This window comes from Staurois parvus, unplaced genomic scaffold (genome assembly GCF_062004578.1).
Source record: "Staurois parvus isolate SC_StPar_1 unplaced genomic scaffold, SC_StPar_1.0 ptg000334l, whole genome shotgun sequence".
NCBI classification, from domain to species: Eukaryota; Metazoa; Chordata; class Amphibia; order Anura; family Ranidae; genus Staurois; species Staurois parvus.
This window is the reverse complement of record NW_028318130.1, coordinates 5,255,826-5,327,914: the sequence shown is the minus strand read 5'-3', so window position 1 is coordinate 5,327,914 and position 72,089 is coordinate 5,255,826.

Genomic DNA, 72,089 nt, shown 5'->3' with positions numbered 1-72,089 from the left:
ACATACACATACTAGGGCCAATATAGACAGGAGCCAATTAACCTACCAGCATGTCTTCGGTACATGGTGAAAAACATGGTGGCAAGTAACATGCTTGCTACAGTTTGATAGCAGCCATGGGGCTCACTTTGGCTGTGTAGGCACTGAGGCTGGAGGAAGTGTGAAGCTGCTGACAGATAAATATTACACAGCCTTGTTAGCTTAGGTCAAAAGACAGACAGAGAATGTGGTATACATTAGATTTAAATTGGGCTTGGCCGCTTTGTTACTTCTTACTTCCCATTCTTCCAAAAAAACTGCTTTAACATTAACCTTTAAATATCCTTTAAAGGGAAACTTTTTGGGCAATCTTATTTCATTTTTTAAAGTTTATACATTTTAAACTGGCGTTTTATATGAGCTGTTTGATATTTATATACAGCCTCTCTTTTACACATTTTCAATTTGAATTCATGACATATAATTCTGTAATAACTGCAGGTTAACTAAAGAGACAGAACAGCAAAAGCTTCCTGAGTCTGGCACTCTTTGTCTGACTGAAACCTTGAATGGAGCTCTTTGATAGGGCACAACTAATTTCTCTGAGTCATTCAACTGTAAGCTGAAATTGCCAATTGAGCTATTGAGCTCCATGAGCAGCAGGCTTTTCATAAAAAGCCTGTTGGTGCACAGACAGAGAGAAAAATATGTTAAAAGGAGCCTAAAGCACCCCCACCAGAATATTCATATGCAATATTACATAGTCATATAACTAAAAATGTTTTGTACTTTTTAGTCTTGACCACAATATAAGGAAACAAAAAAAATTTATTTCAGTCTAACATATCTTCATTTTGTTTTCTTTATGCAAGGCATAAAGAAAACAAAATGAAGATCTATTTGGTTCATCCTATTTCTTTGGCAATTTTAGAACATCTGATAGGCAGTCCAGTATACTAATATTTGATGATGTTGATAATTTTTCGGTGTCACTCCTACCACATGATGCTGATTGACAGAACACACACACACAGTTTACATAACGCAAAAAGGGGGACTCCTGCTGCATCATGGAGTTTAATTACTTTGGCCAAACCTACTGAACTATGCTGTGCTGAGAAAGAGGGGGACGAATACACGAGTAAAAAATCAACCATTGGGGTTGCTTAAAATAGACTGTTCACTTGACAAACCAAAATGGTTACTGAGATAAGTTAATATGGGATGTTTTCCTTGCCATCATCCAAATTTTTGCAAGCAAAAATCCTATTTATTTTTGTATTTCTCTTGCACATAATTGAGAATGTTAAATAACACAGCTTTGTCTTATTTACTAAGCCCAGTGAACATACAATTGCAAAAGTAATGATATACTTAACTAAGTGAATAGTAACTACCCCTTTAAATCAATCCCACTGTCTATATGGATATTGTTTTGAGGAAAAAGGACAGAATTTAACATTTTTACATAGTAAGTAGATATTGTAAAACTATAACACAATAATGTTATTTGGTTAGTTTAGATTAAACGTGTCCTTGGATGAGTTCCTTCAGTGTAGCAATGCTTCAAATCATTATATATTGTTGTAGGAAGTTACAATGCTGTTTTTTTATGAGTCTGTTATCAGCTCTGGCCTAATTGTACATGTTGGCTCAAAAATGTTACATTGGTTGAAAAAATGATATGTGGTTGATTGTTTCATTTTAAGAACTACCCTACAGTCAGATGTAGTTTTTTTTCTGTACAGCAGTTGGGGTAACTCAAACATTTGTTATGTATATGTGACATGTTGCTTAATTGTAGCAGCTCTAAAGAAGTGCAATGGTAAGGCATGAATACTTTAGCTGATAATACATCAGCTTTTCACCTACAGTACTAGAGTTCAAGACCACTTTACTGCCTTAAGTGAAATTAATTTGGCAATGTCAACTATGTTCTCAATTGATAATAATCCATGTAATAAAGATGCCAGACATATTTTGACCATCTTTGGTGTGATTTGTGTCAAGTGCAAATCCCACAACTTTGAAACATCTTTACATTCTTGTAACAGGGATTTAGGAACTAAATATTACTAATGAGCTCTGCATAAGTATGAACTGGAAATTCAGAACATAATTAAGTTGTGATGTAAATACAAATGAATGTAACAGCAGGCATTGAAATAAATCAGTCTCAGCAATAAAAATGTAGCAGTTATCAATTTTATATGCATCTATTCCCAGTTATTTACTAGTGGCGAACTGAAATGTGTGCTAAATTAGAAAAAACATATTTATTCAGCACACCTTGAGAATAAAAGTGAAGAAAAATATGCTGCAGTACATCATATAAACACTCAATGTCTGTGAATCAAAAAATGTGAAAAATAAGAAATGAAATACAAAAAAATCAAAAAATCACCCAAACCAAAACAAAGAATAATAATATTGAATCAACCCAAAAAATTCATTATAAACTCAATTCCAATCAAAATAGTGTTCTTCTGTAAACCCTCCTATTTATAACAAAAATATGTGCAGCTGTCACAAATTCCGGTGAGTAAACATCCTCCGCCATATAGCTGCTCTACTCATGCAGTGTGACCTCACATTATACAATGTTATGGTCTAACTTCACTTTTGGTCCCTCTTGGACTCAGAAGATCAGCTTGTTAAATGGGGTCTCCTAAGTATGCTTCCTCCTTATAAACGTCTTAGTGTCATCCGTATTCCTCATTAAAAAAAACTCAACATAGTGCTGTATTCTTAAACTTTTATTAAGCAATAAAACATAGGAAATGCATTCACGTTCTGGAGGTGCATATCTGCACCACCGATGATGAACATCCGGCAATATAACGATTAAGCACAACATGGCAGTATCATCTGAACAGCAGAGTCCTGTATAAGCTCGGAAAACCGTCACCATATGGAATGAAATGCAAGGCAAAGCACGGGCCCTTCTCTGTAAATGCAATTGCCTGCTAAAATGCCGTTCCTGGATTGTTTTCACATTGTGCTCCGCCCCACGCATTTTGCCACTAGTCACGTGACTTCATCAAGGGGATACGATTGGACCGTCCGACGTACATTTAGTTCCTATAGAGAACCAGCACCGTTTTGTTGTAGACTGGTAAAACAATTAATAGTGATGCCGATCAGCACCATTTTTATGAAGACCTGAAGACCACAGGGCGAAAAGAAAAAACTACCCGAACCAGACTCTGTTCATTAAAGGCAATATATCAAGAGATGTGTCACCCATTCATCATCTATAGCCTCAATACATTTAAAACAGAATGTTCATCACGGCAACAACAGAAGAAAAAAAGTCACAACATTAATGGATACAAAATACATTAATAAATTTATCACTAGAATTAATTTAAAATTATATTAAAAATGTGTGAAAATTTCATTAAAAATTTAAATTAATATAAAATAATATAATATAATATATAAAATATATATTAAAATACATTATATATAATTAAAAAAAAAAACAAAATGAGAAAAAAATTTATATTTTATTTAATATGTTAATAATCACTAATGAAGCAGTTAAGGTCAAATTCCCTATTCATATCCCTGGGAAATAAAGTTTGAAGCTCAAATGATTGCCGGTAAACATTGATAGGGAGGAAGGCTGCATTGTTTTCAATGGAGCTCTCCTCCCTGTCAGCTTTCAGCACACTGTTCCGGGATCACTGATCACAGCCTTCTGGAACAGTGTGTAACAGAGAGGTACACACCCCCGCCCCTTAGTAAAGCATTCCCCTCACACAGTTAACCCTTTGATTGTCTCAAAAAGTTAACCCCCTCATCCCCATTGCCATTAGTACAGTATCAGTGGGGTTTTGATGCACTGATCACTGTATTGGTGTCACTGGGGATGTCAATGACCCCAAGTCAGCCCCCCCCCAGTGTCGATGTCCGCCGCAGTCCCGCCATAAGTCTCTGATCACCGTCATAAGATGCTGATTGCCGCCATAAGTCACTGATCGCCACTATTATTAATATAAAAAAAAACTATCTATATCGCCATTTGTAAACGCTATAACTTTCACGTAAACCAATTAATTTACACATATTGGGATTTTTTTTTTAGCAAAGACATGTCACAGAATACATTTTGGTCAAAATTTATGCTGAAATTTGATTTTTAAATTTTTTTACTGGACAGGCTTTATAGCAAAAAGTCCAAAATATTGTTTTTTTTCTCAAAATTGTCAGTCTTTTTTCTTATAGCGCAAAAAATAAAGAATGCATAGGCGATCAAATACCACCAAAAGAAAGCCCAATTTGTGGGGAAAAAAAGATGTAAATTTCATTTTGGTGCAGCGTTGCATGACCGCGCAATTGTCAGTTAAAGTAAAGCAGTGCCGTAGCACAAACCACCAGGGTGGCACAGGTGCGCCAAATCACACACCCATATATATATATATGTGTGTGTGTGTGATTCGCCCTCCTGTGGTTTTCACACCCCTTCCAGATGGCCTCAGATTTCCTGTCAGTACACCAGTAACATTTAACCCCTTGATTGCCAGGAACACGCTCATACACAATAAACCTCCATTGCTAGTATAGTGTCTGAACGGATCATTATCTTTGATCAGATCACCACTATACCAGCGTTCACATTAGTATAGTGTCCCCAAAAACGCAGCGTTAGAGGAATCAGCTCCGGTACCTGCCAGCACCTACAGTTAGCCCCTACACTTACCCCCCCTTCTCCCCCAGCAAGTGTAGTGTCAGTAGGTCACTGTCTCTTGATACATTGCACACAAAACAGCAGTGTTCGCAGAATCAGGCCTGATCTCTGTTAGCACTTGCCGGTAAATTTTGATGACTCTCATATGCAGCAGAGTGCCAGTACTAGTGCTGCGCTACCTTTTCGTGAAGTGGCGATCACCAGTGGCCTAGTACATCCTGGCCTTTCACATACCTCTTAGATTGTAAGCAGGGGCCTCCTAACCCTCTTGTATTGAACTGTATTGTTGCTGTATTGTCTCCCGTTATATATTGTAAAGCGCTGAGCAAACTGTTGGTGCTATATAAATCCTGTATTATAATAATAATAATACCAGCACTGCAGTATGACTTGGTGATGTGGCGAGTCCAATAAGTGCAATACAAGCTGGTGTGGTGGTGAGCACAAGTATTGTCCTGCAACCACCAAGAATTCGCACACAGGCCCGTAGAGCCCCTAGTATCCTTCCCGATGTGCTTGCAAATCCCAATTGGCAGCCCACAAATTCTGCAGCACCTGTACTTCCCCCATTCACTGTCCAACCCGGAATTCAGGTGGAAATAGCAAATTTAACTCCTTCCCTTGATTTTTTGGAGCTGTTTTTCATGGAAGATCTGTATGCTTTGATTGTGGATCAAAGCATTTTATATATACAACAATTTATTGCCACCAACCCAAATTCAAACCTTGCCAGACCATTTGCACGGAAACTCATTATGGTTTCCGAATTTATATTTTTTTGGGCCTAACCCTCAACATGGGCATTACTAAAAAAAAGGAATTGCGGTTGTATTGTTCCACGGGCCTGATTCAACATATGTCTGTGTTCTCTGCTGCCATGGCCAGGCATAGATATGAGAGTATAATGTGTTTTATGCATTTCAATGACAATACACTCTGTCGTCCTCAAGGTGACCTGAATTTGACTGGCTACACAAAATTCAGCCCCTCGTAAATCACCTGAACCAAAAATTTGCAGATGTCTATACTCCCCAGCAAAACATCTGCATTGATGAGTCCCTCATTAATTCTTCTGGCTGCCTTGCATTCAAACAATTTCTCCCCAGCTTATAAGTTTCGGATTTACGAGGGAAAAGATATACATGGGGAGTAGTGGCAAGATAGTTTGGGACTTGGTGTCATCCTTTTTCCATATGGGGTACCACTTATACGTTGACAATTTTTATTCAAGCGTGCCACTATTTAGACATTTGTACAATCTTGAAACTGGCGCTTGTGGCATAGTGTGACCTAAAGTGTGCCCACCATTAGAAGTGGGTGGATGCAGGGTGGTATATTCTAATGGTGGGCATACCACACACTTTTTCTGGCAGAGATTTCTTCTCTTTCTTTCATTCAGTCTGGACCATATGTCCCAGCACAAGCTCCGCACACCCCTGGCGCCAATAATAGCCCATACACAGGCACCATACCTTTGCAGCTCCCAGGACTCTCCCCAGACCTAGACCGGACCCCGGGGCCCCTGAATCATGCCAGGGAGGATGGCGGGGAAGAGCCGTGGAGGCTCTCAATTAACGATCCCTGCTGGGAAAGGAAGTTCCAAGATGGCACCCGGCTCGACGCCCGCAGCCCCTGCCACCTCCTCTGCTTCCCATAAAGCAGCACCTCTCCCCCAGAGGGGGGAATCAGGCTCTTCATCTCTTACTGGCCAGGACCGGACCACAGCAGCTTCGCCTACTGGGGTGAGTGACTCTCGGCGGCCCCCCTAGTCACCTTCCATCCCTGCACTACCTGAGTCCCAGGCTTCGGCCTGCTCACTAGGCCATGATTCCCCTGCCTCTTCACCATTGAGTAGTGAGATAGCGGCAATCTTCTCTAGCCAGAATATCGGCCCAGAACTGAAGATGACAGCCCTGCTCTCTCGCCAGCAATCCTTCCAGATCCACCACAATACTCAGGTGATGCAACCTTAATAGCTCAGTTCACTGATTTACTGCAACGCGAACTGGATAGAGCTACTTCAAAACTGGCGGCTGACCTTAAACAGGACTTTCAGGAATTGGGCCAAAGCCTAGACAGTATCGAATCTAAAGTTGATGTGACAGTCCAAAGTGTATCCTAAAATTCCAACATGATTACTGACTTGCACGATCGCTTGGAGGAAGCTTACTCTAAAATTGATGATTTGGAAAATCGGGCTAGGCGCTACAATTTTCGCATTCAAGGACTCCCTGAGTCAGTTAAAGAGCTCACTAGCTGCGCACAAACCCTCATGCGGTCTGCATTACCCGATATCGATGATCTTCACACTGAAATAGATCGTATCCATAGAGCATTGATCCCCCCTAGACAAGGTGGGCCTCCTAGGGATATCATCGTAAAGCCTCACTTTTTTCAGGTCAAGGAAACGGTTATGAAGTATAGTAGTGATACTCCGGACCTGGAGTTTGCGCGACATAAGATACAAATTTTTGCTGATGTCTCTCCGGCCACCATCCAGAAACGGCGATCTCTTAAGCCACTACTTTCTCACTTAGTGCAGAAGGATATCCAGTATCGATGGACCTACCCTTTTCACCTACAATTCAATTTTAATGAAAAGCCTTATGGGTTCTCTACATTCCAGGATGGCGAGGACTTGTTACTTCAACTGGGCATTATCTCCCGCAGTCCTACATACCACTCCCCAGCAAGATTGGCTTCTCGACCTCCACCGCTTTCACCATGGTGGACTACTCCAAATTCTAGTAATATGGGGTCACGGAAATCACCTGGGAAGATTTCTTGAATTCACATACTGTATCCTTTTATGGGTTTTCTTCTGTGATATTTGATAGCTGGTGGCTTCTCCGTGGCTTCTTGGGAACATTGGCCCCCGCTGCTCCGCTGTTGTGGGAAGATTGGCAGGGGGGTGGGGAGGGGACCTTGGGGTTACCTCACATCCGTCCGCTAATTACAGTATCAGAAGGTTCAGTTATTTTATCTTAATCTGTACTACTATTTGATATATTTTTGATGGGTTAATGTTATTGTTGGTGCCGGGGAGTGTATATGCGCCCTCCTCGATTGGAAGACTCTTCCCTGAGTTATTTTCTCTGGGTAGATCCATTACATTACAGGGCTATAGCTCTGTTATTACTGGTACACAGTTTGATTTGCCTATTATTTTGTGTACTACCACTGGTTTACTTGACATGAGCATTTTTATATTCCAAATGTCTCCTCTTTTTTCTCTCTCTTTTTCCTCCTCCCCCTCTCCCTTTTTTAAATTTTTTTGGGAATTTTTTTTTGTTTTGTTTTGTTTTGTTTTTTTCTTCTTTTCCTCTTCCTTTTCCAGCATCAGCTGTCAGCATATCTGGATTCTTCAGACCAGTTTCATGCTCCAAGAGTGGATGGTTCCCATCTAATAGAGTTCCTCAATTGTCGATTATGTCTTCCCTACGGTCTAATAGCGGAACTATCCATCTACTTTCTCACAGTGTTCAGGGTCTCAATTCCCCCTCCAAATGTATAAAGGCTTTTAATTCATACCGCTCTTTTGGGGAGGACATAGTTGCTCTGCAGGAGACACATTTTCCTCCTTCATTCTCCCCACGATATGTTCATAAAGATTATCCTGTCTGTTATTTTGCTAATGCTACAGAGAAAAAATGGGAGATTACCCTTTTCTTGTCTTGCCATTTGTCCTTTACCGAATCTAAAATTATCCGGGACAGGGAGGGGAGGCCACTTAGGGGGACACTTACTCACTTTTCTAATCTACTACAATCCGAATACCAACCAGGTGGATTTTTTTCAATCCTTATTGAGGTCTATAGCTAAGGAATTTGAAGGTGATGTTATTCTGGCCAGTGACTCTAATTTAGCATTGGATCAGATTTTGGATCGTTCCCGAACCACCATGCTTCAGCTCCCTTCTAGACAGAGCCGTAAGTTGGCCCAGCTACTGTATCGTTATGACTTTTTTGATGCTTGGAGAGAAGCTAACCCAACTTCTCGAGATTACTTCCATTATTCTAGGGCTCATAATTGTTATTCTCGCATTGACCATATATTTCCTAATACACACTCACTCCCCAGAATCCTCACTGCTAAATTTCTCTCCACGCCTTGGTCTGACCATGACCCGATTTCTATAACATTGTCATCCTGGACACTTGGTAAGACTGCTTATTACTGGTGTCTTAATGAATCTGTTTTGGGTAACCCCTCCTATTGTCAGGACATCTCCTCGTACTTACAAGCGTACTTTGAACTTAATAAAGCAGAGGATACGAACCCGGTGATTAATTAGGCAGCCCATAAGGCCTCGGTTAGGGGGTTTATTATTCAACTCTCCTCATGAATTAAAAAAGCCCAAATCGACCTACTAGCCACCAAAACTCAATCATATACTGACTTGGTTGCCCAGCATAAGCAAAATCCCAGTCCGGATTTGCTGCTTAAACTCGATCAGGCCCGATTGGAACTAAATCTATGTCTTACTACCACTGCTGACAAACAACTACGATGGTCTAACCATAATTTTTTTATTTGGAGGGATAGACCTGGCACCTTATTGGCATGCAAGTTGACTCCCAGACATTCCCAAACGGGTCTCCCTAAACTCAGATTGGATAACGGAACATTATCTCAAGACCCTGGTAAGATCCTTCACAAATTTCATTCTTTTTACACTAAACTATATTGCTCGCCTCAGGGAGATGCTTCTTCATCTCTCAACACCTTTTTGAACTCTGTTCTTCTTCCCTCTCTCCAGGAAGCCCATAGGGAGTCGATGGAATGGCCTATCTCGTGTAAAGAAATTAGGAGTGCTATGAAATCTCTTGCCCCTCATAAAGCCCCAGGACCAGATGGTCTTCCTCATAACTATTATAAAGTTTTTCCTGATATCCTGATTCCCCATGTGGCTCTTTATTTTAATTATCTACGGGATGGGGGACTAGTGCTCCTTGACGAAAACAAGGCATTCATCAGTGTCATCCCCAAACCCCTCAAGGATGCTTCTATAGTCTCTAATTATCGGCCTATCTCCTTAATTAATTGTGATCTAAAGATTCTTACTAAAATCCTGGCCTTACGCCTCCATAAATTTTTGGCCCTGTATATTCATGATGACCGGTCAGGATTCATAAGCGGTCGACAAACATTGGACCAAATTCGTCGGACTTTAGCCCTGCTGTCAGCCGTACAATCCAATTGGGATAAATCCTCACAGAGGGAAATCCTATTGTTATCATTAGATATTCATAAAGCGTTTGACAGTCTATCTTGGGACTACTTATTTCAGATGTTGGATAAGTTTGGGTTTGGCCCTTATTTCACGGCATTATTATGGGCTCTATATTCTAACCCGTCAGCTGAAATCTCCATTCGTGGATATAAATCAGCCTCCCTTTTGATAGAGCGAGGAAATAGACAGGGATGTCCTCTCTCTCCACTACGATTTGCTTTGGCAATGGAACCACTTGCGATTGCTATCCAATCTGATCCCACCATCTCGGGCATCTGATGAGGTCAACGGGACCATAAATGCGCCCTATTTGCTGATGATGTCCTTATGTATATATCTAATCTTCGAATTTCTCTACCCGGTCTCCTCCACCTGTTTCATCGTTTCTCTGAGGCCTCTGGTCTTACGCTTAATTTCTCTAAAACAACTGCCTTAAATATCTCGTTACCTGACTCAGAGGTTCGTCACCTCCAAGATAATTTTGACTTCCAGTGGGCCTCTCGTTCTCTCCCATATTTGGGGATCCACCTCACTAAATCTATTTCATCGTTATATAAGACCAATTATCTTCCGCTCTTCAAACGACTCAAATCTGACTTACTAGAATGGCAGGATATTCCACTTTCCTGGTTTGGTAGAATTAATTCTATTAAAATGACCTTTTTACAAAGACTATTGTACTACTTTAGGATGTTACAGATCATGGTTCCCACAACTGTTACTATTACAAGCAGCAGTCTCTAGATTCATCTGGAGGGGAAAACATCCTAGGGTTAACAAGTCAACCTTGTTTTCCCTAAAGCAGCATGGCGGTTTGGGACTTCCTAATCTCTAGGCCTATTTTCAGGCGGCTCATATAGCACAGTTATCTTGCACTATGGCCAGGGGTTACATCCCCCAGTGGGTTGGCATTGAGGCCTTATCTTGCCATCCTTACGCTATTGGTGCTCTCATGTGGCTTCCCAGTCGTCCTATTCTATGTCCCACGTTGTCCTATTCATTAACGGTGTGGGATAGATGGAGAGCTCGCAAGCCTTTCTTCTCCCCACATACCCCATTAGCTCCAGTGTTTTGTAATCCCGAGTTTATTCCTGGCTTATCACCGTCGGTGTTCCAATAGTGGATGAATAAGGGTTTGCTGCGTATCGGAGACTACCTGGATGGGCTTTGTCCTCGTTCTCTCCAGTGCTTTTTGACAAAGTACCAGATGCCTCCCGGGGAATTGTTTCGCTACTATCAACTTATCTCATTTATCACTAGCAAACGCAAATTAATCCTAGAACCTTGCAAATTTACTCCTTTAGAGGTTTCCAGTGGGGCAACTGGGATGATGAGGGGTAGTTTGTCCATTATCTATGCTTCCCTTGTTGATCCACTCACTAAATTATCCTATATGACTCAATGGGAAAGGGATTTGAATAGCTCACTAGACCTGGATACTTGGCGGACTGCAGCCCATACTTTATCAAAGATCTCAATTAATACTGTTCTTATCTAATCCAATTATAAAACGCTACTTTGTTGGTATCTGGTTCCTACGCGCCTTGCTAAAATGTACGCTTCAGTATCACTTAGTTGCTTCTGACACTGCAGACAAGAGGGCACGATGTTCCATATCTGGTGGAAATGTCCGGTAGTGAATCAGTTTTGGATCCCCTTATCTGGTGGAAATGTCCGGTAGTGAATCGGTTTTGGATCCGAATGTTTAATTTTATCTATTTGGTAACAGGAGTTAATATTCGTAGATCACCGGAAGTGGCCTTATTTAATTTTCTACCCGCTGACATTCCCAAGAAATTGACTAAATTAATTCTTTACCTCTTACTGGCGGCACTCATTACCATAGCTAGAAGTTGGAGACAATCACTGATCCCGCTAGACGGGGGTTAAACAAAAACTTAATTGGATATTGATGAATGATAAACTTACAAGCATTGTCAATAATGATGTTTCTAGATTTGAGGTGACGTAGGAACCATGGATTAGATATATATCTATATCTTAATAGTACTGCAGATGACCCTCTCTCACCCCCCTCTTTTCTGTCTTATCCTAGATCTTTTTTTTTTCCCTGTTTTCTTTATTCTTAATCCTCTTTTTTCCCTGAATTGGTTTTTATACTTTTGGTAAATCTCTATGGCAATGCCTATGTTCAATGTGTCATGGAAATTTTGTATTGTTGGTCGAACTTTAAATGTGTCATATATTCGTGTTATTCATATGTTTCTCGTGTGGCTTAATTAAAGCTCTGAAGGCTGCAATTGGGCCATGCGCATGTACAATGTATGTATTACAGTACTCAGCTTGGTAATGGATGAGATGGCAGATCTGCGCTTATAGACCGGCGTGTATACCACCACGGCATTCGATGCGAATGTAGACCGCGGGCCTGTATCCACATATCAGCAGCATAGTACCACGTGGGCTTCGTAACGCAAGGCGCCAAGCGGTACGAACTCCGCGTGTAGGCTTATGCATATCTTACAACCCATTACCAATCTGAACTGTATCTTGGATGGATGTGTTTTAATAAAGATCGTACCGGGCCCATCCAGGTACAGACTGATATTTTTAGGGAGTGCTTGTGCAGAGAATGGACATACCAATAGAAGCTAGTAGGACAGGAAATATGACCTCAGATGGCTCATGGGGGGGAAGGGGAGGAAGTCTGCTGACCTCAGAAGACTCATGGGGGAGGACCAGTGATAGATAATAGGAAAGGCTATGCTCCAATTGGAATATACATCCTGTGTATAGGCACTCCCCATTGCATTGTTTGATGGCAGGGGATTGACTTTATTCATGTGGGGGGCATGTGTGTATTTTTAATAAAACAGAGAGCTGGGTCTAAAACCAGCCCTTATGTGAGTTGCAACACCATCCTGAGAGTGTCGTGTGATCATTCTAGGGTAACAGAGCTCTAATTCCCCCACATCTCAACAGAGCCAAAGTATTTGGATGGGCAGGAATCGTGTAGTTTGGCTGCAGTCGTGGTAAGCAAGATTCGTACAGCTTTATGGGGGATTTCTGCGCATCCAACTGCGAGTACTCACGGTAAGGAGAAATTCGTTAAAGCGAATTTCCAAGACAGTTTGGCGAGCCTGGTGGATACTAACGCGTATTCTTGCATAGCTAACCAAGAACGGGGGGGGGGGAATAGCCATCATGAACTAGCAAAAAGTATGCCGGCACATTTCAGGTCTCTCTGCCATTAAGAGGATCGCTTTTTGCGTGTTCGTGTGGCTGATTTCGCTCTCTGTTAGCTAACAAGAATTACCGCTTGGCAAGGACCTAGTTTTTTGTCCTAAACTCTTGATTTGTGGGTGAAAGACGAGGGTTTGTCTCTGCGGAGAGCAGCAGAGGGGTGGGTTTGGTTGGCTGGATTTGGTCAAGTTTAAAAATCTTCCAACCAAAAATTAAACGGGTATATGTTTTAGCGGGTAAAAGTTGTTGCATAGTGTTAGATAAGTATTTGTGGGCTGTAGGTACTGTGGTGATTGCTCTACCCCCCTCCACGTGAGGTAATTATTACAGTGCTGAAAGGTTTAGGTTAATTGTTAACTGCTGTAAGATCTTTGTATGTAGTCTGTGCAATGTTTTGTGGTACTACTGCTCCCAGCAAGCATGCAGCAGGGGGTCCTTTCTGTTACATGTGCATGTTAGTGTGATATGTTGGTGTTTTATGTCCGTTCTGTGATTGTGCCCAAATTGTGTTGTATGTGTACTGCATATTGTTGTGTAATTGTCCAGTGTATGTTCTGTCCAAAAGTCTGTTTTATGTAAGAGGTTAGAGGCAATTTTGAGGCTAGAGTCTGCCGTGTGCTCCTCTGTGGGGGGGCCATTCTAGTGTTACCATGTGCTTCCCTGTGGGAGGTCACTCTAGTATCTGCCATGTGCTCCTCTGTGGGGGGTCATCTTCTTGACTAACCACATGGACTCCTTTTGTTTGGTGGCCATTTTGTTGGCTACCATGTGCTTTCCCTGTTGGTGGCCATTTTGTTGACTACCATATGTGCAGTAATCTCTATGCAATGTGTATGCAGTTTCCTATATGCATTTGAGCCATATTGTGTTTTTAATCCAAATTTTTTACAGTTTCATTTGTTTGCTTTTAGCTTTAAATTTGCGTATTGCCAGCCAATTTAAAGTGTGTTAAGCGAGTTTTACCTTCACATGTTCCACATTTAGTGAGCGCGGTGAAGTCTGGGTTTTTGCACATAGATTTCTTGTATAGTGATTATGTTTTTCTTGTGTTTTTCCTGTTAAAAGTAGTTCCTTATTGTAAAGCGGGTTTGTTTTAAGCTGCTGTGTCACGTGTTTCGCGTCCAGCAGACTTTTTGTGTAAACGGTTTTAGGTGGTTGCAGCGAAGATTGCGTGTGTAACGTGGATCGTTTAGCGGTGCTGATAGGAGTGATTTTTGCATCAGCAACAAGGTTACTTTTGGCGCAGTTTTTCGGTTTACCTCTGTGTAATTGTTTTACTGTGAAACGTCCCGTGTTTTTCATAAGGATCCACTTTGTCCTTTTTAACAGTTTTTCAGGTTGAAAAAGGGTTTTTCTGTGTGTATTAGGAAAGTTTTTTTCTTTACACAAATTTCCTAAAGGTCAGTTAGCAGGTTTCTGGCCAACCAGTGACCCCTAAGTAACATCCAAGAACCCCTCTTTTTGTTTTGACTTGTGTTAGCTACTGTGTGCAGGGAGAGAAAAGCCACTTTCATCATTGTGCGGTGTGGCCTGCCAAACACAGTGGGTGATGAAAACCACATAAATTACGCTGTGCGAGTGGGCGGTCCAGGGAAGTAACACTTAGCCTGGTTACCACAAACACTTCGGGTGGTCAGGATCACATAAATTGCGCTGTGGGAGTGGGAGGTGTGCTCTCAGTCTGACCGCCACTTGATGCGCTTCGGGTGATCGATAAGTATCACATAAATTACGCTGTGCTGGGAAAGTGGTGGAATCAGGCCTCTCGGTAGGATCCCACCGAGTGCTCCAGGGGGTAAACAGGTACCCGGACGCGGGATATATACCAGTGACTAGTCACGATGGGCAGAAGTCAGTCCATGAAGAGAGAGGGGGAACCAGCCCTCTTCAGGGTAAGGACAGCTGCACAACTGATGAAGGTGAGTTTGGGGGGGAAGTCTACAGAACCCCTCAAAAGGTGGAATAAATGGTCGAAGGGTACCAGATGGGAAATTCCCCGGGAAGGTACATTTGACGCATGGAGGTGGGAAAAATTCATCTCTGAATTTGAACCACGGATGCAGGCGTCAGAACTAGAGATCGCACAGCTATGGCTTCACAGGTCAATCCGATTAGGGAAGCAGGGCATACATAAACTGGTGTCTGTCCGGAAGAACCAGGTGATGTATACCTGGCCTCCAGAGGGAATAAAACAGGAGGATCCAGTGTCAGAGGTGGAGGAAGCTCTTTCAGGGCTGACTCTACTAAGGCAGGCAGGATCAGGGTCTGCTGGGGTTCCCCAACAACCAACAGTGGCTGAGATAAGTATAACTGCACCTGTCTCTTCTGTTAGTGACATCACTCTTGATGTACCTTCCGTGTCTTCTGTATCTATGCCTCAGCCTCTACCTCTACCTCTACCTCTCCCTTCTCCCTGCTTCACCCCAGCTCCTTCTGTTTCCAACTATGAAGCCTACTCAACAACCGATTTGCAGACTATCTGTGAATCAAGGGGAATAGACACCCGGTTAAGAAACAGGGCAGATTGCATCAAAGCGCTACGAACCACTGATCAGACCCCTGCCCCCCAGCTATACCCTGATCTGAAGGACCTCAAACCTGAAGGTGCAGTAAGCGAGGTGGTTAATCTAAGCCCACCGATGAAGCTGGGTCAGCCCTTGCACTCTTCCCGGACCGAGGCCTATCCAGTCAGAGTGCAGCAATTTGAAGGTCCTCCCAATGCACGGGGGGAACGGACTTTAGGGGAACGGGTAGTTTGGCATGTCCCCTTCACCCCGGCAGAGATCCGCACTATTCTGGCTGAGCTCCCGGACTATCGAGTCAATCCGAGAGGATTTGCTTCAATGTTTGGACAAAACCAGTTCAGCTATGGTATGAGCGGGTCAGATTGTGCGCAGATCCTGCGGGCTAAGGTGGGCATGGAAGTGGCCAGTACAGTGATTGCAGGGTGCTCTATAACCACGCATGAGGAGATGACTTCAGGGGGCAAAGAGTTCTGTACACAGCTAAAGGCAAAGCTTCCAGAAATGTATGGTGCTACCTCTACTACGGACATGATGAAGCTCACCCAGGGTCCTAATGAGGAAAGCGCCTGCTTCTGGCGCCGTCTCAAGCAGACGGCACTGGATGCGGATCTGGAAGTTGGACCTGATGCTCCAACTGAAGGGGTAAAGGTGACCGCGACGCACATTCTGTTGCGGGCCAAATTTTTGGAAGGCATCAATATTAAAATTCGGGAAAGGCTGGTTCTGGCCCGACCCGAATATAATGAGATGTCTATCCCTGCTATCCTTTCCACTCTTGCGGCAATAGAGAGGGAAATGGATAGAAGAAAACAAGACAAGGCCAAAGTTCTTATGTCCCAGACCCCACACGAAAAACCAAGGGATCTGGGTCACAGGAAGGATAGGCCCCCACCTAGGTGCTTCCAGTGCCACCAAACGGGGCACATGAGGAGGAGCTGTCCCCAATTACCTAAAGGTCGATGGCAGTTCATTCCTGATGAGTCCTCCGCCCCTATGACCACCATGGTAAGTAACTCCTATGAATTCTCATAGGAAGTTGACAAATCAGTGTCGGCCCAGATCCATCTTTTTCTAGAGGAATTAAAATATCCCCTCCCTTGCCTCACCGACACCAGTGCAGCAAGAACGCTCCTGAGAAAACAGGACATCCAAGGCAAGGTACCCCTCTCAGGGGAAAGCCCTCCTAACCCCTACTAACCTCACTATCAAACGATGCACTATTCTTAACCCAGCTTCTCTTCTTCCTGTGTTGGAAGATGAGAAGGGGGGGGAAGACAGCAACGACAGTGCTGAATTTTGCAACACGACTAACAATACTAACACCTCTTCTGCTAACATGTCTTCTTTGTCCACTACTAATTTCTCTTCCAAAGGACACGACTGCATTTCTTTGGTGGAACTGGAGTCAGCGGCGACACACCCCATATCACCCCGAGAGTAGCGGTAAGGTTGAACGTCTTCCGATACCCAAAAACCTTGGCCTGAGTGTCTCCCCATTGCCCCCTATTCCATCCGGAATGCCCCTCGGCAACCACATGGGCTGTCACCCTACGAGGTGTTGTTTGGGGGACCTCCCAAAACAGGGTTGTACTTTCCTCAACAGTTGTCGTGTTTGCATTCATAGCTTACAGGTTATGTGCAATCTCTGCAACGGGAGCTGCAGAAGATACACCATCGGGTTCGCGAATCGCTCCCCGATCCAAATGCAATAACTGGTGTTCTTTCTATTGAGCCAGGTGATTGGGTCATCCTAAAGAAACATCAAAGAACCGGACTCGAGCCACGGTTCACCGGACCATACCAAGTCCAGCTGACGACACCTACCTCACTCAAACTCGAGGGACGAGACAACTGGGTGCACGCAAGCCACTGCAAGAAGCTTTTCAGCTACACCAGAGAATGAGGGGTGTCATTTTCCTTTTTCTTTTTGTTTGTATGTCATACATGTGTGTGAACGGAGGAAAAGACGGCAGATACCCCAACCTTTTATTTAAAATGCACCTGCGTTTAGCCAGAACCGCCAACAAAACCAACTGTTGGGTATGCTCTAAGCCCCCACCCAGTCATCACATGTCCGCAATGGCCGCTGTTCATGCCCTATATGACATCCGCGTCGGCATGAAAAAGCAAGGGACCCCTGGTCAGCCCCCACGTAGACATTTGTCGGTAGAACTTAATGACACATTTTTAGCAGGTAACATCAGTTTCAGCACCAATATTAGCTCTAGCTCCTGTAGGGCCCTCACCAGTCCATTATGGGTAACTGGGCAGCTAGGCAGCCCTCAGGTGTGCTTTAACATCAGCTTTGGCACAGGTAACAAGTTTGTTGGGACTACCACCTGCGAGGGAGGTATAACTGTCAATCTGACTAACCAGACTTCCCTTCTGAGTAACCACACTGACCGACCAGACCACGTGTGTTGGAAGGACGGATGTGATGTGCAGACTGAGGGAGCAATCCCCCAGTCTGTGCAACTGTTGCTCAATGCCAGAGGCCGAACGAGGAACTCCTCCTGCTCTGCTCTGACAGGTCCATACTATTTTCTGTGTGGTTCGGCAGCCTATAGAACATTTCCCCAGAACGCGAAAGGTTCGTGTGCCCTCATAAAGCTAGTCCCAGCATCCTATGTAGTGATGGATCATGAAGAGTTGATGGTCCACAAGAAGGTAAGGATGGCAGGGAGAGTTCGCAGGGAGCTGTTCTCTGAGGGCGACCAAGCATGGGCTTGGTTCCCCTCATGGACAGGATGGGGAATAGAACTTATGAAGCACCTGAACAATTTTTCTGTCATCGTGGATAGTATGTTTAACGAGACCGTAGAGGCTGTCAGAGAAATTGCCCAAGAACAACGGCAGATGGGAATTTTAGTGCTTCAGGAGAAGATGGCCCTTGATTATCTTTTAGCCGCCAAAGGGGGGTTCTGTGAGTTCATCGGAGAGGATTGTTGTACTTGGATAGAAGACACCGATGACAAGGTCCAGGCCCATATGGACAAAGTTAGTGAACTACAGGGAAAAGCTAGAGCTATAGCTAGTGAGGGTTGGAATCCGTTCAAGGGTTTGGGAGGATTGGGAGATTTCCTGTTCTCCATCGGATCTTGGTTGAAGGAAGTGGGAGTGTATGTCCTGATGCTTCTCTTTTTCATCTGCCTTTTATATGCCGCGGTGAGATGTTCCTGTTGCCTCATCGACCGTGTAAGCCAAGCTCGGGCAGACGACCACATCTCCTTGCCCGCTCCTGGGATCCCACTCCAACCACTGATCGGAGGAAGACCTCACCAACCATCCACCTTCTCTACAGATTACGTCCTGGCTTCCCTCTAATTTATCTCTCTGAAGACCACATTCTCCAAGACCTTCAAGCAAGCTTCAAGCCTCATCATGGTTTGTGTCTGCAATTTGGAAAACCGTCTGGGTCGAGACCAGCCTTGTGTGGCCCCGTCTGCAGGGGCAATTTGAGAATCTATTGCTGGATCTCCCCAGACCACCGTGGGATCACAAGCCTTATTCATACCACAAGTCTGTTTGTGGTTTTTGCAAGAGCCTTCCTGTAGTGAAGGTTCCAACGCTCTTGAGGATCATTGCTTCAATCAAGCCTGTTTGCGTCGAGTCTGCGTCGGGTCTTGTTGTTTCAGGTACCCCGTGGAGCTTTATTCTCAGGGACAACTACAGGAACTCTTTGAAGTTTGAGACTACACCCATCAAGCTGAAGAAGATCAAGAAGGGACACGAGGAGAATATGATAAAACAGGAGGGAATGTCATGGAAATTTTGTATTGTTGGTCGAACTTTAAATGTGTCATATATTCGTGTTATTCATATGTCTCTCGTGTGGCTTAATTAAAGCTCTGAAGGCTGCAATTGGGCCATGCGCATGTACAATGTATGTATTACAGTACTCAGCTTGGTAATGGATGAGATGGCAGATCTGCGCTTATAGACCGGCGTGTATACCACCACGGCATTCGATGCGAATGTCGCTGGCAGTAGACCGCGGGCCTGTATCCACATATCAGCAGCATAGTACCACGTGGGCTTCGTAACGCAAGGCGCCAAGCGGTACGAACTCCGCGTGTAGGCTTATGCATATCTTACAACCCATTACCAATCTGAACTGTATCTTGGATGGATGTGTTTTAATAAAGATCGTACCGGGCCCATCCAGGTACAGACTGATATTTTTAGGGAGTGCTTGTGCAGAGAATGGACATACCAATAGAAGCTAGTAGGACAGGAAATATGACCTCAGATGGCTCATGGGGGGGAAGGGGAGGAAGTCTGCTGACCTCAGAAGACTCATGGGGGAGGACCAGTGATAGATAATAGGAAAGGCTATGCTCCAATTGGAATATACATCCTGTGTATAGGCACTCCCCATTGCATTGTTTGATGGCAGGGGATTGACTTTATTCATGTGGGGGGCATGTGTGTATTTTTAATAAAACAGAGAGCTGGGTCTAAAACCAGCCCTTATGTGAGTTGCAACACCATCCTGAGAGTGTCGTGTGATCATTATAGGGTAACAGAGCTCTAATTCCCCCACATCTCAACAGAGCCAAAGTATTTGGATGGGCAGGAATCGTGTAGTTTGGCTGCAGTCGTGGTAAGCAAGATTCGCACAGCTTTATGGGGGATTTCTGCGCATCCAACTGCGAGTACTCACGGTAAGGAGAAATTCGTTAAAGCGAATTTCCAAGACAAATGATTGATGGAATGTTTGATACCTGGTGGAGATGGTGTTCTCTGTATATATTGTCATTGACTAATACAATTTTTTTTTTCATGTGCTTTATGTTCTATGAATATGTTTATGCACTCCATTTCACCATGCAGGTGGAAATTGTTTCCAATTTTTCAATAAAAATATTGAAGTATAAAACTTCTGGACCCATTAAAAAAAAAAAAAAAAAAGAACATAGCATATACAGTAGTACCTCAGTTTATGAATGCCTCTGTTAATGTAATTTTCGGTTTATGAATGAAAATCCATTGAAAATAATACCTCGGCTTACAAATTTTTTACAAATTTTTTTCACAATATGAAGTGTATGTCAGTGCTAATTTTTAAATGCAATTGCCATCTTTTTTTTCTCTTCACAATAGCTCACAACATTAGCTGTCAGTTTCCCCGGAGCTAAAGGATACTTTGTATCTTTTAAGAAACTGAAAGGAAACATTGTATCTTTTAAACTAAAAGAAACTTTCTCTCTTTTAGCTGGAGGGGGAAAGTGACTCCTGAATTTCTGAACTACTGTATAGTGAAGAAAAAAACAAAAAAAGGTAATTACATTTAATTATATATACTATATATATGTATTTTTTTTTTTTTGCTTTTTATGCACCATAGTAAGCACTTGAGTTATTTAATTTATATTGGAATATTCAGTGCACCTTGCATACTAGTTATTATTTATTCTATCTTTATATTTCTAATGTAATTATTAAGGTATGAGTGGAGCTAGTTGAATTCCAGGCAAACTACAGCTAAATATGCCAATAAAATATACTAAAGGAACTGTTTTCTTGCCACAGGATTTGTATTTCGGTCCAGATTTGCAGAGCCTTGCCACAAAACACAGCCCTCTTTGGCAGGGCAGGAGACCTGATTCTTTCTCTGCTGCAGTTCTGCTACACATACGAGTCTCCACACTACCGCCACCCTGTGACTAGACAATGAAAGGAGAAGCAGCAAACTGATAAGCTCATCTCTCCTCCACTCTGTGCTCTTCTTATATCAGCATGTTCTATGCAAGGCAATGCAATTGACTTGCTATTGTGATGCTTCTCCCACCCTGAACCCTGCTGTACAAGGATTCCAAGAGGCTGATACAAAATCAAATGCAGATACTTACATTGCTTACATTATAAAAACACATTTAGGGAAATATTAATGAATACAGGCTTAAATTATTTATTTTATAACTTTTGAAGTTCGGCTTTAACACTCTGTTTGGATAAAAAGTCTCAAAAACAACACACGTGTTTTTCTTTAATTCAGTGTTGACTTTTTCTGCATAGTTGACATTTCGATTTGCATTAAGTGATTCATTAAAAAGTGTGGAATGTCAGAAATTAAAGCCCAACTCCAGACAGTTTTTTCAGATTGGGAGAAACATTTTTTTTCACTTCTTGTTCTGCCTAATACCAATTCTCTGGACAGAAAGCAAGAAGGTGGACAGAGCTTTCAATAAAATTGTCATTATGGTTGTAAACCTTGTGCGCTAATAGAAAAAGTGATTTCTTTATTGATGCATGTGACCTCATTGAGAAGATTTCCCCTCAATTGTTGTTCTGCCTGAATCAAGTCAAATAGACATATAGTGGGAAGGTTTAACCTCACTTCCTGTTCTGTCTGAAGCATGTCAATATAGTATGAAGTTAACTTTTTTTTTCAGTTTTGGATGAGTGGGAAAAGGTTTATTTTCTACTGTCTTTGTAACATTGAGCAGATTGCCCCTCACTTCCTGCCCTGGAGATGCAAAAAGAAGTGAGAACAAGTCTCTACAAAGTGAGAAAGAGACATTTCCCTCTTTGACAATTGTCACAGCAACAAGCTCACCCAAAGATATACCCTAACCTCAAGTCCCGGTGACAACTGTAAAATTTCCATCTGCTGGTTCTTTCTTTCTCAGTGACAGTTGGTCACCAGCACGAATAGAGAGTGTCAGTTTCCTAAGTGGGAACACACACTTGACTGGGGGTTTAACCGTACCCTACTCTATCCAAAACAAAACAACATTTTGGCTCTACATTCTTTTTAGGGTAACAACTTTTAAATATGGGGCTATGATAGTCTTTCATGAAAAAAAAAATGTTCCCTCCAGCTGAATGGGGAAACTCTGTTTCCTAAACCACTAATGATCTGAGATCAGCAATGATCCTTAGGATTGCCGCTGATCTCTGTTTCATAAAAGGACACCTATGTCTGAGTCTGTCTATGAGTAGTCACTGCTGTGTCTCAAAATTCACAGAGCCTGCCTTCTGAACTAAAGAGATGTTGAGAGGAGGAGATTCAGGAGGTCGAGTCAGTACAGAAATCAGTGCTTGCAGGCAGCAAGGTACCATGGGATATGTAGTCCTTAGCAATTGAACGCAAACAGCAGAGGAGAAGAGGCTGTGGAAAGAAATGGTCATCAGACAGGCAACGCTTACAGAATGAAAGATTTTTCAAATAAATTTATATTGGATTGCCAAATATAACTATTGTTGGTATTGTTATTACAATGCCGATGTTATAAAATTAAAGTGTGCGCCGAAACCATAAATTTTCTTTACTCTAAACAAGTTGACAAAAGCAAAGTTTGATACATATGTCTGCATATTTACTAGTATGCAAGGATTAATATTCCTGTATAAATTCAGTCTTAGTTTTTTCTCTTTAAGCTGTCACTTAAGGGGTTATTTGCTAAAACTGAAGAGTGCAAAATCTGGTGCAGGTCTGCATAGAAACTAATCAGCTTCCAAGTTTTATTGCCAAAGCCTGTTTGAACAAGCTGAAGTTAGAAGCTGATTGGCTTCCATGCACAGCTGCCCCAGATTCAGAGTTCCCCAGTGATAGCAAACATCTCCCCCAGAGTAGCTATATTTTCTAAGTCAAGAAAGAACCTAAAATGGTATACTGCAGAGTCTTTTCTTAATAACAATATTTTCAAAATTACATCTTCTGGCTGCAGTTTTCAATTTCTTTTCAAGTAAGGTATGTTAAATAAGCTCTCGCATGAAGATTTTTCTAACAGTATTTTGCATGTTCCATGTGTGCAGAATTTTTCACCATTACTGTACTACTTGGAATGATAAGGTTGAAGTTGATTTAAGGGGCTGCATTACTGAGAAAGTTACATTCCCAGAATCTGCTGTCACCTTCGGAAGAACTGAATCATCTCAGCCAAAGTTTTAAAATCTGATTCTTCTAATCCATGTTATCATCACCTGACTAAAAGGCTAGCCCTCATGTCTGGTTACTGGTAAGATGAAAATCATCTGCCTGATATGTTTGGTCTAAAAATCACTTTTATTGGACTTTTAATAGGTGATCTGTGAACTTTGCTCTCTTCTGTACGTCCAAGCAGCTTAGTAAGTGTTTATACTAAGACTTGATGTTTCACAACTGTGAGTTGAACCTCTAGCGGAAATGCTATCATTGTTGCTTAAACAAGACTAATAAATTATTTGGAGGTAATTAATCACAGGACTTTGCTACTGCAGTAAACTGTTCAGTTTCCTTTGTGTGAAGTTACATACATTTTATACCCAGACAAGCTTTACAAATTCTATATGTTAAGCAGACAGAACACAGCAGTTTAATTTACCAACAGCAAATGTGGTAGCATGCAGATTGCACCATATTAAAACCATTTCTTTCTGCTTCTACAAACTTAGAAGAGACTTTACTCATATGTTTGGAGTGAAGAAACAAACTTAGATGTGTTAAAATATATTTACTTCTAACACTTCCAACGTGTTTCATATTTTCTGCAATATATAAAATGTAGTCCTTTTTCATGTATTACCTGAGTTTAATTGAATCATATCTGATGATCCTGCCAGTAATGTGTATTGACAGGCACTTCCTTTCTGAGAGTGACAACGCTTCCTGACCCTTCGGTATAAGGTTCTCCTCACCCCCTATACTGTGCCTTCCTGACCCCCTGTACTGTACCCTCCTGACCACCAGTATTGTGCCCCCCCTGACCCCCTGTACTGTGAACTCTTGAACTCCAAGTACTGTGCATTCCTGCCAACCATGTTGTGCCCTTCTGACCCCAATTACTGTTACCCATGATCCCCTGCATTGTGCCCTCCTGACCCCTCTGTATTGTGCCCTCCTGACTTCCCCTGTACAGTGCCCTCCTGACCCCTTTGTACTGTGCATTTATGACCTCCTGTACTGTGCCCTGCTCACCCGTGTACACTGCCCTACTGACCCGTCTTTTGCCCTGATGATCCCCGTCCTCGACTCTGCTGATCCTTGTGCACATACTAATGGCCCCTGTACACTGCTTAACGTACTATTGACCCCTGTACACTGCCCTACATCCTACAAACTCTGTACACTGCAATACATCCTACTGAACTCTCTACACTGCCCTACATCCTACTAGCCTCTGTACACTGTATATAGAAAACAAAGAGAGGGTGCACAGGCCTAGTGCATTACCTTAAAAAATGGGATTTATTAATAAATAGTAAAATACTCACAAAAAAAAAGTAAAATCAAATTATATTAATGGGAAGCATGTCGCAAGGGATGCAGAGTGGTTCAGTGGTCTGGTGGGGGACTGTGAGCATCTGGAAAGCTGGTGGCTCACGTGTTTCAAGGTTGTACCTCTTCCTCAGAGCCTTACAGCCTACTGACCTCTGTACACTGCCCTACATATTACTGATCCCTGGATACTGCCCTACATGCTACTTACACTGTCCAGAACTCAGAGCAGACAGCCTGGCTAACATTGAAGCCAGCCAGACCTGAAACTAGTCAACCAAGTCAGCCTGCAGTACCAGTTTTTCTGCCTTCATTATGTACACCTGCACCAGATTTTTGGGGAAGACCAGTTATTCTCTAGAGATGAAAACTGTGGCACTACAACAAGTGTAACTGTGCCAAAGTGCAAAATGGAATGAGGCAGGCTAGCTTCTGACTTTACAGTTTCTGATGTTACATTTTAGGATTAATTGCTCCATAGTGCCTGCGGCTACAGAGGTAAGTGAGGGCTTTTTTTTCAATTAAGTTTGTGTTATGAATATGGAAATACTTGAATGTCTATAACCTGGTCACTGGCTCATCTTAAAGGAAAATCATTCTCAGTGAAATAAATATTTTTTATTTTTATTACTTTTAATTCTTTTTTAACAATTGATCTATTATAAAGTCCACCCAACTGTTTATGTTACAGCATATAGGGGAGGTGTATGAAAAGAAATAACCAGCATCAGCATGGTGTTGTTGGATAAGATAGTGGTCATCCAAAATTATTTACCACAGTAAAAAAAACAAAATGCAAAATGAGGTGACAACTCTACTAGACATAACATTTGTCATGCAATTCAGTAGGTAGACTGGGTGACAATTATCACGTGTTTATGAACATGTCTAATCAAACTGCTTGATTATGACACTCAAATACACTTAGATTCCATATGTATTTAATCTTTTATCTTCAGCCATTTGAATAGCCCTGCCACATGTGACATCACTCCCACGCATGTGCATGGGAGTCACATCACTGCAGCACAGAGAGCAGGCCACAAATGTGGTCTGAACCATGCATGCGCAGCTCAGATCACATTACCACTAACAGGCAGGAGAACATTTATAACAGAAGAAACCACTAGGGTCTCTTCTGTCATAAAAACCCTAACTGTCAGCAGTTTTTTACATTTTTAACTTTACTACCACTTTAAGAAACAAATTAACAACACCCAGAAGGCAGATGAACAGAAACAGAGATTTAGCAAATAATATTACAGACGAAGACTCTATTGAAGTGCAGGTTAACTTGTGAAAGTTTCTGTTTCTTGACATGTGTCAGAATTTCTCCCCTGGTGTGCAGGTAGGATTTCTAAAATTAGAAACAAGTGTTCCACGTACAGATCTAATGAATAAAAAGTGTCCATTTTGAATTTCTTATATTCCTTACATGCTAATTTTAACAAATATATAAATCAGATGTTCACCACATGATTTTTTTTCTTTTACTACCCATCAAAAAGGGATTTGGGAGTTTCAACAAGTCTGTGGGAGAAATGTAGGAAATGAGTTGGAAAACATTATTAAAACATTTGGTAACACTTTAGGTTAACGGCTTCAGCACTGTATTTGCCTTGTAGACACTCTGTAAATATCTTTGTGAGTCAAGATGTATCATATGAGGCCACTCACATTTGTGTGATGTGAGATAGATTCGTTTTCTGTATACAGTGGCTGACACAGTATAACCGGACCAGCCTTGTTAAAGTAAAACTAAAGGCAAAACTTGGTTTTTTTTAATTTTTATTTGGATAGAGTGGTGAGGAATTAGAACCACTGGCAAGTTTTTATTGTACTCCTTGCCCCTATTAGGGAGATTTACTTTCTCCAATGGACCTGATCACCAATGTCCCCAGAACTGAAAGTGAGGGTAAATCCAAACTTTTGAGTTATGGCACTGTTGGGGTCTTGGGAGATGTTGGAGAATAGCCCGGACCTGGCCCAATCGACACTGTCAAAAAAGAGAAGCCACATTAATACAGCTCACTTTGGATGTGGATGTTGCACTTCGGATGTGGATGTTGCACAATGTTCTTGCTTCTATAGTTTTCTAATATTATTCAAGCTGTGCATCCCACTCACTGCATGCTTAGTGATAACTGCATTGGGATTGTACTTGCTGGTTATGCTATGCTTTGTGTTGGATTGTGCTTTTATTCTATATACTATTTTTGTGCATTGTATAAATAAAGGATTAAAAAATTATTTTGGAGTTACCCCCAGAACAGCAATACATACAAAATGTATATAGCTACCTAGTTTGTTAACTAGTTAAGCAGAAAATAGACATTGGTCCATCCTGTTAAACTTTTTTTGCATGTGAATGTGCATTTGCATGTCACCATGAAGTCAAATATCTCTGTATATTGCTTTGCTGAGAATTTTTTTTTTAAGTTAGCCATGCTCTCAGATGATACCACTAACTGTAGGAGGGAATTCCACATTTTGTACTGTTCTGACAGTAAAGAATCCCTAAGATGAAACTGTTTCTTTTCAAACTTCATGTGGTGTCCATGTGTCATCTTCAAATTTCTGAAATTAAACAGTTTATTCCCAGTATTGAAATCACCATTGATAAATTCGTATAATGCTCATATACCCTCTCAACTGCCTCTTTTGTAGAGAGAATAAGTTTAATTTCTGTAATATGTCCTTATAACTTAGCTCCTCCACCCCCATGCAAATTTCATTGCCTTTCTCAGACCTTTCTCTAGTTCTGTGATATCTTTCCTGAGGATTGATGTCCAAAACAGAATTGCATGGTCAAGATTAGGCCAAACCAGTGTTTGAAAAGTGATATAATTATAGTTTTTTTATCTCTTGAGTGTGTAGGAGCCACTGAATTGTTTTGTGATTTCTCTACACTCTTTTAGATGACACACCTAGGTCACCCAGCACTTACCTACACACCTTGAGATACTTCAAAGAATTTGTCAGGCCAAGCATAACCTAAAAGAAAAAGGATTAGCATACGTACTTATATAATCAATAAGACAATAATCTTTCTTTGAAAGATATGGTAAACACCTGCACTATTCTAACTAACAGTAGTTAATAGAACTGAATTGAATTTACCTAGCAAAAGTATACAAACACAGTTCTAACTTGTTATAACAGTCCTGGTTTAATCCCACTAGTCAGTGACTGATGTACAAAAAATTGGCAAACAAAGCTGGGACCCTTGAAGAAAGTTCCCAGCAGACAACAGATGAACTTGTTCAAAGTTGACCTCTTACCAATCCCAGGGCACCCTCTTCTGGATCTCCAGACACATGTTCTGATTCAGTTCAAATCCTCAGACAGTGATAGTTTCTATGATTTCTCTCTTCCAATTCTGCTAAGACAGTTCCTCTTTACCTTCCTTACAATCAGTGGAGATGCTCTCTAGTACAGTCTGAACACACCAGACATCCAAATCACACCTCAAATCCTCCCTGAAAGAAGGTTGCTGGTCTTAGAGGCAAGGTCCAGTGTAATGAGCAGTCTTCTTGCTTCTCTAAAGTCCTATTAGATTGTGATCAGCTATGGCAGCTTTTTATTCAGTCAGAAGCTCAATTCCTTTTTGCAACACCTTTGCTAACCTTTTTGACTGTGCCCTCCTTTCCTCTCAGCAGATTGGTGCTACGGTACACCTCTCTTTGCTTTGTTGCATCAGCCAATCACAATCCTCCAAGATCGATCCAGACCCAGCCAACATGGCTGCCTTTTGCACTGAAGACACTCCATAGATGAGCATTGTAAAGTGGTCTCCTTAAAGATCGCTGCTGCACTTCTGCATTAATGAATATTCAGTTTAACCTTGTCTGCACTGCAGAAGGATAATACAGCATACAAAAGGATGAAGTTCCCCAGCAGTTATCAGCTAGAGTCCAGGTTACAAGTGCAGTGCTCAGCATAAATGAGCACACCCCTTTTGAAAAGTAAGATTTCCAAAATGTTTTATAGAACATTTATTTAGCACATTATATGAAAGTTAGGTTAATAATATAACGTAGATTACAAAATCTTCAGTTTTACTCAAATTAGCTGATGCAAAAATGAATACACCCCACAACAAAAACTACTACACCTAGTGTTTTGTATGACCTTCATGATTTTTAAGGACAGCACAAGTCTTCTAGGCATGGAATGAACAAGTTGGCAACATATTGCAACATCTATCTTTTTCCATTCTTTAAAAACGACCTCTGTTAAAGCCTGGATGCTGCATGGAAAGTGATGCTCAACTTGTCTCTTCAGAATTCCCCATAGGTGTTCGATGGGGTTCAGATCAGGAGACATATTTGGCCACTGAATCACTGTACTTCTTCAGAAATGCAACAGTGGTCTTAGATGTGTGTTTTAGATCATTGTCTGTTGCAAAAGTGTTTGATGACCAAGGGCACGGAGTGATGGTAGCATATTCTCTTTCAATATAGAGCAGTACATCTGTGAATTCATGATACCATCAATAAAATGCAGCTCCCCGACACCAGCAGCACTCATGTAGCCCACAGAAGGACACTGCCACCAATATGTTTCACTGTAGGTGCCATGCATTTTTCTTTGTACTCCTCACCTTTGTGACGCCATACAATTTTAAAGCCATCAATTCCAAAAACATTTATGTGGTCTCATCACTCCAGAGTACAGAGTCCTAGTAGTCTTCTTCTTTTTCAGCATGGGCCCTGGCAAATTCTAGGTGGGCTTTTTTGTGCATGGGCTTTAGGAGAGGCTTCCTTTGTGAACGACACCCATGCATGCCATTCCTCTGCAGTGTACGCCATGCTGTGTCACAGGAAGCAATCACCCCAGCTTGGCTTTCTACTTCTTTAGCTAACTGCAGTGAACTTGCATGGTGATTTTTTCAACCCTTCTAATCAGAAGATGCTCCTGTTGAGGTGCTAACTTCCATGGACAGACTGGACATCTTTGTGAGATGGTTGCAGTTCCATCATTGTTAAATTTTTTAATCACTTTTTCTACAGTATTCTTACTGATAAATAACTCTATGCTGATCTTCTTGTAGCCTTCACCTTGCAGTATAGTGTCCCATGGAAAATGTTAATTCTGAAAGAAAAGTAAAGGTTTTCTGACAAATCTGTTGGGGGGTCCACAGGCAAAGAAACTATTTACCATCTTGCACAGACCAACTGAAAATTGTAGTTTGAAACTGATTTAAATTTTCTGTTGTTGTCGAATGCTTAAAGTATAAGTTCATCTTTTCAGATACAATGAAAAAGTGAATTGACACAATAAATCCACGTCACCCCTTCTGTTCCCTGTCACGATCGCGGCGTCAGACCCCAGACCTTCTCATCAAACTCGTGACTGAAGGACTAGCCAATCTAAAACCGTGATGTGACGTGCGTAACAATGCCACACCCAGCTGCACCCTGCACATTGATTTTCCAGCTAATGGACCACAGATCGATGTACCGGCAGCCTGAGCGATTGTTACTGGGTCAGGTTAATTACGCAATTAACCCTTCACACTGCCACCACCTCCTTTTTAAAAAGAGAAAGAGGAAACTCGGCAATATCAGCTATAACACTATAATGATTGAAATAATCGTCTGCATAACACGGTCATAACACAGGCCTGTTATACAGAGGGTTAAACAAACAGTAGCGTCTCTTTAGAGGCAGGAATTCGTAAAATGCAATAAAGTGCTATAGAAACAGTTCAACACTTTCAGAAGGAAAGATTTATTACTAAAAGGTCAAACGGGTGCAATAAAAATATTTACAGAAAAAGATGTAACTAAGATATATATATAAACATACATACAGAGACCAACAGCACAGCAAAGAGGTATCAGAGAGAGGTGAAAGGGTTAAGGTACTTGCCAAAGTCCTGGGTTAGCAGATCCAAGTTTCAGAGCAAAAGGCAGGGGTCTTCCCAGGTGGTATTGATGTTAAAATGGGAGACGTCTTCAACTTACATTCTTAGGCCTGACAGCCTATTTTGTTGTCCCCAGCAGGGGGTGTTTCTAACACCAAGGACCAATGCCCCGTGTAGGGTGTGGAGGTCTGGGTGTTGACCTAAACTAGAGCCAAAATCTCCCGTAACTCATATTTTGGTCCATAACTGTCCATCTGCACAAGGGACATTCCACCCGCGGGTAGATTATTATGCAGACATTTCTGAGGATTAATTGAATATGAATTATGAGGGTGTGCACTGAACGGTTCACAAGATCTATTTTTCTGCTTTTCTATGTATTCCAACCACGAAGAGTAACCTATCAAACTGTTCATCTCCTCGTGGCCAATCTGACGATATGTCTGGTTTTTATGTAAGTCTCTCATATTCCAAGATATGAGACATAGGGAAAAAATGGATTTTAACACAGGTTATCTGGTCGTGTTTCCTGGGAAGGTTCTTTGAACTCCTGGGAAAGCTTGCCCTATCTCTTCCAAGGTGTGAAATGGCACAGGTTCTCCGACAGGTAAGACCCGTCTCCCTGGGGGGCCTTTATAGCTCCTATGACCCTCCAGTGACATTTTTTAACACACACATACACTGTCACCGTGACACTCAGAGTGAGGGGGGAGGGAGAATGAGGGAATAACATGGCTACTCTTAACAAAATGGAGGACTGCGTCAGTCTCTGGTGCGCACGTTTGCCATATTCCCTACTGTACTTACCTGCATGAATGATGAGCTCTCAGTACCCATGCAGCTGGTGTAACAGACTTGAAATTCCTGCTCTTCTCCTTTCTGCAGCACATCCAGAACAGATCAGATAGGTGATTGGTCAGGTGCTGACCAATCTGAAACACTCAGATCCATTCTGGAAGCCCTGCAGAAAAAATAGGGAGAAGATCTCAGAACCACTGCACTAGATGCACCGGCTGTGTGGAGGGTTGCTAGCATAACAAAAGTAAATACACTGGGGAGCAGAGAGGTGGGGTATGGTGGGGAGGATGTATGGTGTTTGTTCACCTTTTCTCTTTTTCTGAAAAGGTGAACTAACCTTTTAAAGTCCAACTCCAGGAAGTTTTTGCATTTGGATTCAATTGAGAAAAGATAAATCTCTATTAAGATGTTATTGCTGTTTGTATTCCCATTAGAGACAACCCCTTATATCCTGTGTAGTCACCAAGACAGGACGGGTAAGGAGTGACCATTATGTGGACATAAATTACAATATAAGCACTTGTTTTCAGTAGGCATGTGCATAGTTAGAACCTCTTTGAGGTTCCTGTAGCTGTCTGTATCTCAGCTGATATCTCTGCTATGGAGGTACAAAAAGCAATAAAACCTGACAAATAGTCTAATCTTTTCCCACTATAACCAAGGACAGAAAATATGTTTTGCTTGGAGTCCCACTTTAAAAAGGCATAAATTATAGGTAAAGATAGCAAGTAGATCCTTCTTTGTTGCAATTAAAAGCATAGAATGATCTTATAGACAACTGGTTATGAATTTTAGCCCTGATGAGGGTAAAGTTTGCAATTATGATACCTTTTATTTACAGAATAGTTTTGAGGTCTACTATGCCACACTATTTGTTCTGGTAAATTGTTTTGGTAAATTATTGATAAAAGAGCTAAAAAATTGCAGTCTGTGTAGATATTATGCACATTTAGTCACCCTTTTGTTATGACCACATGTAAACCACTTTACAATTCAGCTCTTAAATGAAAGGGTGAGGAAGATAAGAGTTATCTGCAATACAACTGCTATCACAGGTCTTTTCCAAATTATTTATTCTTGGATTAACTGTAAACATGCTTCCTGATAAGAACTTCCAGTTTCAGAGGTAAATGGAATAGGGTACCAGTATATCTTTGTCATAAACAGTTCTGATTACCTAGAGCACATAAAGAAATCTCACTACACTCAGCTGTCAGATGGTGCTGTGAAGTGATATATGATTGTTAAGAGGAGTGTACACAGTGAAGTGTTTACTGTATCTCTAAAATTCCCATGTAGTCAGTACAGTACAGTAGGTGTGGGAAAATACAGCACGTATTGCCGTAAGAATTCTGCAAAATTATTATATCATATTTAATATTTTGACATTAATACATATTTTTAATCGGTTTTTCTCATAATTTAGTGTCCCTACTATTTAATACTAAATGTCATGTATAGAGACAATGAGTAGTTGAAAGTTTGCTCCACCTCTACTTTAGATATGAGATCCTTAATATTTGCACTAATTGATTTTTTACCAGTATGTTTTGAAACAGAGTGATAGCGACCCCCCACCCACTCATCCATTGAAGAACAACATCAAGTTATGTATATTGCTTCATAAGGAATACCTACACTTCCCTACATGCTTCTTTATTAGGTCAGTGATCTCATATAGTTGGGGATTCTTAAATCATAAACCCAATCAGACTTAAATCTGATCTGCTGTGGATTCTGCTAGATACCTGGAGCAGGGGGGTAGATTATTTTTGGTATGCAGCAGCACCATACGAGAACTTTTTACTGCAGTGCAAAGGTGATGCCCAATCCACACAACCCCCACCACCCAGTCATTCACCCTGGCTTCCGTGCTCTCCAGTTCCTCCAGCAGTACTTCAACATGTTGAGCAGAAATGCTCAGGAAACATCTGCTCCCCATTTTTATTTGTAATGAATATGCCCAGAAGCGACAAGCAGTTGATCAACTCTGGGTTTAGACCTGTCAATGCTCAGCTACTGTGGCCAGATAAGCAGCTATTGAAGCATGAGCTGTGCTTGATTAGCTCCAATGAAGTGAAGCGGTGGCTTTGGGGGTCTAATGGACCTCCAATATCTCCATAAAGAGGATCTGCCACCTGTTCATGCTTTTTAGCCATCTTGGGATAGCAGTAAAGTTAAAGTTAAAAAAAAATGTGCTGAAAAATAGACTATAATAAAAATGTTTAAAAAGTCAAAGTAACCCCATAGCCCTGCACATACACTTGCATGCAACATGCTTGAGGGTTTTAGGTGTACATAAACAACCCATTCAGTTTAAAATAGAAAGGAAAGGCAAAACATTTGTGTATAGATATAAAAAATTATTATTATAAATACCTATTTTTTCCCTGTTATATAAGAGGTCACATACCCTCTAGGCTCCCTATATAGCTGAGAACAGAGAGCTAGGGGAGGAGAAACAGCAGACAACTGAACTTCCTAGTTAATGGCTGTATGGGCGAAGTCAAGACAAGTCTGATCATTGGAGGAGAGCAGGCTGAGCTCCAGAACAGCTAGAGAACTGATTATACTTTGCTCTCCTGCTTAGTGTGGTCAGTTTTTGATAGGAAAGTAGAGGGACTGGTGGAAACACTGGGGGTTTCACACAAAGGAACTAATACAAAGAAAACAGGTTACTTTTTCATACAGGTACATGGTACAGCATTCACATATCAGAATATGAAAGGATATGTTGTTTACACAACAGTTTAAATTAGTTAACAAGTTTACACACTCGTTAACTAAGTTTCTTGCACAAATTGGAGACAATGTTGTCTTATTTATTTTTATTGGAGCTTGTACATGTTTTTCATATGGGCTTCGGTATGTTTATAATTTATATTTTGCAGAAATAAAGTAATATTAAGTTACAGGTGCTGTATTTCTCACTACTGTTGTACGTTTATTAATGTGGAAATCTCAATCCAACAGTTCTAGACCATATCTTTTTTTCTAAAGATTTAAAGTTTTCTGTCTTTCAAATAAAGGAATGTATAGTCATTTTATTGAGTTTTTTTAATTATGTGTAAAAGATCTTGATATTTATTAGAGTTAGAAAATTATGGAAGAGCAAATATTCTAAAATATTAATGTCACATTACATTAATGTTACACTGCAATATTACAATATAAATGTTTACTAGAAATACACTATTCTTTCGCCTTAGTTCCACTACGTCTCTGAATAAACTCCAGTCACTGATTGGACAGTGAGGAGTATTAAATCACTGATGAGGTAATCTTTCTGCTCTTTCTTCCCATAGGCGAGCTCTTTTGTGAGATTGACAGCACTGTGCAATGCAGCAGAGACTGGATCATTCTGCATCCCCTCCTTTTCTGTTTAAAAAAGACCATCATAAACTCTCAAAATATCTCCTTCTTGTGTAATATAATGCACCTAGAGCTGCCAGCATCCACCTGCAGTGACTTCTAAAAGAATGTTTTATGGTCATATGCTAGACCGTTCTAATACACAAAGCTCTGACAATTTTGAATAGTATTGAAGCTTGCCACCAACTCTATCTATCGCCTATGTTCCTATTGGCTCATCTCATTTACTGGCCAAGGAATGCTTAGTTGGCATGATGGGATGGACAACCTTTGCCACAATAAGCAAGTGCAAGAGCCTTACCTATCTGAACAGCCTGGAATTAGGGAAAAAGAAGACATTTTTGGAGGATGCTATAGTTATTTTCTGACACCCTTATTTATTATTTATTAATTCAGCGAAGTTTAGTGTTGCCAGCAATTGTAGTGATACGACCATCTTGGAGAGAGACAAAGTGGCCAGACCATCATTGCTACTATTTTTAGGCTCAATGATTCTCTTTAACTGTAAAAATGATATTGTGCTCCCACTGGTCACTGACCTCTTCCTGTGCCAATTTTCCACTTATTGTCAGACATGTCTTGTGTATGCTGTAGTAAATGTGGCACCTTATTGGTAAATACATGTACACACATAAATAGTTCAGAAACACAATCCATAAGTTTAAGTTAAATAAGTCATAGAGAACGTGTTACTCTGGAGATACCCAGTTAGACAAATCAAATGATTTATAAATAATATGATTGAACTTGGTAAGTTGGTCAGAAATCACATTTTAACAGGTTTTGCTCATCAATGGCAGCTGCCCTGATGATCTCTGTATCACAGGTCATTCTCATATTCTCCACATATGGTTAGCATATGATAATGTTTCCTTCTGATTCCTTTTTTTAGAATGAGTAATGAACAAAGAGTAGTTTTCTGTAAGGTTTGTGTTTTGCAGATAACTGCAAATAAGTCTGTGACATGGTATAGATTTCTAAATATTCAAACTACGCAGTTTCCACTAGAAACAAGAGCTTCCCTTACACTTAATTCCTAATGTTAAACCATAAACCATACAAAGGCGTAGATATTATTCACTTAGCAAAGTGAATAGTCACTATGCCAGGCAAAAATGGGGGAAGCTGCGTTTATAAAATTTTTTAAGTTTTTTTTTTTGCTTCAAATTATTGGTAACTAAAATGAAAAGTGTCACTTTATTTAATAGGTTTAGTGAACACACACTTGGAAAGTGAGCAGTCTCTCCCTCTGTGGTAAGTCAACCACACTATCTTACATGTTATTGGCAAAATTAAGGAAACTGTAGGATTCATTTATTAAAACTGGAGAGGTCAAAATATGGTGCAGCTGTGCATGGTAGCCAAGCAGCTTCTAATTTCAGCTTGCTCAATTAAGCTATGACCAAAAAAAAAAAAATGGAAGCTGATTGGTTTTTATGCAGAGCTGAACCAGGTTTTGCACCCTCCAGTTTCTACAGTTTCCTGTGTGCTTTCTATACCTTATTTTTCTCAATTTGAATCTTCTGAAAATTGTAATTCCCAGCCCACTGTGGAGGAAAGTCATGTAGCATCTTCATATTAAAGGAGAATGTTCATATTAAAGGAGTCCTTACTTTTATTAAACAGTGAGCCATAACGGAGACTTTAAGTAGACATAAGCTCTAATACTCATCCCCAACCTGGGATCACAGTATTTATAATTTATAGTGTATGTGAAAAACTCCTTCTTTCATTTGTTTTCAAGCAAAGAGTATAGATTGTCAAATAAATATTATTTTCTGACAAGTGCCCCAGAATTCCTAGAGCAAATCTTTTCATGCATAGACTGCAGGGGGGGATTCCCCTCATCCCAAAATATTACCTAGCCACCCAGATTCCTCCAGTATCTTTACTTCACATCTCCTCAGATGTTCCTCTGTGGTTGCTTCTGGAGCTCACCAATTGTGCCCCTCTTTCCACTCAGATGCTTCTATAACTTGCAACCTTGCACAGCAGAGAAATACAAAGCAGCATGTCTCCATTGTGAAACAGCACACAGAACACAGTTAACCCTTTGATTGCCCCAGATGTTAACCCCTTCCTGCCCAGTGCCATTAGTACAGTGTCAATGTTTTTTATTAGCATTAATCACTGTATTTTTGTCACTGGGGATGTCAGTGGCAGTTAGTCAGTTCCCACCCAGTGTCAGAATGCTTGCTGTAGTCCTGCAGTCCCACTATAAGTCGCTGATCGCCGCCATTAATAGTATAAAAAAATAAAAAATAAAAATTCCAGTATATAAATTGTTATTTGTAGACACTATAACTTTTACGTAAACCAATTAATTTATGTGTATTGGGATTTTTTTTAACAAAGACATGTAGCAAAATACATTTTGGGCTAAACTTATGACGAAATTTGATTTTTTTTATTTTGAAATTGGACATGTTTAATAGCAAAAAGTCAAAAATATAGTTTTTTTCTCAAAATTTACTTTTTTTGTTTATAGTGCAAAAAATAAAAAATGCAGAGGTGATCAAATACCACTGAAAGAAAGCTCTATTTATGGGGAAAAAGTATATACAGTTTGTAATTGGACATGTTTAATAGCAAAAAGTCAAAAATCTAGTTTTTTTTCTCAAAATTGACTTTTTTTGTTTATGTGCAAAAAATAAAAAATGCAGAGGTGATCAAATACCACCAAAAGAAAGCTCTATTTGTGGGGGAAAAGGACATAAAGTTCATTTATGTACAGTGTTGCATGACCGCACAATTGTCAGTTAAAATAACACAGCGCCTTATCGCAAAAAATGGCCTGGTCAGGAAGGGAGGTAAATCCACTGGAGGGCAAAGTGGCTAGAATTTACAGAGAAGGGTAAGAAAATATCCAGTGAGCGGCAGCTGTGTGGATGAAAATGCCATGTGTATGTCGAAGTCAGAGGAGAATGGGCGTTCAATTTCAGCTGTGACAACATGAAAGCATGGATCCTTCCTGCCTTGCATCAAAGGTTCAGGCTGGTGGTGGTGTAATGGTGTGGGGGATATTTTCTTGGCACTAGCAAGGTGTACTTATTAAAGTGACTGGTGAGCAGGGGTGTATTTATCACAAGGCAAACAAGGCATTTGCCTAGGGTGGTATTTTTTAAGGGGGCAGCAATGCCCCCTGGAAAAATGGGACATATACAGTATGGGGACCAGGTGGGATCTGAGAGAGGCTGTGGGCTGCTTGATGGTATATGCAGAGCCCGACTGTCATTCCCGGGGATGTCCAGAGCTGTAAAGGTAAGTGTCTTTCTCTCTGTCATTAGGGGGGAAGGTGTTACTGAAAGGCCCTCTCGGGTGGGGGGATGATGGGGCAGGGGTGTTGTTGGTTACTGTCAGGCTCTCTCCTCGGGGGGGGGGGAGGGGGTCTGGTGTTGGTCGGTGTAAGGCTCTCTACGCCAGGGAGGAGGGGCGTCTGATTTTTGTGTTGCCTAGGGCAGCATAAAACCTAAATACACCACTGCTGGTGAGTGTATGTATTTGACTGTCTATACCTAAAAATGGTTTGAATCCTCAATTATCATAGGTAGTAATACATCTGGCACATACTGTATATAGTGATATCTCAATGGGGACAGCTGTCCCTGTGTAGCTATTTATATTGACTATATCTGCTCTATGTTTTACCTCAAAATTGTATCCCCATATACTTTTATATGCAAAAGACTTTTGTGCATTTCTGTTTGTGGTGTCTTAAAAATCCTTGAATAGATCTTGGACTTTTCAACACAGGAGATTTTCTGACTTAAAAAGTCAATAGTAGACATATTCTGGAGTTTCTTTTAACCACTTCAATGCCGGGCACTTTTACCCCCTTCCCTTCAGGACAATTTTCAGCTTTCAGTGCTCTCACACTTTGAATGACAATTGCGCGGTCATGCAACACTGTACCCAAACGAAATTTTTATAATTTTGTTCCTACAACTAGAATTTTCTTATGGTGGTATTTAATTACCATTGGGGTTTTTATGTTTTGCTAAATTAATTAAAAAAGACAGAAAATGTTGAAAAAAAACATGTTTTTTTTGTTTCTGTTATAACATTTTGCAAATAAATAATTGTTCTTCATAAATTTAGGCCAAGATGTATTCTGCTACATTTCTTTGGTGAAAATAACCCAAATCAGTATTGATTATTTATAGAGATGAGCGAATCGAACCAGGCGAACCGGAATTCGATACGAATTTCAGGAAAAATCGGATTTTTCCCGATCAGCCGGCAAAAGTGTCCCTGCAGAGAGCTCCGCTATTTCTGACATTTCTCTGACAGTTCCTTCACATGTACAGCGGTTGAAACATTGTATCTATTAGTTTCCATTTAGGATACAGATGTTTCAACCGCTGTACATGTGAAGAAGCTGTCAGAGAACTGTCAGAAATAGAGGAACTCTGCACATACACTTTTTGCCGGTTTGGAATTCTTATTTTCATCCTACTTCTTCTTCTTCTTCTTCATCCTCATCCTCATCCTCAGAAGAAGAAGAAGAGGATGAGGATGAAGAAGAAGAAGAAGAAGTAGGATGAAAATAAGAAGAATTCCAAGCCGGCAAAAAGTGTATCTGCAGAGCTCCTCTATTCTGCAGATACACTTAGAGGAGCTCTGCAGATACACTTAGAGGAGCTCTGCAGATACACTTTTTGCCGGCTTGGAATTAATCTTATTTTCATCCTACTTCTTCTTCTTCTTCTTCTTCATCCTCATCCTCATCCTCAGAAGAAGAAGAGGATGAGGATGAAGAAGAAGAAGAAGAAGTATGATGAAAATAAGAATAATTCCAAGCCGGCAAAAAGTGTATCTGCAGAGCTCCTCTAAGTGTATCTGCAGAATAGAGGAGCTCTGCAGATACACTTTTTGCCGGCTTGGAATTATTCTTATTTTCATCCTACTTCTTCTTCTTCTTCCTCTTCATCCTCATCCTCATCCTCTTCTTCTTCTTCTGAGGATGAGGATGAAGAAGAAGAAGAAGAAGAAGAAGTAGGATGAAAATAAGAATAATTCCAAGCCGGCAAAAAGTGTATCTGCAGAGCTCCTCTATTCTGCAGATACACTTAGAGGAGCTCTGCAGATACACTTAGAGGAGCTCTGCAGATACACTTTTTGCCGGCTTGGAATTAATCTTATTTTCAGCCTACTTCTTCTTCTTCTTCTTCTTCTTCTTCATCCTCATCCTCAGAAGAAGAAGAAGAGGATGAGGATGAAGAAGAAGAAGAAGAAGAAGTAGGATGAAAATAAGAATAATTCCAAGCCGGCAAAAAGTGTATCTGCAGAGCTCCTCTAAGTGTATCTGCAGAGCTCCTCTAAGTGTATCTGCAGAATAGAGGAGCTCTGCAGATACACTGCAGAGGAGCTCTGCAGATACACTTCTTCTTCTTCCTCTTCATCCTCATCCTCATCCTCTTCTTCTTCTTCTGAGGATGAGGATGAAGAAGAAGAAGAAGAAGAAGTAGGATGAAAATAAGAATAATTCCAAGCCGGCAAAAAGTGTATCTGCAGAGCTCCTCTATTCTGCAGATACACTTAGAGGAGCTCTGCAGATACACTTAGAGGAGCTCTGCAGATACACTTTTTGCCAGCTTGGAATTAATCTTATTTTCATCCTACTTCTTCTTCTTCTTCTTCTTCATCCTCATCCTCAGAAGAAGAAGAAGAGGATGAGGATGAAGAAGAAGAAGAAGAAGTAGGATGAAAATAAGAATAATTCCAAGCCGGCAAAAAGTGTATCTGCAGAGCTCCTCTATTCTGCAGATACACTTAGAGGAGCTCTGCAGATACACTTAGAGGAGCTCTGCAGATACACTTTTTGCTGGCTTGGAATTAATCTTATTTTCATCCTACTTCTTCTTCTTCTTCTTCTTCTTCATCCTCATCCTCATCCTCAGAAGAAGAAGAAGAGGATGAGGATGAAGAAGAAGAAGAAGAAGAAGAAGAAGAAGAAGTAGGATGAAAATAAGAATAATTCCAAGCCGGCAAAAAGTGTATCTGCAGAGCTCCTCTAAGTGTATCTGCAGAGCTCCGCTATTTCTGACAGTTCTGTGACATTCACTCCATACAGCGGTTGAAACATTGTATCTATTTGTTTCCATAAATGGATCCATTTATGGAAACAAATAGATACAATGTTTCAACCGCTGTATGGAGGGAATGTCCCAGAACTGTCAGAAATAGACAGAAACTGTCACAGAACTGTCCTTCTTCTCATCCTTCTCCTTCTTCTCATCCTTATTCTCATCCTTCTCCTTCTTCTCATCCTTCTCCTTCTTCTCATCCTTCTCCTTCTCCTTCTTCTCATCCTTCTCCTTCTTCTCATCCTTCTTCTTCTCATCCTTCTCCTTCTTCTCATCCTTCTCCTTCTCCTTCTCTTTCTCCTTCTTCTCATCCTTCTCCTTCTTCTCATCCTTCTCCTTCTTCTCATCCTTCTCCTTCTCCTTCTTCTCATCCTTCTCCTTCTTCTCATCCTTCTCCTTCTTCTCATCCTTCTCCTTCTCCTTCTTCTCATCCTTCTCCTTCTCCTTCTTCTCATCCTTCTCCTTCTTCTCATCCTTCTTCTCATCCTTCTCCTTCTTCTCATCCTTCTCCTTCTCCTTCTTCTCATCCTTCTCCTTCTTCTCATCCTTCTTCTCATCCTTCTCCTTCTTCTCATCCTTCTTCTCATCCTTCTTCTCATCCTTCTCCTTCTTCTCATCCTTCTCCTTCTTCTCATCCTTCTCCTTCTCCTTCTTCTCATCCTTCTCCTTCTTCTCATCCTTCTCCTTCTTCTCATCCTTCTCCTTCTCCTTCTTCTCATCCTTCTCCTTCTCCATCTTCTCATCCTTCTCCTTCTCCTTCTTCTCATCCTTCTCCTTCTCCTTCTCCTTCTTCTCATCCTTCTCCTTCTTCTCATCCTTCTCCTTCTCCTTCTTCTCATCCTTCTCCTTCTTCTCATCCTTCTCCTTCTTCTCATCCTTCTCCTTCTCCTTCTTCTCATCCTTCTCCTTCTCCTTCCTCATCTCCAAGGGCATTTAAATTAAAGGTACAGTGTTCTGCACTAATTTAAGGCTCTCTGAAGCCTAGAAACCCTTTTTATAAGTTAACTTCGTAGCGAATTAATTCGCATCAAATCGAATTTCTTCCTGAAATTCGGCGAATCAGCCGAATCGAATTTTTGAATAATTCGCTCATCTCTAATTATTTAGTCTGTAGGAAAGTCATAGAGTTCACAAACTAAGGAATATATCTGAAAATTGATCACTCCTGAAGTACTGACAGGCATCCTAATTTCTTGAGGCCTAAAAATGCTAGGACAGTACAGATATCCCCCAAATGACCCATTTTTGCAAAGTGGTGGTGATCAGGGACACTGGTGACAGTACGAAAAGAAAAAAACACTTTTTAATTTTTTTTTTTTAATTACCTTTTTTCCTTATTTTTAAGATTTTGTTTTTCATAATACACTGTGACAAGAGTAGTATAATGTTACCATAGTAACATTGTACTACTTTGGGGAAGTGATAAGTATTTTTTTTTACACTTTATGATTGCTTATAGCAAAGAAATTATTTGCTATAAGCAAGCATTTAACTAAATTAAATCAGTTCATTCAGGGTTTTTTGTTGTGATTACCTGTGATTGGCCATGGCTACTCACATGACACTATGATTGGCCTAGTCTGTACATGTGATCACTGTGACCAAACACAGCTAGTGACACAATTGTATACAATGTAAGGCATGAAAGGAAGCCATCCATTGTTTACAATTGTCATGTGGCATGATGTGATTGGTCACATCAGGTCACATGGTACAGGCAAGGGGCCGGTACACAGATCTATTATACAGACAGAGATCCTCCTGCGCAAAAGGGAAATACACCTACTTGAAGCTGCCAGCACTTAACCTGCTACCCAAACAGTGTAAATATTAATAGAATTATATATAGTGCAGCGCTCAAGAAACAATACTAACTCAAATACTACAGTAAATGTGCTCACATGCAATAGTGTCACAAAATTAATCAAAAACAAATCATTAAGTGAGATATCTTCATTATAAAGTGCCACTCAGTATTATTCCCTATCACTTAGTGCCCACATAATCAAACAAATATATATAAAAAATAAATAAACTACCATTTGAGAAAACAATTTTCACAGTGCTCCAAGTGTAATAATGTGACCACACTTTATATACTAATCAAAAAAGTCCAAAAAAATAGTAGAAATGTCCATGAAAAACTGATATTAATAAATTCATGCAATGTGCAAAAAAAGTGCAAAACAAATGTGTTCTTATTCCGCAACAGTGTCACACTTCACCTCCTAAGGCTAGATTGCCTCCTCACCTCCTTAAACCGACCCATAAGGGCCAAACAGCTTTCAGGATCACTCTGGATCCTTATCCCCTGGCGACAAGCACTTCTCCTGACGTTGTGGATCACTTTAGGGTACATCCATTACCCCCAATCGGAAGCCTCTAGAGAACAATTGCTCACCAACCCAGTGAACAGAAAAGAAGAATCCTCTAAGTGCAGTATTAAGGCCAAAACACTTTAATGGTAATGCTCAAATATACATAGCCACTCACATATGTGCATAGTCTTCCTTCGCCTGTATGTGGGTGTGCTGCATGCACAAGGAGTGACCCGGGAAGGACATCATATGATGGGAACAGGTTAAACATTTGATTTGTCTGACATACACACTTTAAATTTAGTTATTTTGTATTTTACCAGATATAAAACATTGCAGTTAAGGTTTTTTCTTAAAAAAATAAATTACATACATACAGTACAATAAAGATAGAAATAATTAAAAAGTTGAAAAGGGCTTGGCTGGAGGGCAGAAGAGGATTTGCATTTACAATGGCCATCAAACACTGTGGGGCCATGTGTTTGGTGGTCATGGTAGCTCAGAAGAAACTATTGTTACCATTAAAGGGCCAGTTGCGTTTGCCTGGCCAATAGTTCCCAACCCACCTCCCATGAAAATGGTCATATCTTGATATTTTAGGAAAAGAATATCTCATTAAAATAAAAACATTCAAACATTTAAAATTCTCAGGTTTCCACAGACAGATTGCACATTTTAAAAGCTATATGGTCTTGACATAAGACTCAGTGTTGGGAAATCAACATCAACAGTATGAACAGCTACATTTATAAGTCATTATTACAAGAATGCTGCAAACATACATTAATAGCAAAATTACTATCTCATAGAAAAACTGGCAAATGACCAAGGAGAGTTCACTGTATCAGTACATACAGTTGTAAGATCTCATTGAGGCTGACTATACAAAACACATTTTTTCTGGTTTCACCAATGACCTTAGTATGAACCACATGAATCAAGTAACTTCTGATATGTAGTAAAGCTCTGGCGTACTCTGGTTTCTGATACAGTGTTTGACTAGCTTTTATAGCATTGACTGTAAATTATCCCATGCACTGTAATTCTGTTTCTTAACTATAAACTCTGTTCTCCTTAAATGGCCTTACAGTATTTGTGACCCTAATATGACATTTGTGTTTGGTGATTAATATCTATTAAATGGCATTGCCATAATGAAATGTCTCTCATGTCAGTTTAATGGCTCTGAACAATAGTGTAATTCAGTTGGATTAGCCTAAATATAAACAATTAAATGTGGTACTATTCAATTTGTCATGGAACTTGCAGTCAGCTTTCTAACTTGATTTTTTTTTTTGCTTTGCCACTGGATTAAAACGGAAGTCAACTTCTTTTTTAACATTTTTTCAGATGTTTTCCTAAAATGCTAGGATTTTGATGACAGTTTAAGCCCTTTTAAATATAAATTTCAATATTAACCCAAAATGAGTGCAGTGTTCAATCAATAAATATATCTCAATGAAGCCTGTATGCAACATTACATGTAAAACGGAGCATTCCCCAGTGATGTCATCATGCTATACCAAAGCCAGTATGCACACATCATTGTAAAGCCAGCCATAGATGGTATGATTTTCTTTTCTGCAACACCTGACTGTGGACTGGAATCCCTTGCACGGAGCTATTGTATTCTCCCATCATGGAGTAATAATCACTTGTAAATCCCAACAGGCTGATTGTACTAAAATTGATTGATCAACTTGGGTACATTCAGCCTGCCAATACATGGTTGAAATCTCAGGTCCCTGCTGAAACGACCGATATTTGAACCATGTATTGCTGGCATAAGTGAAAGAGATGCTGTGCTGGCTAGTTTGGAATGTAATGTAGGTGACAGGAAGATTCCTTACACAGAGGATTTTATCACAAGTGCTTTATGATTTTATTCTTGTGAGTAGTTTTATTTCTTCTAATTTTAATAAAGTATGATACAGAGAGCACTATGTATTGTCTTTCTGTTTATTTTCTAAGGACATTATACCTGGATCAGTTGTGAGCTGATACCATACCTGGAAAGGTTACATGCTGTGTGAAAACTTCTATAACTAAGAGGTCCATCCATGACAGTGAGCATACATCCATGATGCACAGAGTGGCTAATTTAGCAAATCACTTTTATTTATTTATTTTATTTTTTTGCGTGCCATGGAAGAGTTTTGAATCACAATAATTCATTTGAAATTTATTTTTTTAGACTAATTACACAGGAGCTCAATTTTACTTCTATCGGACTGTTATTGTTTTTCACCTTTTGGACACTTAGTAAGATAATTTATAATTGGTGATTGATATTTGCATATATAGGTTTATGTGTTTAAACAGCAATAATTGTTGGGATATATTTATTGATTGAGCACTGCACTAATTTTGGGTATATTGGGATATTGAGATATATTGTGTAAATACAAAAAAATCTGGATGAACCCTCTTCACACTGCCATACACTCTTTCTAGCAAACGTTGAACAAAAACATTGTTTTTTTAGTTTGCATATACATATGAGGCAATTGGCCAACTTAAACATGTATTGCACGGGTTTCAAACTGGTGGCCCTCCAGCTGTTGCTAACCTACAAGTCCCATGAGGCACTACAATATTGACTATTACAAGCATGACTCCCAAAGGTCAGAGGCATGATGGGACTTTTAGTTTTGCAACAGCTGGAGGGCCACCAGTTTGACACCCCTGGTGTATTGCAATGCATGTAACATAAAACTCCCTGGGGTGTTTTTGCAATCTTTGCTAGAAAGAGTGTATAGCAGTTTAGCTAAAAACCTAAAGATGTACCCCTTTTTTCAACACAATTATTAAATAAATGTAGAGAGTGAAAGAAAAACATCATGTCTGTGTTGCCTTAGTTACTGGTGTTATTTGTTAAATGGCAAAGTGTTTGCTGGTAGTTTACCCAGTTTTAAAAGGCACTGGATAAAGCCATCAGGAGACCATTGTGCTTATTATTTTCTGTGAACAAGCCAGTCTTAGTGGTCTCTGTTTGCTGACACTGTGCAAAAAGATGATCCGAGCAGCTCTGTACCTTCAGATTGCTGTGATAGGTCAAAGGCAAATGAATCATAGTGATCACATCATGTATGAGTCATTTATAAGTTCCTGAATACAGTACAATTGTGCTGCAAGTAAAGGTTTAACCCTTCAATCCCCTCCTCTCCTCTCCTATACATCTGGTATCCATGGTGACTCTCTCTATGTGAGCTGTATATTAACCCTTTTCCTCCCTTAAGTGGCACTTCTACACATTTACCCCTCCATCTTCATCCTACAACTGTTAGTGAGCTGTACATTAACCCCTTTCACAAACCAATCAATGTTCTAATCTCTTCTCTTCTGCATGTTCTTTTATTTACAAAAAATTGTGGTGAAAAATTAAATTGGGATGTCTGCTTTCCAAAAAGGAGTCCTTTTGGGGGTGCTAATGCAGTCTTGGCATTTTTATTTTAACCACTTCCTGACCACGCTATAGCTGAATGGTGGCTACAGCTCCGTCGACCAGTTCTGGGAGGGTGTGGCATGATGTCCTCCCAGAACAGATCACCCCACGTGTCCACAGCAGTGCTGCAAATCTGAGCCCAGTAGTGCTGCCAATCTGTGCCCATCAGTGTTGCCAATCTGTGCCAGTCACTGCTGCCAATCTGTGCCCATAAGTGCCACCTATCAGTGCTGCCAGTCAGTGCCACCTAACAGTGCCCTTCAGTGCTGCCTATTAGTGTCCATCAGTGCCACCCATCATTGATGCTTATCAGTCCCCATCAGTGCCGAATATCAGTGCAGCCTCATCAGTGCCTGCTCATCAATGCCCACCAGTGCCACCTCATCAGTGCAGCCTATCATTGCCCATCAGTGCTGCCTATCAGTGCTGCCTCATTACTGCCCATCAGTGCAGTCTCTTAGTGCCCATCAGTGCAGCCTCATCAACGCACATCAGTGAAAGATAAAAAAAATTACCTGTTTGCATAATTTTGTAATAGAAACTAAGAAAAACTCATTTTTTCAAAATGTTGGTCTTTTTTTTGTTTAGCAAAACAAAAAACACCCATTAGTGATTAAATACCACCAAAAGAAAGCTCTATTTGTGTGAAAAATAAAGTGCAAAATTGGCCTGGGCTGGGAAGGGAGGGAAAAGTGGTTATAGAAAGTATGGAGCACATTTTTTTTTCAATTCTTTGTCTTTTTCCTATATATAGTAGAAAACAACAGAGGGGTAGTAAATACCACCAAAAAGCTCTATCTGTCTCAAAAAAGATATTAAATGAATTTTTTCATGGAAGAGTGATCCCCAAAGTATCACAGCCCTAATACTAAAAATGACCTCGTAATAAAGGGGTAATACAGGTTGATACTCCAGTGGTTAAAGTAGTTCAGTCACTTTTAAACAAAAAAACAAGCAATATTATCAGGTATTAAGTGCAGGCACTTAGAAACACATACATGCAGGAAATTTAATTGATTCTTGCATGCCTGGACATCTGACCTTGTTAAACCAGTAATACTTTGTTCCATCGTATTGTTAAGCCAAAATAAATGTGGGGGCATCTCCAGTATAATATATTAACATTCTTTCATCCTATATGTTATTTGTAATTTTCTTACTTCCACATTATCTTTTGATAGAGAAAGCAGAACGGGGTACAGAAGTTCCTGACAATGTAAAAATGCTAGTTTGACCTTTGGGATATGGTTGGCTAGGTACAGGATGTTGTGGCATTTATAGTTTGACTGCTGCTATGTACTAATCTTCTGTGACAGTGTCTCATAACTCTCTAATCACTAGCAGATCATACTTGTCCTTAATTGCAGGTAGGAGCACATGTAAATTAATGTGTATCGTTTAAAAAAAACTTCATAAATGATTTATTGTGTGACTGTTGACAAGAACTGGAAAATATCCACTATTAGTGGTCCCTAAATTCCTTCCTTTAAACCATTGTTTTATGATGGCCTGAGATAATGATAATGCATTTCAACAATACAAACACATTGGGGGTGATTCTCTAAAACTGGAGAGCAGCTGTGCACCAATCAACTGCATGCTTCAACTTATTCAATTAAGCTTTGACAAAAAAAATAGAAACTGATTGGTTTCTGTGCAAAGCTGCACCATATTTTGCACTCTCCAGGTTTAGTAAATCAACCCCATTGTCAATCACAGCCAGTGAGGAGAGAGCAGGGGACAGAGCTGAGCCACACATTCTGTGTCAATGGACAGACAGAGGAGGCTCAGAAGCGAGCCTGCAAAAGTGCCCCTATAGCAAACAGTTTCCTACTAGGGCACTCAGCAGGGTGGAGGAGCCAAGGGCGCCGACGGGGGACCCGAGAAGAAGAGGACCAGGGCTGCTCTGTGCAAAAACATTGCACAGAGCCAGGAGGTATAACATGTTAGTTATTTTAAAGAAAAAAAAACACTTTTAGGAATCACTTTAAATTAGTCATATTACACATCTAAGAACCTATATCCTTATTCACCAAAATGTTTCACACACAACCTATATTTAATAGCAATGCAATCTATTTTTCATGAAATTGTTTCTTACTGTGTTTTTCAGCCTCCTTGCAATGTCCTCTATCACCTCCTGAAGATCTAATTTTCCCCTTCATTTCCACTTGTTTGGAATCAGCAGTGCATGTTATTGGTGGTCATGTGTACTGCTCCTTAGTCCATTTCAAGGACATGCAAGATAAAGTGGACATTTCCTACATACAGTGACTGGACCATGGAGAACAAATGTTGCCGTCTTCTAACAGGAAGTTGAATCACAGCAACAACAAAAAAAAAGTAATTTGGAGATTTTGAGAAGGCTGAGAATTATAGAAGGTACATTTTGAGTTAGAGATATATATACTTGAATAAAACATGTTTTTTTTTAAACCAGGGTTTAGTGTCACCTTAATGTGCATCTTTTCTCTGTGCATTGAATGTTTTTATGTTTGAAAATGTTACCATACTCTAAATAAACTGTTCTGTTATTGCTACATATTTTGAACTTGATTAGATTTACATTTTGCATTACACTGTGTGATCTTAAGAAACAGGCAAAAAATATATTTTAAAAAATATTCAGAGAGTGAATGTAAAGGAAGAAACGTTTCTGTAGTGAGGTCCATAAAATATAAAAATCTGACATTCTGCCAAAAATGTGAATGGTTCTTAAATGTTTGAGAATTTTACAGGCTGACCTTTTTAAATATCAGTAACTTGTATTTTAAGTGAGAAACATACTTTCAATTGTACTACACATTTCTTTAGCATGACAGAGGATTATTTGGATTTATATACTTACTACAACCAGTATCTATCTGCTAAGGATTTCCTTTTCCATATCATGTCACATGCTGTATAAAAAAAATCTTTGTACTTCATCTTTATTCTTACTAGAAATGATTAAAATGGCATAATATTTGGACAGTTTCACCCATGTTGCTTTTTAGTGCTAGAAAGACTAATGACTATTTTTTGTCTTTAGCTGACAGTTGTAATACATTTGGTGTAAATAGTACTACAAACTCAGGTCCCTAGAAAAGCTTTATGAGAAGATACATGAACCAGCTGTCCTACACTTTGAGTACTACATTTCTGTTACTCTGAACTGCAAATGTAAAATCTTCTAGAATCCTGGGACATCATCAGAAATAGAAATGAGTGAATCCATTTAATCTAGAATGCATGTAATTAATGCAAATCTTTCATTGTGAATTTTAATAATTCACCAAAATTAGATTGTTAAAGTTTTTCCTTTGAGGTTCGGCAATACAGAAGTCCTCCTTATTGACAACTATACACCTTTTTTGAACCTGTGCATTTACTTATTATGTGGACTGAAATGTAAAAAGGTAAAATGTGTAGTTTAGTTATGGCTCAACGCTCAACAGAAATTAGCTGGACTAAGCTGCATGAGCCATGGCATAGGGAGGCCTTGTTCATGTGATAACAAAAATCTGATTATGGAACTTAGTTTGGCTTTTGTTGGCAGTGCCATGGGTTCCACCAGTGCCCCCTTCAGTGTATCTTCACTTCAGTTTAACAAATTTAATATCAATTCTACTACCAACAGCACCTGGAACATTGTAAGTGAGAACTGTTCTGCTTCCCGCAGTGCATCGCTCTTCTTTTTATTATCACTTTCTAAAAGTAAGACATTTTCACACAATTCTACTGTTTTCATGTAAAACTTGCTGCTTAGATTCAAAGTATAGACAACTGACACTTCCACTATCATGGTGAAGAATGTGACTTAACCATAGAGAGTCTAACAACCTGGCTAGTGCTTGCATGGTCATTCTAATTAGGAGATGAATATATGGCTTCAAAGGATCATTCTGTTATTCTGTTTCTTACCCTTATCTCTGTTATGATACTTACAAAAGATCCTGCTCATACTATATAATACTAGAAACAACACCAGAATCTTGGGTATTGAAACGCACTTTGCACATTACATTTTTACACTTTCACAATCATATCTCTTTTTCATCAATGTGTATTCCATGTAATAGAGATTCCTCAAGATACATCAAAGAAACACGTAATCAAAATATACAGATTACAGCCTACTGTAAGACAATTGTACAATTTAAAAATATAAAACTTATCTTGTCCATGGCTGGATGTTTAAATGAATGGGCTTTCACTTTTTTAGCTCTTTACCTCACTTCACAACTGAATAAATCTGAATCAGAATGTGTGCTTTGCATCAAAACACAAACATTTACTAAGCTGGCCAGTTAACTGTAAAACACAGCACTAAGGAGAATATTTGTAAAGCAGTGGATTTGACATTCACCAAGCATTCACTGAAAGTAAGTCACCCAGGTGCATGTATTTTAAATGAGAGTACTTGATTCGCCAGTCATTGTTTTGTGAAAGAAAGAATAAATAGTGTAGCGCTAAAATTGACAATAAGTAAAGCAATGGTTAAAATATGATTCAATCTGAAAAGTCTGTGCAATAGTAAAAGTGGCAAGTGACTGGTGGACTCAATGGTGGTGCTCCATGATTAATAGCTGAATTGCGCACTCACCAGAAAGATAATAATAATTCGCATTGTATATTATTATATCCAGAGGTATCCACATCAGGTAATGGTCTGGTCAAATGTGGCAGTTTTCTCTCAAGATGGTCATCAACAGGTGCCCAGAAGTCAGGATTAATCGGATCAGGATAGCCAGAGGTCCCTGTTTAGGGGATGGAGAAGCTGTCTACCAACAGCAGTTCTTCCTCCTCTTGGCAAGGGCTCTGTAAATAAATACTCCTCTCGGGGAGTCAGGGAAGGATGCCTGGATGCAAGTATTGAAAAGTAATATTTTTATTGGTTCTGAGTATGTTTGAAAACATGCAGGAGTTAAAAACAGCATCAGGGTGTAGAAATGAAACTAACCCATAGGAAATCAAAGATGGCCGCCGGGCCTCCACGTGGCTCCGGCGGCGTAGCGTCACAACATCCTGGCCCCTCCTTAAGTGTTACGTGCGCAAGCACTTCATCAGAGGATGGAACCGATTGACACCATGACGAGACTAGCGGGTTTATATAGGCGCAATGGCGCATGCGCGTTGAGCCGGCGCCATTTTGTTGAAGGCGATGGTTGTTTAGTTAGCGCACATATAAGTGCCATTTTGCCAATGATGTTCTTACACGTCAGAAATAAAACTTGGCACGATAGCGCATATATATTAATCGGCACCATTTCACTGAAGCCTAGAAATGTATAATGGCATGCGCTCATGCGTCATCGTGCTATTAACAATATATGTACACTCATTAGTTAGTGCAATGGATTGCCATACAGTGTAAGTGTCACATTACTAATATAAGGATATTATTGTTTAAAAAAATTTTTTAAATGTATATAAAATCTTATTCTAAAACAGATCTGAATCAGTTAAGCTAATGATATCCTGACAAAAATTAATGCATTAAGATACCAATTGCCAACATAATGTGTATATAGAGGATTAATTATATTGTTCCTCAAACACTGATAAGTGATAAGTAAAAATGCTTTAAATATAAGATGAATAGTATTAAATGTATAAGACATCCGACTACTAGTCAAAATTCCGCACGGAAAGACTAAAATGGAGGTACTAAAATCATAATAACAAATCACATAAAAGTAATACAATAGAAAGGCAAACATGTCCTAGCATAATTCATTCCATGATAAACTAGGATATACAATAAAAGTTAAATAAAATTAATATATTAATAACTAAAGAATAAGACATCTAAAATGTCTGTAAACTAACTATTGTCTATAAAACAATTCAGATCCAGTTCAATGTTGAGTCCTGCAGGGTGTAAAGTGCCTAACTCAAAAATGTATTTTGTCTCCAGCTGGGAGACTGCCCTGGTTTTATGTGTCCCTCTCCAGTGAGGGGTGACAATATCTAGTCCAACAAATTTGAGTGAAGAGGGATCTCTATTGTGGTATCGTCTATAGTGTAAAGACAGGGAATGCTCCTTATAGCCTTTTTTGATGTTATAAAAATGTTCACGGAGACGATCCCTCAGCCTTCTTGTAGTACGACCCACATATTGCCTAGAGCATGGGCATTCTAATAAGTATACTACAAATTTACTGTTGCAACAAATAAATTTGTCGATATCGTATGTCTTGTTAGTTTGTTTAGAATGGTAAGTGTTAATCTTTTTCTTTCTAATCCCATTTGTAGTGGAAGCGATACACTTATTACAAGGATAAAATCCCTTCATATTAAATAAAGGGAGGGATTTAGCAGGTGGGTTAATAATATTGGGTGATATCTTATCTCGCAAAGTAGCTGGTCTACGAAAAATGACTTCTGGTACTTCAGGTAAAGTTTTACTAAGTACTGGATCCGCCTTTAGTATACCCCAATTCTTTTTAATTATATGCCATATGGATCTGTGTTGCATAGAAAATGTTGTAATGAAAGGGCATACAATATTTTTAGCCTCTTTGGGGTTAGTGCCAAGGAATTCTTCCCGGTTCATATTGGCCACTGATGTAATGGTATTTTCCAAAGTGTCATTACTGTAGCTTTTTTCCAGGAACCTATCTCTAAGAATCGAGGCTTGTAAATGAAAATCATCTATATCTGTACAGTTTCTTCTTAGCCTCAAAAACTGTCCTTTAGGGATATTGGCAAGCCAGCTGGGATGGTGGCAGCTATCCAGGGGAATATAACTATTGCGATCAGATGATTTAAAATAAGATTTAGTAGTGACTCTGCCATTCTTATTCATCAAGGTCAGATCTAGGAAGTTGTACTGTAATTATATGTAAGCTTAATATTGCTGTCATTAAAATTTAAAGTGCCAAAAAAGTTGATGAGGGATTGTTCACTGCCATCCCATAGAAGGAGAACATCGTCAATATATCTTTCATAGAAGACCAGTTCTGGCCAGTCCCTAGAGTATATGATCTCTTCTTCCCAATAAGACATGAACAAGTTGGCAAGGCTGGGGGCAAACTTGGCTCCTATCGCCACGCCTTTAATCTGCAAGAAGTATTTGCTGTCAAACCACATATAGTTCTTATTCATCGCGAATTCTAGTAAATTCATGATGAAATCGAGATGTGTTGTGGTTAAAGAGCTGTCATTTCTAAGGTAGAACTCAGTGGCTCTCATTCCCTCTTTATAGTCAATGTTGCTGTATAAAGCTTCAACATCGGCCGTAACCAAAAATGTGGAAGGAGTGGTAACAACATCTTTAATAGTGTTCAAAACTTGCTTCGTGTCTTTTAAGTAAGACGGAGAATGCGTCACTGTTAAATCTAAATTATGATTCGGCACTTATATTGATGGCAAGCTTGCAAAATATTTGGTTTTTATGATTAGTCATAATTAATATTAATATGTGTAAATGGTCTTTTGACAAATGGTAGTATTACTATTCTTCAATTAAACTGAGACTGAAAAAGATATGAATAAGTAAAGCTGAGACAGTAAAATAAGACAGGAGTAAACTGAACTAGCTAAATCAGTTGAAGGCTGAGTATACTATATTTAGGCTGGTAGTTATGTCAATGTTATTAGAAGTGACTTACTATTACATTATGTATTTTATTAGTATCTGTGTGTATTTAGTATACGTTTCTAACATTGATACATATATAGTTTAGTGATTATACATTGATATGTTCTTAAGCTATATTATTCTTTAAATATATAGCTGAGGGTTACATCATTAATATTATTTACATCAGCATACATATGTTCCTGTCCATCAAACATCATATGTATAGTATCCCCTCCCTTTTATGAAATGGCTTTGCTAAGCAGTAATAATTTCCATAGAAGGTATTAAGATCACTAACTATGACGTACATTTGCCTCATAAAAGACCATGAGACAACGGACAAGAGGGACACACTTACATGCTACATGACTCTTGCATACACACGTCTGAGAAGCTGCAACAGGTGCATACTGTTAGGAGATCACTTCCGGCTACAATATAGTCACATCCGGCTTCTTCTTCACAAAGTCATTGAGACGGACAAGGACATGGATAACTGCACATGGCAAGGACAGCCATGACAGATAATGTTGACTTTGTCTTTAAACGTTTGCTTGTTATTTTTACAGTAGTTTTATCTACATGGAACTGTTCATAATACGCTTTACATTGTTATTTTACACCATTGTGTGATAGAATAAAATCACACTTCATTTTTTATTTCAATGGCTCTTTCATACATAATCGCCTCAAGACACTAGAAGAAGTATTATATGTGTCTAAAATCCAACAGCGTCACCAATGGTTGAAGATAATAGTCAATGTAAGCTCCAATCTTAGAGCATAGAGAGTTAATCCCACTAACTATGGGTCTGCCAGGTGGTTTCACAGGATTCTTATGAATCTTTGGCAAAATGTAGAGGATGGGTAGCCTCGGTGCTTTTGGACAAAGGAATTCTCTTTCCTTCTTATTAATTATATTCATATCATAGCCAGATTTAATGATAGATTTTAAAGTTCTACTTATTTTCCTTTGAAGAATAATCCCATTCTGCCATATAAAAGAAGTCTCATCTAGAATGTTATAAACGTCATCTACATAGTCTTGCTTATTCATAATGACTACACCTCCACCCTTGTCCGCTGGACGAACTACAAGGTCTTTCTTTTCTAGGAGCGATTTTACAGCACCTTTAATGGATTGGTTAGTGTAAGATTTCTTGATATGTAACTTGTTAAGGTCCCTTAGGGTTTGATCTTTAAAAAGACCAACTGCTGAGTTAGTTTGAGGAACAATATAATTAATCCTCTATATACACATTATGTTGGCAATTGGTATCTTAATGCATTAATTTTTGTCAGGATATCATTAACTTAACTGATTCAGATCTATTTTAGAATAAGATTTTATATACATTTACATTTTTGTTTGTAACAATGATATCCTTATATTAGTAATGTGACACCCGCACTGTATGGCAATCCATTGCACTAACTAATGATGCTGTTTTTAACACCTGCATGTCTGCAAACATACTCAGAACCAATAAAAATATTACTTTTCAATACTACACTATGGGCATCCTTCCCTGACTCCCCGAGAGGAGTATTTATTTACAGAGCCCTTGCCAAGAGGAGGAAGACCTGCTGTTGGTAGACAGCTTCACCCATCCCCTAAACAGGGACCTCTGGCTATCCTGATCCGATTAATCCTGATTTCTGGGCACCTGTTGATGACCATCTTGAGAGAAAACTGCCACATTTGACCAGACCATTACCTGATGTGGATACCTCTGGATATAATAATATACAACGCGTATTATTATTATCTTTCTGGTGAGTGCGCAATTCAGCTATTAATCACGGAGCACCACCATTGAGTCCACCAGTCACTTGGCACTTTTACTATTGCACAGAATTTTCAGATTGAATCATATTTTAATCATTGCAAATATTTATTGTCAATCTTAGCGCTGCACTATTTATTCTTTCTTTTATTTAAGGCTTGTGTTGGTTCCTTGAGTGCAGAGCAGCTGTTTTGATAGCGCTCACTTCTTTCTATTTGATTTTATTGTTTTGTGAAAGTCACGTCACTGCTTTTTCAATCTGTCCCTATGTCTTAATAAGAACCATGCAATCATTAAATGTGAAACTGAAATGTCTGAATTGTGCAAAAAGATAAAGAATAGATGGGCTTGCTAGAACTGTCCACATGCAACAATTATGTGCTGATATTTACAGTATCTGCTAGTTCTAATAGTTTGCACTCTCTCCCTGACCATGCCTTTATGTTGGCAAAATAAAAAAAGAGAAGAATTAAATGTATGGACCAAATTATATTAATTAGTAAACTGCCAATATTATCAATTACTGTATATCTTTTGACTGCGCTATGCTCAGCCCAGGGGCGGACTGACTATTTGGAAACTCGGGCACAGCCCAAGGGCCTGGGGTCAGTAGGGAGCCCCATGAGATGCCCCTGGTACCTTTTTCATAGGCTTTTTTGAGTTTGGGCAAGGACACAGGAGCCCCATGATCCCCTATTGCCTGGGGGCCCCATGAGTTGTCAGTCCACCCCTGGTTCAGCCTTTAATTTGAGTTTTAACAATGTTAGCATCAATATGTTGGGCTGCCTGGGTACACCACAGCAATTCATGGATGAAAAGCAGAAGTCTTTGAGCAGTTTAGATGTGTATATTGTATGCATCAGCAACCTTAGTCTTTTTACATTTATATACTGTAGATAGATAGATAGATAGATAGATAGATAGATAGATAGATAGATAGATTTATAGATAGATATACCCATACTGTTAATTGTGATCCCACTCATAACAACCGTTTGTTTCTGCAAGGCAAACATAAATGGGCATTTTGCTTCTAGGGGTTTTATGACAGGGTGTTCATTTTATTTGAGGATATATTGTATTTTATCATATGTTGATAGGGCCTTTTTAGGTTAATCTAAAAAAGGTTCTTTCAACATATAATAAAACCAATATATCTTTTACTTGCTGCACTGCTTCGTTTAAAAAAGTGAGCTTTTGTCAAAAGGGTGTTTTTTTTACATTTTTGATTTTTTTTTTGAGGGGATGGGGGCTTGATTTTTATTTTTTATTGATATGACCTTTTTAAATTGAGGATGCTCCAGGGCGAGTATTTACTTAGTCAGCTACTTGGACAGAGGGGTGGCGGTGGACGTGGTATACTTGGATTTTGCAAAAGCGTTTGACACAGTTCCCCTCATACGGCTAATGTGTATGGTAAAGTCTACGGGCTTGGAAAAATTTGTATGTAAATGGATAGAAAACTGGCTAAAAGATCGTATTCAAAGAGTAGTGGTTAATGATTAATAGATTTATAAACAATATAGGGTCTGGGATTAAAAATACCATTTCAGCCTTTGCAGATGACATTTAATAGTGCAGAGGAATAACATCCTTACAGGATGTCTCCAATTTACAAGCCGACCTCAATGCACTGTTTAATTGGGCAACTATGTGGCAAATGAAGTTTAATGTTGATAAATGTAAGGTTATGCACTTGGGGGCTAAGAATATGCATGCATCATACATACTAGGGGGAGTACAAAGTAAAATCCTCCAGCGAGAGAGATATTATTTTACCCCTGTACAAATCATTAGTAAGACCTCATCTGGAATATGCAGTTCAGTTTTGTGCACCAATTCACAAAAAGAACATTGGGAAACTGGAGAAAGTACAGAGAAGGGCAACTAAACTGATAAGAGGCATGGAGGAGCTCAGCTATGAGGAAAGATTAGAGGAACTGAATTTATTCTCTCTTGAGAAGAGGAGATTAAGGAGGGATATGATCAACATGTATAAATACATCAGTGGTTTATATAGTGAACTCGGTGTAGAGCTATTCACCCTGAGGTCATCACAGAGGATAAGGGGGCACTCTTTACATCTAGAGGAAAAGAAATTTAATCTCCAAACATGGAAAGGTTTCTTCATAGTGAGAGCTGTGAAAATGTGGAATAGATTCCCTCAAGAGTTGGTTCTGGCCAGCTCAGTGGATTGCTTTAAAAAAGGCCTGAATTGTTTCTTAAATACACAGAATATAACTGGATACTAACATTTATAGGTAAAGTTGATCCAGGGAATATCCGGTTGCCTCTCGGTGGATCAGGAAGGTATTTTTTTCCCTGCAGGAGCAAATTGGATCATGCTTTGCTGGGTTTTTTTGCCCTCTTCTGGATTAACTGTGGGTATAGAATTATAACTTTTTCACATTGTCTAAGAGGCGTACACTTCATCCACTTACTCTCCACCTACAGAAGCATCGCTTTACCTACAGATGGGGCTTTCCTTTCAGATTGACGGTAACTAAAATTGGTGATCAACACACAATCAGAGACCTTCAAGGATAGGCGTTCCTACATAATTTAGGCCTACCTCCACTCCCTGATGAAGCTCTAGCATTACCTCTGCCTAAGCCAAGATCAACCACTATCCCTAACAAGATGTGGACACCAGCAAGATCCAAGAACAAGACACATCTGCCAATCCCTCAAAGGTCTCCTGCATCTCGGTTGTCTTCTGCCACCTGATGATGTTATGCAACATACCTGAAACCACCTAAGACTTAACGTCTATTGACATGTCCTGCCCGACAATTTGGTTATTCCTTCATGGATAAACCCGACAACCCCTCGAGATTCTTTTTCAGATAATATCCTGTCAATTGCTGATTATTTCAGAGGAAAGAAGTGAAATCACCGCCTGATCTTCACCCTCCCAATGTCGTCCCCTTCAATCCACAGCTACGGCTGTGGATACCTGGGTGGCCTAGGCTACTCAGGCCTTCTCCATGTTTTGGTCTTATACTGTATTTACAAGTCTTCTTTTGATTTGTTCATTTTATGCTTGTTAGTTATGCTATGATGCACTGGAATGCGTCTTTTTTAGCCAATATTTATTGTGTTATTTTCTGTTGAAACAGCATTGTTTATTTGTCATAATACCCTGCATACATTTTCTTACTATTCAGGCCACACCAAAATGTCTTTACAATTATACTCTTGCAATGTTAAAGCTAAATTCAGTGAGGAAGAGGTTGATAGCTCTTAGGGAATTCCGGCAGTCCAAGACTGATGTTATTTTTATCCAGGAAACACATTTTAAAAAGGGTAGCTCGTTTACCTTTGCCCTCAGATATTTTCCTGTAGCATACTCCACTTTAGACAATACAGGTAAAGCAGGTGTTGCTATTCTCATTAAAAAAGGCTGCCCAATTCAGGTGGTTTCCTCGGTGTTAGACCCCCAAGATAGATATATATTGCTCCAATGCCAATATGGTGATACCTACCTTACAATCCTTAATGTGTATGCTCCAAACGCTAATCAATCGGTATTCTTTACGAAAACCATTTCTCCACTTTTAAGTTTATCACACTCTTTCACGATCATTGGCGGGGACTTCAATGCATCTATGTCAGCTACGTGCAATAGGAGATTCCTCCAGGGCCAATTGCCTTCAAAACATGTTTTGAAACAGTCTGCATCCTTCCATCAGTGGATTAGGAGACATGGGCTGTTTGATATCTGGAGAATACAACATCCGAGTTCCATACAGTTTTCGTTCTTCTCTCCGGTACATCATATCTACACCAGATTAGACTATTTTTTACTCTGATCTCCCCTACTTAAACAGATGGTCAATTCCGATATTGTTCCAAGCTCCTGATCAGACCACTCTTTTTTGGCTTTATATGTTTCTGGAGTGACCATACTCTCGCACTTGCCACTAGTGTTTAAACAATATACTTTTACGAAACGCAACATCTCCAGTCAACATCTCCATTTCGAAAGAACTGCGTCAATTTTTTTAACTTAATACAGGTTCTGTGTCAGCCTCTTCAACATTGTGGGAAGCCCACAAAGCATTTATTAGATGTCACTTTATAATGGAAAGCTCATGTCTTAAGAAATCTAGGCTCTGCCAAAAGCTGATCTTATGAACCAATTAGCCCACGCAGAAAAAAAGCTTATAGACGCGCCTTCTGTAGCTAAGCTTCGATTAGTGATACAACGTAAGGATCAACTTAAGACACTTGAGGCTAGCTCTGCCACACAGCAACTGCGTTAGATAAAACAGAAGTTTTATCACTACACTAATAAACCTCATAGGTTCCTTCCGCTCCTGAATTTCTGTTTAAGGCAGATGGTGTGCCTACTTTCTGCCCACAACAAATAGCTCAACTGCTTAAAGGTTTTTATCGTAAGCTTTATAACTGCTTAGCATCAGACGTACACCCCTCTTTTCATAAGGATTCCTTTGATGCTTTTTTTTCAACTCTCTAGCTCCCCAAACTAAAAAGGGAGGATAAGCTAGTTCTAAACGCACCTATCACTATGGAGGAATTATGTGCAGCTGTTAGGGAGCTACCGACACACAAAGCATTGGGACCAGACGGATTCTCCTACACATATTATAAACAATTTATTGCAGATGTCGGTCCTGCCTTATTGGAATTTTACTCCTCTTTGTTGAATGGTGACATTCCCCATCCACAATTCCAACACTCACATATCACAGTCATTCCCAAACCAGGCAAAACCAGTGGCAATCAGGGCACACCTTGATATAGCAGGAGTGACTGTGAAGGGGAAGGAATACAAACTCTCACTTTTTGCAGATGACAATCTCCTAACTATAACTAAACCTCAGTTATCATTGCCTACTCTGCTTAAACTCTTACAAACCTTCAGTGATCTTTCTGGCTATAAAATAAACAGTTCAAAGATGGAAGATATGCCCCTACATATCCCATCCCAAGACCTCTTTCTGCTCCAACAAAACTACCCATTTCACTGGTGCATGTCGGCTATTAAATACCTTGGTATCCAAATTACCCCAATTTATGCTCAATTATTTGAAGCTAATTACCCCTCATTATTTTGGGAAATCTATACCCTTCTTAATCAATGGGATTTTCATAAGATATCCTTCTTAGATAGAGTAAATGTCTTAAAGATGTCAATTTTGCCGAAGCTACTTTTTTTTAAGACTCTTCCAATCGCAATCCCCCGTGCCCAACTGCAAACTTTACAGCAAGCATTTCTTAGATTTATATGGCATGCCAGAAAACCCAGGTTAGCACAGACAGTCCTTTTGTCTTCTAGAACTTATGGAGGCCTAGGAGCACCAGATATTATTAAATATTATTTAGCTACTCATCAGAGACAAACGCTATCATGGTTCACCCAGAAACCTCAAAATAGATGGGAGGAGATCGAATTAAGTTATATTCACCCAATCCATGCGTGTTCATTGCTACGACCCATCACTACACACTGCCTCTTTTTCCCGTTCCTCCATTGCTAGAGCCTATGAAATTTACCCTCAAGATTTGGTCAGCTTGTGTGAAATCGCAGAATTTACTGTCCATGTGTTCTCCACTGTTGAACATATTGTATAATCCAGAGCTCCCAGATAGTTTGTCCTACTCACAGATGAACTCTTGGGCATCTAATGGAATATTCCAACTCCGCCACCTGGTCAATCCTGTTTCACACAGAATTCAATCATTTGAGGAGATTAGGGTGTGAAAATCCACAATACCTGTATCGGCCAGATTCCCTTATCTGCAGTTTCGTCACTTATTCTGCTCCCTGAACTCCTCCTTAACGTTAGATCACTCTACAGACTTCAAAAGAATAGTTATTAAGGGTCCCTCTCAATAGCATCTTATCACCTCTCTATATAAACTACTTCTCAATAAGGAATTTATGGTTGAGAAGCCCCACCATTATATGAGGAGATGGGAGAATGAACTCCAATGTTCAATTTCTTTGAAGTGTTGGCAGGTGATATGGGATTCTACTGCCAATACCTCTTGCTGTGTTGTATACAAAGAAAACTTTTATAAAGTGTTGATGCATTGGTATAAGGCCCCTGTAGTGCTCCATGCAATTAACCCAAATCTGTCTAATAAGTGCTGGAGATGCATGGAAGAAGTGGGTACACTGGCACACATTTTTTGGTTTTGTCCACGGATTGCGTGTTATTGGGCCATGGTTCAAACAGTATTGGAACAAGTACTTAATGTTGTCCTGCCCCTAGACCCGTTACATTATCTCCAGGGCTTACCCTTCAGGGGTATCCCCAAACAATCTAAAAGGTTGGGAGTGCATATTCTGAATGCCCCCAGAAAGGTGATGCCATGATTTTGGAAATCAGCAGATGTCCCTCGCAAAATCACCTTTTAAGAGTGATCTCTAAAATCAGGGAAATGGAATATCTTACAGCTCTAGTGGGTGAACATTCAGGTAATTTCCACTCTATTTGGGAGCCATGGGATCACTCTCCCTTTGGTAAACCTCCCTCCCCCTCCCCCCTCCTCTTATATAGTCTGGACACTTTTTCAAGCAATATGCCTTTGACAAATAATGCAGTCTAACTTAGTCTAATGAGGTGCAGGTTTATGTTGATTCATGTTTTTGAATTGTACAGATTGACATGCTATTCACTTGTGTTCCTGTTTTCTTTGATTTTGTTTTCCTCTATGCTAATTATAGATTCCTGTCATTGCAACGTTTACACATAAAGTGTTGTTGTTGTAACTGTGTTCTGTTTAAAAATGTGGGCATTGGCCCTTAATAAAAATATATGTATATAAAAAGTGTTACCAGGCATTTACAAAGGTGTGGAAGGCTATCAATAAACCCCAAAAGTGGGTCCGATTTATAACACCAGATTTACGACGACATCTCAGCTGATTTAACATGCAAACCTATGAGTTTTCAAGCACAAGATTAACAGCTGTCTAAGATGGCTTAAACTTACAAAAGTACAAATTAAATCTACATAAGTGAAAAAAAAAATTTCAAATTGTATGCCATGTTTTTGCTCACCAGTGCAGTGTGAAAGTAGGTAGGTGGTCTTTTTCCTTTGTTCCTTGGGGGCCCCCTCAAGATACCAATGGTCACACCTGGACACAGCTACGAGATCTCGGAAAGTGATTGCACTCAAGTCACCTCAGTTGTGATTGCAAAACACTTCAATTTTATTGGCATAACATCAGGGTTTTTATACTGTAGTCTTTGGGCAAACACACCCTCAGACCATCAAATCAAATACATGTACATTTTTTTACCTTAACTCAACAATTATTTGTATGAGGTTTGCATTTTCACTCTTCTGCTTTATCTATCATGCCATATCTGGTCTAACGCCCAGACCATGGCTGTAATCTGACCCAACGTCCAAATTGTGGTTACAACTTTTCAGAAATGAGAGTAAACCTTATATGCTTTTTTGTAAAGTTTGCAAAAACACTTATTTCTACATGAAGCTGGCATAAACAGTTTTGTTAGTGTGTACATATCTCATATATGTATGTTAAACTAGCATCTTGTATTAGTGTATACAAAATGGATTCAGTTATATTCCATTTAATCCTTTCACAGTTTATGCTGGGCCCAGTGATATATCTCCATGTGGACAAGGGTGTAATAGGGTGGCAACTGGTTTTTCAAATTGCACTTATAAGTTAGACTGATATCTAATCAGTCTGTTAGTCTCCAGTTCATTTCTGCAACTTCCCATTAAAAATACCCTGCTGCTGGCAATTTTACAGTTTTGTATCATCTTCAATTTCTTAATTTTTAATGAAAATGTGAAAGAAATTTGCCAGTGGCAGCACAGTTTTGCATTAGCAAGAACAGGAACAGTCTTACTATTGATCAGTTTCTACCTGCTGGTCAAAATATGCCTATTAACATAAAATGCAAAATTGTATCCCAGAGTCAGATAATGTTTAAAAATGAAAGTAACAGCTATAATTTATTTTTAAAAAGGCATAGGGTTCTACTTAGCATTCCAACCAGACCTTTTTCCAAGCATGCAGCCTGGTTGACCAAGAAAGGGAGGGTAGCAAGCTTACATACCCTGTTCTCTGTACCAGAACAGGCCACATGCCTTTCCACATTAGGAGAGAGGGGGGTTACATTGCAAGAGGATCAGCAAAGCCTCCCTTACCTTTGCAATGTAGCCTTGTGCCAAAGTTGACAGACAAGGGTCTCTTTCCCTCTTCCATTGCTTCAAAAAGTTATTATGGAGAGATTTATAGTGGAGTAAGGTGGTGAGAAGATATCTACCCCTCCCAGAAAATAAATACAGAGGCACCATAAGTGGTCAATTTATGGCACTGCAGTGGGAAAAATGGAATTTAGAGATGGAAGTGTGGTGTATACACATTTGCAGGCAATGGGTCCTTGTGCCTGATTTTGTATCTGCATTGCTGGATGCCTGATTGACATGATTTTCTTTAAATTACATTACTTTTTAATCAGGTCTGTGTTTATTTTTAAATTAATCAATTTTTACTACATTTCATCTGAAATGAATCAGATTGGGGTGCTTCTACTGTATGTAAACCCAGCTAATTTTAAAAGAAAATAATTAATTTCACAGCCAAATATGTGCTGTCAGTACACTGTTGCTGAGACTGTCTGTGACATTCATACTGTTCCATAACACCACATACAGTTTTAAGGTATCTCCCAAGCATTATTCCTAAAGATTTCTTTCAGTGGTACATGTCCCCCATGGAAGTGCCCATCTTCACATGGTTTTTTTGCCAGTAATTTGCATATTGCATATAAATGGTAGAACTTACCAACAAGATTTGCCTTCCACACACTGGAATTTGTGATAGTGTAAAGGACTGTTAAAATCCCTGTCAGATTTATTTTGTGCCATCTGTTTCCGCTGTCCTGTAAACACAAGAAGTTAAAAGCAATCTCTTTAAATGGAGTTCATTTTCCGAATAGGAACACAACAATAAAAACCCAACTATTTGGAGTGCGCATGCGCGGCCGGCGGGAGTGCGCATGCGCGGCTGGCGGGACGGACATGTCCCGATAAGGCTCCGTCTCCCCGTCGGGTGACAGCGCCCTTCAAACAGCGGGTCCCGGCCCGCAATATATCCTGGGGGGGACCCGATCCCCGAGGCAATCCATCCAGGGTCTGATCCGCCCTGGTTCGCGGCGGATCACCTGCAGCAGAGCGGGGATTCCTGGCAGGAGACTCGTGTCCCGTGGTGAGCCGCACATAGGCCCGCCCACCGCTGCCTACACTGCGCCCAGGCAGAGGAGAGGGAGAATAGGGGGGCTGAAATCTCTATAACAGCCCCCCCCACAAACTACATAATGGTTAAGGGGGCACCTCGGCACCAGGTCCCCCCTTCCACCAAAACAATTAAGGAGGCCCTGGCAAAGGCCTCCACAATGATGGCCACCGCCCCTACACGTGGAAGCAAGCAAGCAGCAGGGGCATATGCAGCCCTGCAGGATCCGCAGCCCGGCCATCCCTGCACGTCTGAGGGTGAGTCTGACACTGAAACTGATGTCCCTGCACAAGCCCTGACGCCTAACCTTACAACCCCTGACCTGTTGTCACGCTTCGAAAAAATGCTGCACAAAGCTTTGAAGCAAACCTCGGACCGCATCACTGCCACGCTATCTAGGGAAATCCGTGATCTAGGACAGCGCACCACGGACCTAGAACAGAGCGTAGATGGTCTTGACGCCTCGCTTCAGACACATGCGGATGTCCTGGATCTCCTGCGTGACGAAAACGCTACATTATTGATAAGACTGGAGGACTTTGAAAACCGGGCACGGCGCTCAAACTTGCGTATCCGTGGCCTTCCGGAAACGATCGTCGATGTCCAATCAACGATTACAGCTCTGTTCCAAGAGCTTGCTCCAGCTATCCCAATCGAGAGATTAGAATTGGATAGAGTCCACAGGGCACTAGCGTCACGACGCACAGATGGTCCTCCACGTGACATTATAGCCAAGCTCCACTTCTTCCGCACCAAAGAGCAACTCCTACAAGCTGCCCGTAACACAGAATCTCTACAGTTCCAGGGACATACCTACCAATTATTCCAAGATCTATGCCCCACAACTATCTCCAAGCGCAGGGCTATGAAACCTCACCTACAAGTGCTCCAACAACACGCTATTCAATATAGGTGGAGCTTCCCCTTCGCAGTGCGATTCCGATACCAATCCCGAGATTACACCTGCAAGACTCCAGAAGATCTCCTAGACACCTTGCGGATCCTGCAACTTCATTCTCCAGCGATGCCTTCAGAGAGCGCCAAGCGGAGGTCCGGAGGGTCGTTACCTCTTGTTAGTTGGGCAACTCCTAGACGTAGATGTCACCATTGTTGCATACTATGCCCCAAACCATGACCCTTTACCATTCCTCTCCCACATACTCTCGGTTATAGACCAGCATAAACGCGGAACTTTAATTGTTAGCGGAGATTCTAACAGTGTAATATATCCCTTTCTCGACAAATCCCCTCAACCATCTCCTGTCCCTGCCTCTAAACAAACCTTCCAAGCCATACTACACCGTCATTCTTTGATAGATACATGGCGAGAACTCAACCCGGCAAAACGCCAATACACCTTTTATTCTCATCCCCACCAGTCATTCTCCACGATCATATTTTCATTACCACCGCCTCTACCTCCCGGCTCCTGACTTCTGAAATAATTCCAATCCCCTGGTCTGACCATTGCGCCGTACTCACGGCCATGACCTCGCTAGCCCCATCTCCTGCTGAACCCTCTTGGATTATTAATGATAACTTGCTTGCAAACCCAGCTCACTGTCTAGAAATTGAAGCAGCCCTTAAAGATTATTTTTCTCTCAACCAATCGCCTGATATTTCTCCTCTCCTGTTATGGGAAGCTCATAAACCGGTATTGCGAGGGTTTTGCATTAGCAAAGCATCCTTCTTAAATAAATCCAAAAGACAACAACGTCTCTCCCTGGAACAGGCCTACGATTGCTCCCATCAAGCTTTCCAGGCGGCTCCCACTCTTGCCAACCGTGAGGCCCTGGAGCGATCTAGATTGGCTCTAGATCTCATCCTCACAGATCAAGCGGAACTCTCACTCCGCAGATCTAGACACAAATATTACACTAGGGCAAATAAACCTAATACATTCCTGGCCCTCTCACTCCGCAGGCTTGACCAACTTACTAAACCTATCCGGATACGCACCTCTTCTGGCAACCTCACTAGTAACCCAGAACTCATTCTACAGACTTTCCATAAACACCTGTCACAGCTTTACTCCTCTTCCACACCTTTTGACCCCGCACAAGCAGAGGCCCTTTTAACCTCCATTTCCTTCCCGAAACTTTCGGAGTGCCAGTTAGTGGCACTTGAGCGACCCATCTCCCCAGCCGAAACCTTAGACGCTATTAAAAATCTGAAATTACGTAAACGCCCAGGACCAGATGGCTTCTCGGCCACTTATTATAAAAACTTTGCTCATCTCCTTACACCTATCCTCACTAATGCTTTTAATGCCTTACTGTCTGGCCAAACCTTCAACCATGAAACAGTACAAGCGAACATATCAATGATCCTAAAGCCGAATTCTGATGACACGCAGTGGTCCAATTATAGGCCAATTTCTCTTCTCAACATTGACATCAAACTGTTTGCCAAAATCCTCTCTTCCCGTCTTAACCTGTGTATTGGCTCTCTAATACATAACGACCAAGTGGGCTTTATCCCAACTAGGCAAGCGGGGGATAATATTAGGCGTGCATCTCTATTGGCTAATTTAGCCAGGTCTATATCCCAGCCTGCTTCCTGTCCCTGGATATCCGGAAAGCGTTCGATACAGTCTCATGGCCTTACCTCCGATATATATTGCACCGTTGGGGTTTCGGCCCACATTGTTTAACCTGGGTCTTCTCGCTATATCGAGAGCCTTCGGCCAGAATTAGATATCTGGGGCATAGGTCAGCTCAATTCCCAACCTCCAGGGGCACGAAACAGGGCTGCCCTCTGTCCCCTTTGCTCTTTGCTCTGGCTATAGAGCCTCTTGCCCTCTTAATCAGAACTAATCCGGATATCAGAGGACTGGAGATAGGAGGCATGCATCATAAACTATGTCTCTTCACGGATGACGTCTTGCTCTTTCTTACATCTCCATTGACCTCCTCCCCATCCCTACTCCGGCTTCTCGAAGCGTTTGGTTCGCTGTCTGGACTAGTAATAAGCCCCCATAAATCAACAGCACTCAACATCTCTCTCCCCCCGGTAGAGTTGACACATCTAAAGCAGATTTTACCATTTCCTTGGTCACAGTGTCATATCCCTTTTTTGGGAATCAAACTGACCCCTAAGTTATCAGACCTTTACGCAGCTAACTATCTTCCGATGCTACACCACCTTTCGGCCCTTTTGACCAAATGGTCTTCCCTACCCCTCGCATGGCTAGGCAGAATAGCAGTTATCAAAATGTCAATCCTCCCAAAAATCCTATATCTATTTAGAGTCCTCCCAGTCCCAGTCCCCCCTCACTACATCCGCACACTGCAGTGTCGCATTTTTTCCTATGTATGGGGCAAAACTCGTCCTCGTATACCACGCTCCACCCTATACCGTTCTAAGCTCAATGGTGGTCTAGGCTTACCCGACATCAGCAAATACTATCAAGCAGCGCATTTAGCCCAATTACCTAAATATCATGCAACCTCTGAAATCCCACAATGGGTGGCACTAGAGTCGATAGCCCCTTATCTACAGCTAACTTACTCTGGTTGAGGCCAATAGACCGCCGCTCTATAACCAACCCCATCACTTCTCATTTTTTATCCATGTGGGACAGGCTGAAAACCAGATATCCCCTTCAATCACTACATAATCCCCTGCTTTCGTTCCTGCGAAACCCAGCTTTTCCCCTGGCCTGGCAGACACCCCTTTTATTCAAAGCCTGGTCCTCTGCTAATTTGCTCCGCACGCATCATTTCCTACAGAGGAATAAGTTTAAATCCTTTGCCTCGCTGCGGGAAACGCATAACCTCCCAGCTTCCGAGATATTCAGATACTTGCAGCTACAACACTTTTACGCCCCCTACGCTACCACAACTAATCGGCCAGATGCCATGTCTCTCTTCGAACGAGCATGCTACAAAGACCCTCACAGACGTGGGCTTATCCCTTGCTTATATTCACTCTTCACAACCTCGATCACCACGTCCCCCCCTTTGTATACCCATAAGTGGGAAGTGGATCTAGGCAAGAAACTTGACCTATCTGATTGGGATCACATTTGGGCCAACACAAAATCTTCATCACAGAACATTGTAGCATTGGAAACAAATTATAAAGTTCTAACCCGCTGGTACTTGGTCCCAGCGAGAATCGCAAAATTTACCCCTAATTACTCTCCCAACTGTTTCAGATCCTGCGCAGACCTAGGAACACACTACCATATGTGGTGGGAATGCCCAGTGGCCCAAGTCTTTTGGGATGAAATTTTCACCATGATATCTACACTTAGCACTATCACTCTACGTCCTGACCCAACAACAGCCCTACTCAATCGGTGCCCCCCTGGAGTTTCCAATTCACAATTCAAGCTCCTCATGCAAGTTACGACGGCAGCTAAACAAGTTATAGCGAAATCCTGGAAATCCCCCACCCTAAGTGTTGCGGCCGTCAAAACCAGAATAACACAAGCCATGATACATGCAAAGGTGGAAGCCACAATTCTAGACAAGATTCCTAAATTTTTACACATATGGAGCCCCTGGGTAGAGCACTTCCTCCCGCCTAACTTTGATTAATCACTCCTTCTTCCTTGATTTGCATACTGCGAGCCAAGGATGCTGTCAGTAGCCCTTCGTAGGCAGCACCTGAGGTCAGCTGCAAACTTGCTGAAGGCTCATGGAGTTACCGTTGCTGTTCCCCTTTCCCTCCCCTATCTTCCGCCCCCGTCTGACCCCCCTCCAAACTCCACCCTATTTCTTTTTTGCACCTGAGAGACAATACTCTGATTGGCTGGGACAATCTGTAGTCGACTTTTATATACCTGTTTCAGCTAGAATTATATAGACATCTGTAATGTGATCCTCATTCATTTTTTCTATGTCCTACTGCCACCTCATTGTCCAATGTACGCTAACAAAGTCTCCCTGTTTGTAACGTTTGTAACTTTATGGTTTATTGTTAATAAAATGTTTGAACAAGAAAAACCCAACTATTTGAACCCTCCCTAATGTATCCCAAATACTTCCGGGCTTTGGATCAATTTTTTGTTTTGAATAATATGTTCATATTGAGTAATTACATACTAATAAATGATGAAAATGCATCATAATGTCTTCAGCAATGTGATTCGTGCTATCTTTGTATATGTGTCAGGATGGTAGCCTAAATAATCCCACAGAATAAACCAGAAAATGGCAAAAGAAAAAGTAGGAAATTGAGGGATTACAGTCAAGGCACAGGGAGAAAATGTAAAGGAGGAGGAAGATGTTATAGCTAACCAAGTAAAACTTAATACTGTATGATAATAATACAGATAACACTATAATAATAATACTACAGATAATACTATCTGCGTAGTAATGGTAATACAGTCTTAGTTGGTACAACCATGAAAAATGAAGAGGAGCTTCAGCAGCTTCATTTTACAAGCATCTTTCAGAAATCATATTGCTATCTGCATAAGAGCTATAAGAAGGGTTTTATGGATTCCTTGTGTAGCATACATAGCATATATTGAATACCTTGGTGGTCTATGGAAAATAATATCTTTAGAAACATTTTTTTCCAATATTTTTAATAAAGATCTCCATTTTGCAATAATCAAACTAAAAATAATGACAGAAAAGAAGAATACATAACAAATAAATGTAGCACAGGAAAAGTACAGTTTCAAGGCTTATACAGTATTTATCTCACTATTAATGTTTGTTCTTCCATACTGATCTCAAATACTTATTTTTAGTACCCTACAGTTTTATTCTTGTTACGCAATTTTATTTTGGAAACAGGTTATTGCTGTACATAGGTAATTATTATCAAACTTGAGTAAATAACTTTCCTATGATAGTACAATTTATTAAACCATACAGAGTATCCGCTATGGATAAAATAAAAATAAAACAAAACAAAACAAAAAAACAAGAAGAAAAATTAAATAAAAGAAAAAAAGCATTCTGAATATTAGCAGAATTATAAAGTGATTGTTATCGTTCAATGGTATCATGGATTATAATGTTGAAGAACTTTAGAATTTCACAAAGCATTTATTAAGAAAGGTTATTTAATACTAGGCATCCCTTTGTTGAATTCTTAGTCTGCATAAAGAGTTAGACAGATTTGCTTTAATGTACCATTCAGTGTAAAGGAATGATGACATCAATTGGGATATTTCCCAGCTTGACAATGAGCGTTGCATGAATTTTTGCCATCGGGTGAAGAAGCGTTTGGTGCAACTGAAAGCTTGAGCTATTGTGTCTAGTTTTTCAATATACATCAAGGATTTCAGTTCCTTTTTCTATGAGGCGTCGGTAGTCATAGGGATATTAATGATGTTGTGATTGGTCTTAAAGGAACAGATGAGCAAAAGGGCGAAAGTATCCAAAAAGACAGATCATAGGATCCTTATCAATTCATATCTTTGATATAGTATGTATGTAGCTTAGTATTTAGTCCCAGAAGGTTGAGATCTTGGTGCAACTCCGCATTCTGTGAAACAGTAGGGGTCGTAGGGTGCCACAGGAACAGGCTGATAGAGAAGGATCTGATTAATCATCCAGGAAAGGCACGAACGCTTGATGCAGCAGCTTAAATTGTGTTTCCCTTCAGTTTTTAAAATCCTTCCAGAAGTCAATCGGCCAATTTTAGATACATTTTAAGGTGTTTGTAAACCCATGCATATACTCAGTGAAGTGACTGGCCTCAGTTGATACACAGAGAAGAAACAGATCCTCCTACATAAACTGTACCTGTCTATTTGCAGCTGTCTTTCCCATACATTCATTTAAGGTGCAGAAT